This window comes from Uloborus diversus, chromosome 2, assembly GCF_026930045.1.
Source record: "Uloborus diversus isolate 005 chromosome 2, Udiv.v.3.1, whole genome shotgun sequence".
NCBI classification, from domain to species: domain Eukaryota; kingdom Metazoa; phylum Arthropoda; class Arachnida; order Araneae; family Uloboridae; genus Uloborus; species Uloborus diversus.
In genome coordinates this window covers 41,809,003-41,881,091 of record NC_072732.1, presented here as the reverse complement: position 1 = coordinate 41,881,091, position 72,089 = coordinate 41,809,003, and the positions used below count along the sequence as shown (strand labels likewise).

The 72,089-nt window shown below is 33.6% G+C and overlaps 2 protein-coding genes across 2 annotated transcripts in view; both read right to left on the bottom strand.

The window, feature by feature from the left end:
• Window positions 1-20,182: 20,182 nt before the first annotated feature.
• On the bottom strand, window positions 20,183-56,835 carry LOC129235241 (F-box-like/WD repeat-containing protein TBL1XR1-A). The gene is made up of 13 exons (XM_054868950.1): window positions 56,779-56,835; window positions 52,830-52,977; window positions 50,287-50,416; window positions 47,604-47,748; window positions 46,373-46,436; window positions 44,333-44,430; window positions 43,398-43,458; window positions 42,551-42,672; window positions 41,619-41,693; window positions 39,289-39,416; window positions 35,987-36,152; window positions 32,285-32,386; window positions 20,183-20,958 (listed from the first exon to the last, which is right to left on the bottom strand). The coding sequence occupies exons 1-13, from the start codon at window positions 56,833-56,835 to the stop codon at window positions 20,929-20,931; spliced, it is 1,326 nt and encodes a 441-aa protein (XP_054724925.1). The 3' UTR covers window positions 20,183-20,928.
• Window positions 56,836-71,860: 15,025 nt separating this feature from the next.
• Window positions 71,861-72,089, bottom strand: part of LOC129235239 (beta-1 adrenergic receptor-like) — a 49,001-nt gene continuing 48,772 nt past the window's right edge. The window contains 1 exon segment of the mRNA XM_054868949.1: window positions 71,861-72,089. This exon segment is cut by the window's right edge and continues 205 nt beyond it. Coding sequence (XP_054724924.1) covers window positions 71,861-72,089 — 229 coding nt within the window.

The window sequence follows — 72,089 nt, the reverse complement described above, 5'->3', positions numbered from 1 at the left end:
CCGACTATTCTGTCCTGTTCAAACTCCGAAATTTGCTCAAATTTTGCCTTCTTTCGTCGAAGAGGCATAGTAAAGATTCAGTTAACGTTTACTCTAGTATATAACCATCGATAATCATACACGCTTCGCTACAGTTGCCGATTTGTATTCGGTTCGATCTGCCGTTCAGAGGGCGCTGCTCAGCATACGCATGCGCTACCGGTCTGCAATTCTAATCATTTGCATATCATTGATAGACATAGTATGTCAATCTAAGTGAAGGTTTATTATCATTTTGTATGTTAGATAACATTTTACATATTTGCAGTTTTCATATCATTGTTCCTTAATGAACGCTAGAATCCGTGACGTAACTAGTCTTGGAATAGAGAATGGCACGTGTAGTGGGCGTTGCCCATGACGTGACTAATTTAACGTTGATTCTTCTTGAACATGTGACGTCACGTACACACGCTTCGGGCTTGGCCACTGAAGATCACGATCAGGTAGCATTGAAGTGAAGATATGCTAATGAGAGTCTGAATATAAGCAAAGCTGTTATCAGTTGATCTCTCTCTCACTTCTTGCACAGCCTAGACGCGTTGGCTCATGTCAGGCAAAGCCAACTTGCTGTCTGTTCAGCAAGCTTAGGCTGTTAGCCTTTTTTTTGTTTAATTGAAGTAGTATGACGTTTGTCCATTGAAGACTTCGTTCCTCATGAACGATAGTCGGGTCAATTGATAATACTTATTAGTCTAGGTCAACGGGGTATTTGCAATAATGATATACTTATCCTTATTTACTTTTTGTCAAAGCCATATACTTTGTTTTTTATCTTTTAATAAATTAATTGATGTTTAATGAGCTATTCGTCTTCAATTATACTGTTTCACGAACTCCAATTTCACTCTGCTAGATGTATTACGTTGTTTGGGCAAGAGTTAGTTTCAATCATACCTTCCCATCCAACAAGGGGTTATGGGCCCAGATTGCCTTTCCCCTGTAGAGTTCTTTGAAAGTGAATCAGTTGTAAATTTTTTTGAGAATAAAATTTTATTTTTTTTCGAGCAAATACCGCTGTGCAAGAAAGTTTTATTCGGGGAGGCCGTAACAAGCGATGTGTAAGAAAATGGTGTTAGTTGTTTCCTTTACCGATGTTCTTCAGTCAAATTACGAAATTTCAAAGAGATCTCGGACGCTTGTGGAAAAGCTATACTAGTTGATATTTGAAAACGGCAATTTTTTTGGAAGTGAACTCTTTTTCTACCTAATGGAACTGTAGGATTTTTTTCATCCAAGACTCTTTTTATCGCGCATGCGAATTTAAAAGTAAAGAATTATAATGGCTACTTCTGGGGTTACCATAGAGCCACTTACGAATGAAAATTACACGGAATGGGCAATAAATGCCAAATTCCTTCTTATGGACAGGAATGCGTGGTCCATTGTAGATGGATCGGAAAAAGTGCCCGTTATCAGCAAGGAAGCCGAAATCACCGCTAGAGATGTTCGCGATTATGAAATACGAAGAAGAGCCGCGCTGTCAATTATTTTTTTAAATATCAACCAAAGTTTAAAGAAAATCATTGAAAATATAGAAGATCCTGCGGAGTCATGGAAGAAATTAAAGGATCATTTCTTCCCTAATAATCGATGCGTTCAAATGCAAAATTTTAATCAATTAAATCAGTGCCATCTTGAAAAGGGCGAAAAATTAAATTTATTCGCCGCTCGCCTTCAACGAATTTTTGATAACATAAAATTAGCTTATCCAGAGTTTCCCGAGGATTACCTGACGTTTCACCTTCTCCAAAATTTACCTAGATCATATGACAATATTGTCCAGAACATTCTCACACGTCCTGCACCTGAGTTTAGATTCGATAAGGTTGTCATTGATCTGATAGTAGAAGAGGGTCGCCAGAACCTTAATATGGAGAAAGAAGCCAATTCATATGCTTTTATGACAAAGATTATCTGCCACTCGTGTGGCGAACAGGGCCACATTAAGCGTGTATGCCCAAACCGGAAGAAGTGTCATCCACCACGGAACCACCAAACGACTCAACGAGGTTATCCCCGAGAAGTCTCACCCCAGCAGAGGAGTGACAGACCCAATCGATGGAACCGAAGTAGAAACCGAAGTCGAGGTCGCCGATGGAATTCCAAAGGACGGAGACGGTCATTTTCCAACGACAGACGTAAGTACGAATTATATTTTGTCTCTGAAGCTAATTTAAGTCATTCAGGCACAGGGCGATCTAGGAACCTATTTACCTTTGATACAGCCGCCTCTCATCATTTTTCCTTTAGAAAGGACTGGTTCGTGAATTTTGAGAAAGTTCGGGATGTTCGTATGGCGGTAGCAGTAAAGGAGAAAACCTTTCCAATTGTCGGAAAAGGAGATGTTAAAGTTAATTTTGGTGAAAAAACTGTAATTTTACAAAATGTATTGTATTCTCCCCAATTACGTCGTAATATTTTATCTGGTACTAAATTTGACCAGGGAGGTGCAAAATTTGTAGGGGGAGGAGGTTTCGTGGAGGTATCTAGCCAAAAGGGTCCAATTTTTAAAGCAAAACTTGAAAATGGCATGTATATTGTTGAAACTGTGGAAAGTGAAATCTCTGAGAATAATCATGTAGATAAGAATCCCATTCCTGAAAATAATTCAGTAGATTTGGAAACTTGGCATAAGCGATTTGCTCATGTGAACGTAGATTCTATCAGACAAACCGGTGATTTAAAATCCGTTAATGGTTTACCCAAATTTAAAAGTATAAAACTAAATTGTGACAATTGTAAAATCGGAAAGTTCAAACGCGTTAGTTTTAAGTCTATAGATAATATTCGGTCGAAACGACCGATTGAACTCCTTCACGCTGACGTTTGGGGACCATATAGTGTCAAGGGAAGGAATGGAGAAAGATATTATTTATCCATAATCGATGATTTTTCTCGGAGATGTTCACTTTATCCAATTTGTAATAAAAGCCTAGTTCCTGAAATTTTGAAGTACCATATTTTAAGAGCAGAAAACTTTATTGGTAAAAATGTAAAATTTGTAAGAACAGATAATGGGTCTGAGTTTGTAAACAATGAGTTTGATGATTTTTGTAAAGAAAAGGGCATAAAGCACGAATTAACTGTACCATTTACTCCGATGCAAAATGGAGTAGCGGAAGTCTTTAACAGGGTGGTAGCTAACGCAACTCGCGTAATACTTCAAGAAAGCGGATTACCACAAAATTTCTGGCCTGAAGCCATGTTATATTTTGTCTATACGTGGAATCGCGTCTGCCACAAAAACCAGAAAAAGACACCTTTTGAACTGTACGGAGGCAGAAAACCTTCGGCTCGTCATTTAAGAGCATTTGGCACAGTTGTATTCGTAGCTATACAAAAGAATTTAAGAAATAAACTCGATGCAAAAGCTCAAAAAGGAGTGTTGGTCGGTTATGCTTTTAAACGAAAAGGATATCGTATTTTTGTTCCTGAACTCAATAAAATTATAGAATCCATAGACGTGTCCTTCAAAGAAAACACTTTCTACAAAGATGAATTCGCGAACGTAAAAGAGAAAGAAAAAGTCACCCCAAATTGGCCTCTCACTCAAGTCGAAAGTTCTGACCTTGACGAGACGGCAGAAGAATCTGTTTTCAGTGAGGAGGGGGAAACTAGTCAAAGCGAATTACAATCAGAATCAGAAAGCGAAGTTGACGGGAAAAGTAAACCTTTAAAAAGTGTAACTTGGGTTAGAAAAGTTAGACCCAGGACGGATAGTTCTAGGAATGATATTTATTTTTTTGAGAAAGGGAAAAATACCAGATTAAGATCCATGCATGATGTTCACAAATATTGCAATAAACATAATATCGCGTATGATCCAAATATGTTTAGTTTCGTAGGTAAGGACCTATTTGAAGGTGAAATTTCCGCTAATAGACCAAAGGTAGATTTGAATTCTTCATGACTAGCGGAGGATATTAAAGTTCCGAGTACTTACAAGCAGGCATTAAAATCAAAAGAATGGGATCAATGGAAGGCATCAATGAAAGAGGAATATGACGTGATGTTAAATCGCGAGGTGTGGAAATTGTCTGAATTGCCTGAAAATACGGTACCAATAGGATCGAGATGGGTTTATTCGGTAAAGAAAAATGAGGAAGGCCAGGTAGTACGTTTCAAAAGTAGATTATGTGCTCAAGGTCATACTCAGATCAGGGGCCTAAATTTTTGGGAGACCTACTCTCCGGTGGTCCAATTCGGCATAATTAGATTTTTTTTCGCAATATTGGTAGTATGTGAAAAATGGATGCATGTTCAATGTGATATTAAATGCGCGTATTTGTATGCACCTTTAGAGGAAACCATATTTATGACACAACCTCCAGGTTTTGAAATTAAAGGTAAAGAACATTTATACTGTAAACTCAAAAGGGCTATATACGGCTTACATCAAAGTGGCCGTTTATGGTATTATGAAATGGAAAAAGTTTTGTGTAAAATTGGTTTTTCTAAATTTTCAAGTTGTAATTGTGTTTATTTCAATGAATATGTAATTTTACTTCTTTATGTCGACGACATTGTTTTATTTGGTAAAAATGAATGTTATATAAATAGCGCAATCAACATGTTGAATGAATACTTCGATCTAAAAGTATTAGGAAAAACACGCAAATTGCTAGGGGTAGATTTCTTAAACGAAGAAAATGATTTGTGTTTAAGTCAATTGGAATATATTCAGGAAATTTATGAACGTTTCGAAAATTTTAACATTCCTGTAGCATCTTTACCCATTAGCAAAGGAGTCATTTACTCAAATGTTGATTGTCCTAAAACTGATGATGAAGTAAAAGAAATGACAAAATATCCGTATAGAAATTTAGTAGGTTGCTTAGCATTTGTAGCAAATAGAACTCGTCCAGACATAGCATATGCAGTAAATATTTTTAGTCAATTCCAATCAAATCCTGGTATTGTGCGTTCATGAGGAGAAGAGACTTCGGAACGCCTTCCCGAAAGCAAAGCTAAGTTTAGCGCGGGGGTGATCGCTACCGCTTTCAATTGAGACAACCCTAAATTTGGCGGGAATTTAAATTTGTAAAAATGTCTTTGTGTTCTTTCCTTTCGTTTCTAGCTTCGCGTAATTGTCGCCTACGGGGAATCTATACTTTTTAAACTGAAAATTTCAGAACAAAAATATTGTATTTACAAAAAAAAGTAAGGTATTTTGTTTTCCGAATGAAACATTTCTATTAAGGATAGGCTTTCTGAATTTTGAACGATATCCTTTTAAACACTAACGTTCTATATTCGAAATTGCAAGTGCGCATATGCAAAAAAAAAAGGGGGGGGGGAACAGGAAAACTTCATTGCCACACAGACTGTGGCATTGAAATGCTTAAGGGTTGCTTTCGTTTTGAAGATTGAATATCTCTCTCCATTTCCCTCTCCCTTTTTTTGAGGGGGGGGGGGGTGACTCAGTAGCTCTTACGGGTTGGGTCTTTTTGATGCATCTGTATGGATTGTACAAAATTTCAGATCATATAGAGCGGATATACAGTCAGTAGATCTACAGTAGCAGTTATTTTTGAAAAATGATGAAAACATTATTCGAACAAAAGTTGCCCCCCCCCCCTCCCCCCCCAAAAAAAACTTGGTTGAACCAAAGGCGGGGACTGGGCAATTGTTCCAGAAAGGATTTACATGTGAGAAATAAAAGTAAATGAGAAAACAATAAAAAATCAATCTGAAATATTTAAAGCAATTGACTATGAAAATCAAGGCTATTTCTCTAAGTATTGCATGAATATTAATGTTTAGAAATATGTAATATTTTGCGATGCGTTATAAAAAGTGTCTTTGGTTTGAATCCTGTGTTAAAATTATAGGTTCATCGGTTGGGCCGGCTTAAGAGATGACGACTACCCCCAGGACGAGTATTTTCAAGGCGGGGGGGAGGGGGGAGATAACCAACTTCGTTTCTGGGGGGGGGCAGAAACGAAGTTAGTTATAACACTTCAGTACACAGTAGCCTCTCCCCTCGTAACATCTCACGCAATGTTCGATGAACATATTGCTATAACGAACGCTTTTATTTGGACCAAAATATGTGAAGTCATATTTCTTATAATCCCCTCCTTCCCCCCTTGAGACTAACTGTCCGAAGTTCATGAACCCCGGACCCTCTCTCCCTACCCCTTTCAAGCGTGACATCATTTGTGAACGATGCTTAGGTTTGCTCTAAGTCACCAAAATCGCAGTAACAATTGTTTTAAGGGAAAAGACCGGCTCCCCCCCCCCCCTCCTTCCTGGATAGCTCTAGTCACAATTTGTTTATGATCATGTATGTTTTTAATAAAGAATCATATCGCACTCCGGCAAGGAAAGTGACACAATTCAAAATCTGGGAAAACCGTTTCGGCTATTGATTTAAAATCTAAATTTAGTGCTTTTTCTCGACACAAAAACCGCAAAGTTAGCTCACCTAAATGGTGCGGGGGGGGGGGGGGCGTAGAAACGATTTCATCAATAGTGACACATCATTAAAATTTCATAATTTGGAAGAATATTTTTCGAGCTTAAAGTATGCATTATATGTATCTATACTTCAAAAACTAATGAATAAACATCACATAATAAGTTGACTGCGCATATTGTAATGTTTGAGACTAAATCACTTAAAATTACTATTGCGTCAAACCTTAATTTTCTCCATTGCTGTTTTTTTTTTCTTGTAATTGAGTCAGTTTCCTTGCCAGTGTGGGATATGTTTATATTCAGAGCCAAGGACGGATCCAGAAACTATTCAAGGAGGGGGCGATTGATTTCATGCCCTTACCCTTTTATAAATTCGCAAACCTCCGCCGCCCCCCTTTCCAAACACCATAAAAGATCGTCTCATTTCAGTTATTTTGGGAAGGGGAGGGACTTCCTTTTCTACAAAATTGCGGAGGAGTGTACCAAACCATCCCTTACCTTAACGCCATCAAAGGTGTCCCATTAAAGTTCCTCTTTTTTTTGGGGGGGGAGGGGCTACAATTTTCCAAACTTTCCTGAGAAAAGCCCTTGAACCCTATAACCCTATTTAATATCATCTAAAATCTTCTAAAATTGAGTTTTTGGAACTTTGAAATACTTCCTATACAAAGTTCAGATCTCTATCAGTAATGTGTTAAGAATAAGATACAGTGGCTCCCAAAAGTGTTCGTACACCTTGAAATTTTGTAGTAAAACCAAAATAACGCAAAACTGAATTTGAATATGAAGTCCAATTTTTTTTCACACCATTCTTATGCCATTCTGAATAAAACTCAGTAGTTTTTTTCAAAATATTGCCAGATTTTATTTTTGAAATTTGTCAAAAAATGAAGAGACGGAGAAATAATACGCCACAAAAGTCGTCGTACACTCAAATTTTTTCGAATAAATTCATGATTAAAACTATCATATGTCATTTTTTTATTATTTTTGCATTGTGTTGACCCTTAAAAGTCATTTGGCTTTAATTTTGTGTTTATTTATTCCTTAATATTGTGCTTATTACTTTAAAATGACTGGTATTTGAAAAACACCACAAACACCATTCGAAATTTGAATTGTTTACTCACAGTAGCGGTAAATTGGTTTTAAATGTCTCTAAATTAAGTAATTTATACCATTCTATAGTGAAGTGCTTGATAAAATGCTTTAAAGACAAGAATAGGCTCGAAAACACGGTAAGAAAAGGTCAACTGGCAAAGTTAACAATGCGTGATCGGAGGTTTACAGTTAAAAAAATTATGAAAAATACACATTTGAGTGCTGAAAAAATTTCTGCAGAATTGAATGAAACATTTTACGTTTAATTTTCACCTAAAATTGTTCGCCAAGTTCTCTGATTAACTGGATTAAATGAGACCTCTTCCTGCAGAAATTTTCTTGTTCGTGCGAATAACAGTAAGTTTACGTTTTTCGTCGCAAAATCAATGATAAATAAGCTCAAAACGTTTTGGAACAACGTCTTACTTATAGATGAAAATAAATTTAACATTTTGGGTGAAATTGTTGTATAATTGTAAATAAAAGAAAAAATGAGGAATTTAATCTGAAGAACTTAGTTGGATCAGTTAATCAGGACGGTGAAAGTGTTTTAGTGTGAGGGTGCATTACAGCAGCAAGACTTGGAAATTTGGAATTTTTTGATTAAATAATGAATCATGCTGTTCATTTAAATATTTTAAAAAGCAATTTTAAACTATTAGCCCAAAATTTGGTAATTGGAAACAACTTTGTTTTTTATCGAGATAACGATAAGAATTACACGTTTGCGTTTGGTGCCTCAAAAATTGTCCTTAAGCTTAGAAATACCCCCTCAATCTCCAGATTTGAACTTAATGTAACATATTTAGAGATATCTGGGAGCTAGATTACGAAAATACAGCTTTGAAACGAAAATAGAGCTAGAAACAGTAAGACTCAAACTGGGGTTGAACACTTACTCAGAAATTACGCAAAAAAAGAAAGAAAAAACAATGAAATCTATTCCCAGACGTTTAAAAGCTCTTGTTGATACTGCATGATGTTCTACTAAATAATAACTTTGTAAAAAGTTAGATTATTTACTAATTTTTTGACATTTTTTCAAAGTGTACGAAGACTTTTGTGAGATAAAATTTCCGGCAATTTTTGGTTTTTGATTTTTTTAAAATTATGTTTTAATGTTTTATTAAAAATTTTCATGTAGTTTTGTTAAATATAGATCATAGATCTTATAATAAAATATCTATTCCGAAATATTAATTCTAACCAATGGATAATGGCCTATTTCATTGAAAATCGTAGGTGTACGAACACTTTTGGGAGCCACTGTATGTGCTACACTTTCATTTTCCAGACAGCAAGAGCTTCGTCAAACTATTGAAGATAGGCTAAAACAATTTTCAACTTCAGTATCAAAGACATGCCGTGGAAGAGTTCTGCATCTCGATTCAAGATCTGTATTAGAATACGGGCAACAAACTTTTGCCTATTTTATGATCCCCACACTAACGCTGTTCTGTAAAAGTACTGGAAGAACTGAATTACTTTTAGAGTAATCGAAAAAACTTGAATAAAAAAAGCATGTATATTTTTTCGTATTTACAAAAATAAATAGGTTAAAACAGTAACATAAAACGTTGTTTCAGGCACTTATTCAATTATTCTGTAGATAACCATATTGGCATGTGAAAAGCTTTAATTTTTGTTTTGTTCCTTTTTTCATTTCTGTAGAATAAAAGCCATATTGGAAAAAAAAATAGTACTAAAGTATTGAAATGTGTCACACAGAGTGCAACTTACCTACTGAGGCTTCCAAAATTGTTCGTTGGCTTTAAATGTGTATGGTTAAAAATGAAGTGCCTAGGAATCGAAATAGTAGTTCAATACTTTTTCATAAGTAGTTCAATACTTTTTCATACTGTCTCTACATGATTACATCAATTCAACATTTTTTTAAACAAAATATTGACTGTTTGAAATGGGCCAAAAATGAGGTGACAGAGAAATATTTTCAGAAAAATTCGAAATTAAAGTTATCGTCTGTCGTTTTCTTTTTTTTTTTTTTTTTTTGTTATTTTTTCAATGCGGTGATAGTTAAAAAATCTTTTGGCATTAATTTTTGCTTGTTCACTTTACAAATCTACGTATTATTTTAAAAATGACTCGTATTCGCAAAGTAACAACAAACAAAATTCGAAAACGCATTAACTCTTCATTATATTCGAAGTAAAACAGTTCGAAATATTGCAAAAGTAGTTCATTTATCCCTAAGCACTGTGTAATATTTAATAAACGCTTTAAAGAAGAAAATCGGATCGAAAATAAGGTGAGAAATGGTTGACCAGCAAAGTTAACAATATGCGATTAGATATTTATAATTAGAATACCTATGAAAAACCCACGTTTGAGAGCTGTGAAAGTTTCAGCAGAATAGAAGGAAAACTTTTCCTTCCAATTTCACCTGCAACTGTTCACCGTGTTTTCAGAAAATGTTTACTTAGCGTGAAAGACAGAAAGTTTAGGATTTCCTTCGCAAAATCAATGATAAATTAACCCAAAACGTATAGAAATACACTGCAAATCTTAAAATACTTTTAAGTCGAACAAATGTCTTAGTAGCACACCTTTTTTTCGGGAAAGAAGGTAGGAGGTAATTTCTTAGAAAATTATAGAACACTTGTCTTCTTACAGCGCGATAACGATGGCCAATTGCAACCTTTCTCAGTGTTGGTCTGAAGCCTCATCCCCAAAAGACGCATTTAGAATCTTCCGATACCACGTGTTGGGGGCGTGGCCAAGTCTCAACTAGTGAAAAACGGACAATATAATTCATTGGAATGGCCTTGTCAAATTACTCGGATATGTTTGGAAAACGCGAGATTTAAAACTAAAGTTAAAATGCAGCAAAATTCAATTGATTACTTTCTCGGATTCTGACTTCGCGTCAAATCGAGACGATCGCACATCCTTAGGCGGACAAATTGTTTTTCTAGACAAATCGCCGATTGAATGGCGTACATTTAAACAGAAAAGTGTAAGCTTATCCACTATGGAGGCTGAATTTGTTGCAATGACAGAATCCGCTAAGGAATTGATGTGGTTTGATAGGGTATTAGATGAATGCATCGAAAATAAAGTAATCAAAAGATCTAAATTTAAATCTATTCTTTTTGTTGACAATCAAGCATCAATTGATTTTGTAAATTCACCTATTGAAAACCATAGAAGCAAACACATAGATGTGAAACTATTTTTTATTAGAGATCTAGTTTGTAAAAATGTTTTTGACATTAAATATATTCGAAGTAAGGAAAATTTGGCAGATATTTTCACGAAATCTCAAACCCGTTTTGAATTGCAAACATTTATTGAAAATATTTATTGTGAACAAAAATAACATTGTTTTTAAGAAATTTTTTTCCAAATTTTGAAAATGTTTTTTGTAACTCTTGAATATTCGTATTTGCACTTACATCATATGATATTTTTCATGTTAAATCTCTTATAAGGTGAACAATTTGATTGATTGTTATCTTCGTTAAAAGTCAAGTAAAAGCCACTAGATCGTTTTCCAGTGGGGTAATTGATGAAGTGATTAGGGTTAATTAATTTTTGAACGGGAAAAATTGTAAAATTGTTAAAATTACTTTTTCGAAATATTTAATATTTTTTTTACCTAACAAGTATAAAAATATTAAAACTGGAATTTTAAATGGTCACAACTTTAAGGGTCAAATTTTTAAAGGACCAAAAGTTTATGATAAATTGAAAAAAAAAAAAAAACTTGAGTTTCTCTTAGCGATGCAGAATGCTTTATGAGAAGTTTAAAATAGAACTCAAACATAGTATATCAATTTTTTTTCAAAAATTCAATTTTATCATTGATCAATATTAGAAATCCTAGAGTTTTTTTTACAACGTACTACGTATGCTGATTTGAACAGTTACTTGTGTATTTTTTTTTCATGTTTTTCAGACAAATGTGTACAAGGAACTTTCAATTGAGAAGAAATTTAATTTGATTTAACAAGATGAACTTTTCTCGAACATGAACTGTTTTTTGATGTTGTGTTTCTCGGACGTTACGGATCTCCGGAATTCCTTCTTGTTATCAATGTTGAATTAAGTGTTCTAATAATTGTTGTTCTATTAACATTGTTATTGTGTTTTGTAAAAGGATATGGCTAAATTTTTAAAGATTGTTTAATTATACAGTTTTCAAATTTTTTTAGATTATCGAAATGATAATGGGGAGGCCTTGATAGACATAGTATGTCAATCTAAGTGAAGGTTTATTATCATTTTGTATGTTAGATAACATTTTACATATTTGCAGTTTTCATATCATTGTTCCTTAATGAACGCTAGAATCCGTGACGTAACTAGTCTTGGAATAGAGAATGGCACGTGTAGTGGGCGTTGCCCATGACGTGACTAATTTAAGAGGCCGCATCAGACAGATTCCCGGTTTTCGCTTCCCTATGTTAACCTACGGGGCAGAATGTCTTCTCATTCTTGCGATAGCTCATCGGGAAATTGAGATTTTCAAACTTTTCTTTTTTTGACTTAATCTGTGACGACTATAGAGTGCTTCTATTTTTGCGGTTTTTCATTAAAATGATTCAAAAATTTTTTATACAAACTTGAAGTTGAACTTTGAGAAAAGGTGAATTTTTGACGAACCAGGAGGAGTATTCGGATTTTTAAAAAAATAGAAGCATAGCGTATAATCTCAGCTTTCTAAAGATGTTAAAATATTTTCGATAGCTTTAATTGAACAACAGTAATCAAATAAATGGTGAACCTATTCCAATTCACAAACTAAAAATTTCCATCCCCCTTTACGAAGGTACGAGATTCGCCTCTACGCAAGTGATTTATGGCCTTTTCGGGGAAACGGTCAGCACCCCACTTGTGGGCGTGTTTCTTCTCCACAGATCGACTGTCCAAAATAGCTGTCTGGGAAGCATTTTTTTCCTTCGCTTGAGAATTGCGAGGAAAAAACCTGGCAAAAAATGACGCTCTTAAATAATTTCAATTTTGCTTATTTTTTAATAAGTAATTGCGTTTTTTTTTTGTAAAATTATGTTTATAAACACAAAATTTAAGCTTTAAAAGTATTTAAATCACGATTTACATGCAGTTGCAAATCTTGGGGGGGGGGGGATTGAGAGTTTACGTGCTTCTCTCGACAGGATAAAATAAATTGAACTCACCCATTAAATAATTTTTAATTAATTTTGTCACAATGTAACTATATATATATATTTTTTTAATTATTACATCATATAAAAAGGAAAGAATATTTGAATATACCTAGAAGAAAATTTGAACTTACCCTTATCACTTTTATTTGCTTTTCGAGTATTATTGGAATTTATGGACAGTGCGAAAAAAGATATGTAACTCAATGGTTTTAAACCCAAGGGTATATCATCGCGATTTATCTATTACTTCTTTTTTCATTGAATTAGTAATTAACATTAAAAAAAATACATATGTATGTGCTTACCTAGAAGAGTTATGGCGGGTCAGAAAGCAAACCATAAGTTTAGGATCAGTAGCGGATTTTAGGGGTGAGGCAGCCCCCCCCCCCCAAAAAAAAAGGGATAGATTAATTTAACTATTTTATTAATTATTTTTAATTGAATTGTTTTTTGGATTTTTTATATAGGTTATTAACACAAAACACACACAGCATATTTCGAATAAAAGCATTCTTGTTTGCTAAAGAAGTAATACTGGAGTCAGAGGCAGAGTGGCAGAATACATTTGGTTTCGAATTCTAGGGAACGTATTATCGCCATTCATCTACTAATTCTTCTTTTATGGAATCAATAATTAACATTTCTGAAAAAATTTGTAGGTTCACCTAAAAAAGTCATTTTGATCCAGGCAGCTATTTGCCAAATAATAGATTTCTTTTTCAGCTCATAAAAAATGCAAAATGATAGAAATCACATGATGGTAGTTTCTTGGAAAAATCATGATTATTAATGGAAACGGCATGTAGAATCAATATGTTATCTCAACTGTGTCATGACTTTAAAAACAAATCAGCAACTGCTTTGAAATTCACACAGAAATAGTTTCTGAATCCTTCAATAAAACTTATGTTTTATGAAGTTATGATTTTCTTACTCAAATAATATTTTGTAGTTAAAATATAAATTAATTTATAAAATCTCAAATGAGGGATGGGTTTATTTAATAACATTGCCCTCAATGTTCCTAATTAAAACCGCTCATTGTATAGCATCTCGGTGACATTAAATTGGGTTTAGTATTTAATTGGCTTGAGACGTTGAAGATGTTTTCCGTCCACATTGAAAATGTATTAGTGCATAATATTCCTATATTTAGAAGTAGATTCATTGACCGCAAAACCATTTAAAAATAAAGTCATTAAAACTCTGTTGTTAAACATCGAATAGGCGGGGGGGGGGGGGGGGGACTCAATTTTCCGTGCCTCCTCAAAAAGATTTTTCTGTATCCTGTCCGTTTTCAGCTTATACGAAACAGCATGGTAAATGAGCGTGGTTCAAAATAGGCCTTTTTATTATTTTTTATTTTATTGATTTTACTCTCCCATTTGGTTTCACCTATGTAAAAAATAATTATTGTGAAGTTTGAGCTCATAATTTTAACATTTAGAGAGAGGTAGCTTAACAGCCTCGAAGTTCTGCGTTTTATCGTATGTGCCCCTCGAGCCGCAGGTTGGGTGCCACTGTTCTTATGGTATAACTTTTACACTGTTTCGATTCATTAGTATTCTTTTCGTGAAACATTTAGCGTAAACAAAAAATCTGAAAAGAAAACCTGAAATTTATTCAAAACTCTTGCTTTTAAAAACATACATAAATCAACTACTACGCACAAATTCTAAAAGAGAAAAAAAGGACATTGAAAAAAAAAAAAAGGTAAGTAATGATTCAAGACTGCAATCTTTGATTAAAAAACTTCAGAAACAAATTTGATTTTCTTTTTCGAACGCTTTACTAATTCTAAAATTTACCCTATGAATTAAAACAGTATGTTTCAAGTCTGAAAAATACGTTCCCTGATGATTCGATAAGTGGCGTGGGGGGGGGGTAAGGATTCTGTCATTCCCATCCCTACTAGCAAAATTTCTTGCATCAACCTTGACAGATCTTGATATTATACTGACGGCATCAATATTGACGTGTTTCATACTGCATAAAGCTTGCATAAAGATTAAAAAGCAATATTACAATAACAACACGTATGCAACATTGCATTCATCTTAAAATATCAATACTGATATTACCTTACAATAACAACATTGCATACATGTTGTCGCCGTCAAGATGATATTGATTTCATGCTGTCGCCGTCAAGGTAATTAGTACACAATAGAACAGGTGGACCTTCGTTGATACTTAAGCATGCGCACAGTTCTTTCTACCCAGCATCCCTCGCATTGCTGGCACATTCTTCCTGCTTCGACCTCAATCGGTTCAGAGGAGCTGCACGTGGCGTTGCATTCTTTTAGGCTTCGTTAAGTTGGTTGCTTAGTTATTAGTGTGGAATCGTATTGTTTTAGGAATAACTTATGAATGACTGATAACTGCATTTGTTTATTAATATAGTACTAAACAAGTCATATCGCAGACGATGTGCGATCAATGTTAAAAATGGCCTAAAATAACTTTTTTCGTCCCTAGACTTTGAAACAAAGGAATTGAAGCCCAGAATTTCGTATTATCACTTCAATCTCATGAGTAAGATTAATTTTATTCAATGGTTATTTATGTTATTCTTTAAGATAAATTCATGTGTTTTGTCAATAGGATATTTTCAATGCTGACATCCATTTGGAAATGTACTTTATTGTATTTATTTACTTATTTATTATTTTGCTTTCTTTACTCCTAAATGTGTTATAAAAACTTCCGCAATTATTCCTAACTAGGCATTTTATGTCTTTATAATACAATTAGGAGCATGAAATTAAAAAATAAGTCAAGTATTACGCAAAACGAAGAAACTTTCATTTTTTAAATTGAATTGCGAGTACTATTAATACCTTTATATGAATTTCCGATCAGATGTCAGCTTTAAGAAAATATTCTTGGGCTAGAAAACTATCTTGAAGAATAACAGAAATAATTAAAGAATGAAATTTAATTCTCGAGTTTAAAGTGAAAATAATACAAATAAATAAATAGATAAAACACCTTGCAAACGTGCTGATTTCATACTGTCATGTCAATGTATCCTGACATTTTCCTGTCATATCAATACGTATGCAATATTACAAAAGCAAGATCATCTTGCCTAGACCTTGATTTCATGCTGTCATGACAACATCTTGATATTATCCTGTCATATCAATACGTATGCAAGATTACAAAAGCAAGATCATCTTGCCTAGACCTTGATTTCATGCTGTTATGACAACATCTTGATATTATCCTGTCATATCAATACGTATGCAATATTACAAAAGCAGCCTACCTTGATATTTTCCTGATATTATGCTTCATACACCTTGTCAGTCAATATTGTGGCAGCATGCTGACAGCATAAATGGAGTAACATAACAACATTGAGGCAGCATTAATGCAAGATGATTTTTCTTGCATGTCAACCTTTATGCAATACTGAGGCAAGATATTTTGCTTACTGGGCATACAGCTTGACAAATATGGAAATTAATGCGGAAAACTTTTCATAATCATTCTTTTTCCGTTACTTTTATTTCGATTCACGTTTCTACAAATGAATTATAATTTATCATACCAGTGTGTTTAATTAAATCAGGATAAATTTAATTGATTATTAAATTTACTGACTTCTGGTTAGAAAGTTAATGATGGTGTCGCAGCGGCCAATGAAGTTCTTAAACGTAAATTTCATAATCGACTTTTAAAATGTGAAGCAGAGGCTGAAATAGATCAAATGCTACAGAATATAGATTGCAAAAGATTAAAATAATACTGGAATATAACTGTTTTCAAAAGTAACAGTTTTGCTTTTATTCGAAAATATCATTTTAAGTCTAAGTCGTTTCTTTAAAATTGGGAGGGGGGTGGGGGCCTTGTTTTGGCACATTCCTCAAATTTTGAATAATTGTTTCATTTTGGTGAGTTCAGCCAGACTGCAGGAATTTCGCGCCCATTTGCCTGGTGTTGGCGGTAATGATGCGGTAATATTTGATGAACAAGAGCGGCAAATTCGAATCGCAACGTGATCCATAATTTGTTTTATCAATCCTGCAAATGCTTTTGATTTGCAGATTGATAATGCTGCATTTCGAAGGAAAACGAAATGTTAATGATCCTACTGCATATCCTTCTTGTGCATAAAAAGTAGCATGTGAAAGCATTTTAAAAAATCAAATTTAGAAAACAAATAACGAATATAAAATTAACAAAATTTCGAGTTTCAGTGCATAAGGAAAGGAAAGTTAGGCACAAAACACCGATTGTGTAGAAGATTTCGGTAGAAACTAAAATGCGCTAAAAGAGTCAACGCAAAAATTGTATGTGGTCATCCAATACTATACACGGACCCTCTTCCCCTGCCAATAAATTTTGAGCGGTGACAGCATAGAGGGGAAGACGTCCCCCAAAACCTGTCAGCCGCTCCACGTAGAGGGGAAGGAAAACGCTACAGCTTTCTCTCTCTCTCTTCCGAAAGCTAGAAATTTTCTGTCTGATAAGTCCTCTTAACGTTGATTCTTCTTGAACATGTGACGTCACGTACACACGCTTCGGGCTTGGCCACTGAAGATCACGATCAGGTAGCATTGAAGTGAAGATATGCTAATGAGAGTCTGAATATAAGCAAAGCTGTTATCAGTTGATCTCTCTCTCACTTCTTGCACAGCCTAGACGCGTTGGCTCATGTCAGGCAAAGCCAACTTGCTGTCTGTTCAGCAAGCTTAGGCTGTTAGCCTTTTTTTTGTTTAATTGAAGTAGTATGACGTTTGTCCATTGAAGATTTCGTTCCTCATGAACGATAGTCGGGTCAATTGATAATACTTATTAGTCTAGGTCAACGGGGTATTTGCAATAATGATATACTTATCCTTATTTACTTTTTGTCAAAGCCATATACTTTGTTTTTTATCTTTTAATAAATTGATGTTTAATGAGCTATTCGTCTTCAATTATACTGTTTCACGAACTCCAATTTCACTCTGCTAGATGTATTACGTTGTTTGGGCAAGAGTTAGTTTCAATCATACCTTCCCATCCAACAATCATGCCCTACTTTACATTTCCTGCAATTTTCAGTTCACTCGAGTTCGTCCTTCGTGGTGTTGCAATTTTCACAAACAGGACTGTATATATAAGGATAATATGGAGGAAAGTAAAGAAAATCAAGATCACAAAAGGAAATCATCTTTATTTTGTACAAGCCTGAGGCACAACCTTCAAAGAGAAAAAAGCATTTTACCAGGCATCAAGTAAATTTTATGCCAATAAAATTAGTATTGATATAGTCTATCACAGGAAAACCAACTTCTCTTTCATTCTGCTTCATGATGAAATGAAATATTATGAAATATCCTCCATAAATACATCTAAAAGCTTTCAACTCTTAAAATCCCATACAAACACCTTAAAATAAGAATTTTTAAAAAGTCATATATTACAAGAGTACAGATATATCTCTTTTGAATACTTTTATGGAATATATTGTTGTTAGTTCAAAATTTCCATTATCAATACATTTTAATTTGTAGCATTGCATATATTCAAAATTCAGTAACACAAGAAACTAATGTGATTGAAGCATACCCTACATAACTTCACTGGATTGTACATGAACTAACATACAAGGAATATGAATAGATACAAAACTTAATAAATAAAATAATTCATACAGGTTTTAAGCAGCCCACTAAGGAGGATTTTTCCTCCCCAAAGTGCAATTTAAAGAATAAATTATTAATTGCTTTGACTTTCAGCAACTTCTACTTTTGTACTAAAACTTTTATTTTTCCCTTTTTCTATCCTAATCTTACATGTTTGATTGCTTGTTCAAAACAAATTAATGGTCTTATGGGTTTTCATGTCATGCATTCACTTTTTGAGTATTATGAACTATATTGCACTCACATTTTAGATGTGGGTTATGCACAAAATAAGAATGGGAACAAGTTTTAAACTATATTTATCAGGGTTTAAATAACTTGAAAGATTTTGTTGAGAAAGAATAACCATCACGCAGTTTCAGTTGAGTTTGGAATTGTTTGAAATATCGTGATTTTATTGCCAAGTAGCAATTGATGTTCACAGTATATAAAGTTAATAACATCGTAAAAATAAAACTATTCATAGAATTCAGTGCATCTAATAGCTGTCTTAGTAATTAAACTAGAAATGGCCAATTTATATTAAAAAAGGATGACTTTGTATGAAATATTTTTTTCTTATGCAACCAGTAATAAAATGAATGTTCAGACAGAATCAAAAAATTAATATTATCAACTAAAATGAAAGTACAACAAACTAACTAAATACTTCTGTTTTCAAAGTTATACAATTAAATATATATATATATATATATATATATATATATATATATATATATATATATATATATATATATATATATATATATATATATATATATATATATATATATTGTTTGGTTTTGAACATCCTTTAACAAAATTAGGAAAAAGAAATTTTCTGAGAACATAGAAAAAGCATTATATTTACATTTAAAATATCTCAATCAGCAATTTTAACTTTACATTTTCGACAACTTACAGAAATGCAAAGAAGCACACCATGATTGAAACATAAGTTTGGAATGTTTTTCTTTTGCATATATTTTGCAACTGTTCTAAGTAGAAAGTTCTGAGTAAGAAGTTATGGATTAACTTAGTTTAAAAGGCACACCTAATACAATTTTTTTTATCCTTCACTTTATACAGAAGCATCATTTAACAGCTTTTTGATTGTACTTTATACAAATACAATAACCGCTCTTAAATCTGCAGAACATTGGGCCAAGCAATTTTCAGAATTAATTTTTTTTTTTTTTTTTTTTTTTTTTTGCATTTTGGATCATTAATTTGTAATGTTACATTGCAAAACCATTATCAATATTTCGAAAGAAACTGTTAGACCTAAGAAAAAAATACCATAATGTCAAAAAAAGTTCTTTTAAAGAGCCATTTTTTAAATGTATTTTGATTTAAGAACTTTGTTCATTTTAACAATCTTTAGGCAGTTCTAATTTGCTGGAGGCTTCGATCAATTATTCATGTTTTAATTTTTATACATCTCATTACTACAGAACTCTGCAGTCCTAAATCTATTGACTCACATATGCTCAAATAAAATGCAATATGGGAAATCAGTCTTTAAAATAATAGAATAATAAAAGGTATACCAAAGTAATCATAAGTCAAGCCTGCCAAATGACCACAGCAAACCGTAGCACACAAAAAAAAATTTAATCTTAAAATAACAATCTTTAAAAAAAAAAAAAACACTTAATGTTAGTTTCATCTCAAATTCCGTTAATGCTAAGTTTTACTGTTTACATCTCAAACCTTGTAAAGGTTTTGAACAATTGTGAATTGAAGTCAGAGCAGATTTGAGAGAGTACACTAATTAAGAGCAGGTTTAAAAAAAAAAAAACAAATTTATGATATTTATAAAATATCCTTCTTTGAGCAATACAGAGACATTTCAAATAGGTCACTGTCATTTATCTCAAAATCATTTAAATGTGTTAATTCTAAAGTTTTTCAACTTTCCTTAACATGATATATTTAAAAATTCAATTCTAAAATATCTTAGAAGTAAATCTGAAAACTAATCAAGTGTCCAAGGAGATATTCATAATGCAGTAACATTCAACTCAGAATTGATGCTTTTTCTTTTCTCTTTCCTTCCTTTTTCTTTTAATGCAAAGATTTCATATGAAAATTACAATTCAAAAACACTGTACAGAGTAATTTGAAAGTGGGCGCACTTTATTTTCAATATTACATTAGCTATGGTTGAATGTTAATAATACACAGTTACCTTGAAATCTTAAGAGTTATAAAAATCGGGAAAACACCATACATGCTGTTACATAGATTCTGAGTCACATTCTCAGATGTTTTATGGAGTTTTAGAGTTCTGAGATGTGTTGGCGTAAACTATCTGCAAGAATACGGTGTGCGATTCAGCTGTGTTAAGACATGAATGGTGTTTAACCAGTGTGTATGACTCTTAAGACTCTAAGATAATGTATAACAAAAACAACATTAATATAATGTTGAAAGTAAAAAGGGGTACACACATTTTCCAACCACTCTGCATTAGTAAAGAAATTAAATATTAGCTACATGTTTTAAAATGAACACAATTTACAATGAGCTCATAGTTTTCATAAAAGTTTATAAAATGCTTTGACAATGAGACTTGATTGTAATACAATTCAATACTTTCACATCTTTCGCAAATCAAGGACAACAATCTGAAAAATAAAAAGAAATGATTAATCAAAAATTAAACACCCATATTATAACAATACAAATTGATTGTTAACAGGAAACTGGCACGTTTTGCATTAATATAATTGAAAGCAGCCAGATGTAGAGTTAAAAATGTTGTTTTGAATGTCACTTATATGACACATTCAAATTTCAAAAACTATTCACTTTAACTGAATTTGAACAAAAATTTTAAGATTTGACAAATGTTTGAAGTCTTCACTAAATATAAATTCTATTAGTATAAAAGAAGAACCTCAGCATTTGCAATATTTTAAGTAATTTCTTTTCTCACATGTAAAATGTATTTAAAAAAAAAGCTTAATTCTTTAACTAAGTTTAAATAATAACAAAAAATATTCATCCATATTTTAGAGATTGACGTTAAATATTTTGAAAAAAATCAAATTTTCCCTGTGGATGCAAAAAAGATTGCATTTCATTTCATAGCAGCTGCAAATGTTAGTTGCAGCTGCTAAAGAAAAAAAAAAGTTCCATTATAAAAGCATTTGCAGTGGCTTTGGCTAGAAAGATTCACTCGTGCCTATACATACTTGCACACATCACGCATAAATAGGCAAAAAAGAAACATGGAAAAGTGAACAAGTAGTGTGAGACTTAAACCAGGTTTATTCCAGAACATAGTGTTCGATTACTGACATTCAACATAACAGCAGGCCACATGGATCAGTTTCGCAGGGCCCTATGTTGAGCACTTCAGTTTTAAGAGTACTAGAATTTCCCTATTTCTGTATTCTATTGTCCGACTAAAGATCTTTAGTTTCCAAAACCTTCACCAAATTAAGATAAACTGTGATAAATTTAATATTAAAATTTTCATGAGTGGTTGAAACAAACTCTGATGCAATTGATTTGCGTCTTTTGAGTGGGCGTAGCAAAATCAAGAACGTGCAAGTCCTCTACTATAGAATCTAAAATCTAAGAAATGTAGAAAATAATGGTAAATTCAAATTTAGTGATGTCCAAGCAGTAAAATCACCTTGCAAAAAAAGAGGCGAGCAGCTACTACAGAAGCAGATGCAGTGGGATTTCAAAATTCAGATTAGTTTTTGGGGTTGTTCAATTTTCCAGTTTTAATACCGTATATACTCGCGTATAGGTCGATCTCGCGTATAAGTCGACCCCCCCTTTTTCAGACAAAAAATCCAGAAAAAATCTAAAACCCGCGTATAAGTCGACCCCCATACTTTCCGAAAACATCGCGAATTATTTTCAAAGAAATTTCAAAATAATGAGCACATTTATTTACAAATAAAATAGGAATTAAATAGGAAAACATTTCTAAAAGCCTTCGAACTCGGATTCCGAGTCGGACGCAAAAAAAAAGTTCATTAAAGTCCACTTCCGTCATCACCACGTCATCGTATACATCGGCGGCTGCAGAATCGTCAATGATATCAGAGGTTGCGTTCGACGAACCTCACCTGTCACTAACCGCGGCGTTCTATGATCAATCGGTTACCGCAGCGGTTACCATTCTAAGCAGTTGATTGGTTGATTTGAGCACGTGATCATTAGCTGTCACGTGATTAACTAACCGGTCATGCTCGTCGAACGCACTCTCAGTCTGAATGGCGTGACTGTTGACGATAAATATTTTCATACGTTTCACGATATTTGTTAATTGCTGAGTTGATCCTTAATAAAGAAGAATAAAATTATCTTTATTTATGTGTATTATTTAGGTTTTTTTAGTTATTATTTTTGAATAAGTTTACTTTTTCACACGATCAACTTATCAGCAACTACCTGTAACCGCACATCGGCATTTCTCGTAGCTTCCCAGCTCTCGTTGATCAGAAAATTTTTTTCGGAAAATTTGACCCGCGTATAAGTCGACCCCCCTTCCTTTGATCTCATTTTTTGGACAAAATTTCTCGACTTATACGCGAGTATATACGGTAGTTTTTTTAATGCAATACTTTTAAATCACTCAAGATTTCTAATGTTCTTTGAGCTACTGGGACTTTCTTTGTCTAGGACAGTTTTCCATGACTTTTAATGAAAATATTAATTTTCAATTATTTTTGCAGGTCTGAAACTTGTTAATTCTTTTTTCATGACTTTCCAAGATTTTCATGACTTGTAAGAACTCTGTAAAACTGCCTGGTAGTCATCCTCTTAAACAGCTTATTACAATTCCAATATTAAACTTAATAACTATGCATAAAATAATTTCAATTTAGTTCTTTCAGTTATTTTCTAATAAAGTGCATAGTACTTTTTCGGTTACAATTCAATGCGTCAAGTCTTCCGTATCATCATACCGCAATTTTTGGTCATATGCCATCAAAATGGGGAAGCTGTGAAAAATTAAGATCTCTGCCATTGGATTCAGCACCCTTGATGTATGCAAAAACCACGTATCAATTTCTTTTCTGAAAAAATTAGTTTGTACCATCCCCTTATTAATAACTAGCTGCGTTGCCCGGCTTTGCCCGGTCTACCTTGAAAAAAAAAACCATTGCATCAAGTGAAGTATCTTCAATAACCAGGATTAAATGTAAGAAAAAAACCATCATGCACAATTTTTTCGCCAAACAATGAGAAAAGATACTAAAATACTTTCAAGAAATTAAAATAAAATGAGAAAGTTGGATTTAAAAGGCGCAACCATGGAAACACAAAATAAAATAAGTCTAAGAACTGAAAATGAGAAAGATGGAAATAAACAATGGAAGCAAAAAGCGTTACCGTAGAAACTCAAAATAAAATGGTTAAAAACTTGAATGGAGAACAGATTTTTGAACTTTATTAATTCGATTGTAACTTTTTTCTAATGGAGATAGAGGGTTAAACTTTTGACCTTAGGTCGAGTTAGATCTGGAGTAAAAAAGCAGCTTTTTCCAATGCTGTCAAAAAGAAAACTGTGGAACAATTCCTTCACTTTTTATTAATGGATTTAATGAAGAAAGTAGTGCCTAAATTTCAGCTAAGCCTAAAAAAATTCGAACTAAAAACGTAAAAAACTCCCGCCGCAATAAAGTTAGAGCATTGGAACAAATTGCGTAGAACGCAGAAAATTTTTCCCTTTCCAACGATATACAACATTACTATTTGCGAGTAATTTTTCAACCCCGCTACAACGAGATTCAACTTACCCGAAATGGCTATAACGCGAATTTTTCTCGAGTAATGAATTTGACACATCCCTTGCGTAAGTCAAGACTCAACTGTAATTTTGTGAAAAATCAAATAATTTTGCAAAAAAAAAAAGGTATATATATATATATATATATATAAAATTAATAAAGGTTTTCAAAATCAAAAGTTTCTAAGTAATTTATATCAAGCATATTAAGTAAATTGATGACTTCAACACTATTATTAACAATCCAGAACCAATTCATTTGTTTCAAGAAACTTTTGATTTTGAAAACCTCTTCACCAATATCCCACTCATTGAACTTTTTTCCTCTGTTTCAGAACTTTTTAATTCAGTCAAGGATTCCCTTGATTTTACTGAAGTGTTTTTTCTTGGTCTTTTTAAATTTTGTATTTTCAATAATTTTTTCAAAAATGGTAATTCATGTTTTCTACAAATTAATGGCATAGCAATGGGAGCTAATTTTAGCTCTACATTAGCCAACCTTTTTCTTTTATATTATGAACGAAAATATTTAATTGACAATCCTTCCTCTACACCTCTTTGTTGCAGATACATTGATGACCTTTTGTGCATAAATTTTCCTAATTTTTCTGAACTCAGCAAAACTATTTATCATAGTTCATTAACGCTCAAAAAGACCAGTTCGAATCATAATAGCTTTAATTTCTTGGATATCAACATACAAATTGACTCAAATTGTTCCACTACAATCTATGATAAAAGACGTGAATTCAATTTCACAGTTAACAGTTTACAAGATTTTTCCTCCTGCCTAAGTAAAAAGGTTTTTATTGGCATTATTGTTTCGCAAGCTATCAGAATTATAAGAATTTGCAATACCATTCCTGCATTTAAGCAAGAAATTTCAGTACTCAAAAACCTACTTTTTAATAATAACTTCCCTAAAAGTCTAGTTGAAAACATCTGCTTAAGTATAGCCTTCGATGAACATTTCGCTTCCTTTGAAACTGTTTAACTGTGTAAATGTATGATACAACCGTGACAAACCATTTTTTATGAATCACCGTGGTGGATAAATTTTTACAGGCGCGAAACAGGCGACTGGTATGTCTATGGACCGTTTTCCGGATATAATTTTATGTTTTTAATGTTTTGTTGACGAATGGATTGGCTTTTTTATCAGGCTGAACAACGGACATGATTTGTTTATGCGGATTTCAAGGTAAGACAATTTTGTTATTGGCAGGTACTGTCCCGTGGAAGGCTAATGGCTAATTATCGGCACTTGTTTTCCTAATTAGTCGAGGCGAAACCCCCTGCTTTTAGTTTTAGGTTTGAGCTCTAGTTTAATGTTTTTAGCTTAGCAAGTGGTGCGTTTGCCCATTGTTACTCTATATTACATGTACTGGAGCTTAAACATTCTCTTCTAGTTTATAGTTAAAATTTTGGTCTTTTGACCATAATTAATGAATCCTCCACGGCTGATGAGCTCTGGATTCACTCTTTATCTATTCCTACTTAATAGCTGTTTGCATTTTTCCTTTTTATCATCTTTTGTTATTTATAATTTGTTTAATATTTGTAATTCTGTTTGCTTAATTTTATATTTACTTGGCTTTTTAGTTTTGCTGCGTTGCGCATCTATGGGCTCTTGGTGTGGTCTTTTGAATATTTTCCACTTTTATTATTATTATTATATATATATATATATACATAAACCTTTTTTTTGTTAAAACGAAATTTTAGAATTTAGAGATGGCACAAACTGCATCATTTAAACTTAAAGTTAAGTGTTTCCTTCTTCTATGTTGAGAATATCATTCTGGGGTGTTTTGCTAGTATTTGGCGGGGGGGGGGGGGGCGGCATCGCTCTCTCAAGTATCAATATTTATCTACCATTTTACATTACGTTAAATTATACTGGAAATATTTCCATATGATATTTAAAATAACTGTAACAAAAAAATTAAATTCAGACAAGGGTTCAGTTTTAACTTTTTGACCCAAGACACTCTTAATACATAATAAAGTGAAGCACAGAATTTCGTCTAAAACTTATAAATCCATGATTTTAACAAAAATAAAAAGAGATCTTATTTGTTTACCTCTTAACAAAGTATACTAAACATCAAAAATTCGAAATATCGGATTCCCATAGCAGATGTAAAAAGATCACAATTCTCAAAGTGAAGGCATCAAAAGTATAAAAACGGCTTGTAAAAGAAATATTTTTCATAAAATTATTTTAAAATTGCATTTTAGAGTCCTATCTAATGCTATCCGAGTGCTTACCAATGTCTTTTCAGAAAAGTTTACAACAACACCAAAAGTGCTTACCAACGCCTTTTCAGAAAAGTTTACAACAACACCGCTGCTAATTAGATGTGATAAAACAAACAATATTATTTAAAACCAAACTTTTTTTCAGCTGTTAATTTCTTTCCGAGATACAAACAATAAGCATTATATTTATTTGGCAGTAGCAATTATTTATGGCTTGCAGGAGCATCACAAGAGTGCCGATTTTTCTTTCTTTGCAAAATTAGCAGATTTTATATAAGCTGATCCCTTTAATTTGACTTGTAAAAAGGTTCCAAAAATTATTAGTTTTACATACGGAAATATGCGTTATTTTGCTTTCAGATTTGATCTTTCAATAAACAATTTGTGAAAGATCCGTTCTTGTTTATCACAATTTTGTGAAGGGTCCGTTTTGGTTGATCAAAATTTTGTGAAAGGTCCGTTTTGGTTGATCGGATTTTTGTGAAGGGTCCGTTAACGGATCCAAATACCCTCTGGCCAGGGGGTTGCAGAAAAAAATATTGTAATGGCAGAGTTTTAACATGCCTGTTTCTGATGAAGTCTCATGTTTAAGCGGTTTCAAGCAAATTTTGCTCCTTTTTTATTCATTTGTCTCTCGCACATTCTATAGTCTCAACATGAAAATATTTGCATACTTGCTGACACATTTTACATTTAAAGAATTTATTCTGTCATTGCAAAGCGCCGGTTTTAGCGCTTGAGAATGATACTCCTGAAGCCATGCTGAAAAAGCTCTACTTATGAATACAATGTCCTCAGATGAAAGAATTTGAAAGCATTCGTTTCCTCAATCCTCAGATGTTTTTTATCGGGAAGGTTGATTAAACTTGATGAAAATATTACATGGAGCATATGTGAGCATCTGAAATATTTTGATGTTTCGTTTCTTTTCCATTTGAGTCCGATGAAGAGCTACTGCCCTTCTCATGTGTTGAGTCAAAAATGCATAGAAGTGAGATCGCGTTGTTGTTTGTTGTTATAATTTTCACACTACATAGACTACAATTCACTTCGAGGTTCAATCTCAAAAAAGAAAAAGAATGGCTAGCAACCCAAAAATACCACAGGAAGGATGGAAAGTTAATTACTTTAGTAACTTTTAGTGGGTGAAAGTCTGGCAGTGTGAGGTTTACGCAGTAAAAAAAAATATTCAACGGATTTTAACCATGCAACTTAATTTGTGCTATATGTAAATAAAGAGTTTGCGTAAAAAATTTCTCTTGTTGTAGGTGAGATTAAAAATATCTGTTTTGTTAAAAATCACCTTTTGTGTTAAAATTAGATTAAATGCATTTATTGAAAAATAGATGCTTTATTATTTTTCAATATACGCATTTTACTCCGCCCCTATAGCATAATTACAAGAAAATTCTTCAGTAGTCAAATGATTAACGTACACAGTATATCTTTATGAAACAGCTAGGCTAGTAGTACTTTTCAAGAAGACTTAAACCTAGAGATCTTTCTCATTTTACTGGAAGAAAAAAGTTCATTTGCTTAATCTGAAGCAGCTCCCTGAAAGATAATTTTTTAATTGACTTCTGATTTAGTAATAGAGGTAAATATAACCTTGTGTCAGAAAAATTTCCACAAACTTTGAGCCTCTTTTTTCCACAAAAATTCCACTCTAATTTTTTTTTTTTTTTTCAAAGTTGATAAAAACTCAATGCAGAATAATCAGTTTTTTTTTTTTTTTTGGTGAATTTGTTTGGCATTCATTTTTTAGTGATCATTTTAGATCGTAGCAATATTTGTAATTCTAAATTTTGCAATTATGTTTTCGTTCTTGTTGTTCACTATGGAGCAGCATCAAACTAAAAAAAAAATCTCCCAAATTTTATTGTCCATGTGTGCACGCTTTTTTTTTTGCTTGTTACTTATTACCTAGTACCCAAGGGGTTCGCCAACTTCTTTCGGAGTTTGGGAGGGGTTCCCAAGGGGGAAAAAGGTTGAGAACCATTGATGTAAAGGCATATCTGATGCAGTTGGAAACAAAGGGATGTAAGTGGCAAAATTAAAAATTTGGAGATAACCAGTACAAATGGTAGGTGATCCTCTACCCTGTCTTGGGACAAGAGATAGTACCAGTAGCATTGGTAGGTGCTGTTATACAGCATGACAGGGGCGGCATTTCAACATTTCATTTGGGGGGTCGAGTTTTTTAAACATGAATTTTGTCAATATGGAATAAAATACCAGTACATTTTTTTAAGTAAGGTCATTAAAGAAATTCAAATTTTAATTTCCACGCTTTTAATTTATTTTATAGCAAACTGTAACGGAAAAGATCTTGATACTGCCGTTTCTAAAGTAAATTTTTAATGTTCGATTTTTAGAATCCAGAAAAAAAAAGGAAATCTTGGTACTATATTCCGTCAATGTCCAGTGGCATGCTCTTGGCAGTATAGCTGAAGATGAAAGTCTTGCTTGTCCCATCATGCACCAAAAAAAAAAAAATCTCTAACCTTCTGAGACACGAAAATGATCTTTCACAGTAGCTGAGTTGATTGGAATTGGTGAAAAATAATTGAAGCTACAAAGTTATGTTAGAAAATGCATCTTTAAAAATGTTCTCTTAAAAAAAACCACGCAAGTTTAAAATTTGTGCCCTAGTCTTCATTTTTCATCATTGAAGTACACTGGCTCTTCACAAAGCAATTCTTTTTGCTTCGTTCAACAACTTTTACATGTAACTGAAATATTTTATTTATCTTGTTCAATAACCTGTACATATAATATTGAACTTAGATTTATCACCAAATCTTGTGTTAATTTCATTAGAAACTGAATGAATCTATTATTTGATACAAAATATTGAGCCAAACATAGGACTTTGCATCATCATGTGAATTTTTGTCACTTTTTTAAATATTTTTTAAATGGGTCTAATAATTCCAAATTAACAAGAAACTCTTATAATAGGAGCTCAATCAAGAGTTCTAGCTTTAACTTTTGAATACCATTTTGTACCTCTCAGTTAAAGAAATACAAAAGTAAACCCAACAAAAGTACTTGTTGATGCACGAATTTTTTTCAAAAATAGCGTGTCTTTTATAAGAAGTTTCCATGAAAGTATACACTGTATTGAATTGCTCAAATATGCCTCTTAACAGAAGGAATCAATGTTCACTCACTAACTGAACGTACATTTTAAATATAATCGCAACAATGAACTCAAAATACCAAGGAACTTCTCGTAAAAATCGGGCCAGTCACACCTGTGCACTGCCCTTTCACATTAGAAGCAGAAGCATCATCTTAACTCTGAACTTAAAAGTATGAGGCATTTAACCCATATGAGGAAATTTCTTCTTCAGTTGAAACAAACTTATTCTCCATCTGTTTTTTATTCTGGAAGTTCTGAAAATGATTCATGAATTTCTAAGTTATTACCCTAAATAGCGAAAAACAGTTACTGGTGTCTGGACAGGTCTCGAATTTCATCAACTTTTACTAAAGATCGTCTGCAGATTTTTTTTTTTTTTTTTTAATTATTGCATATGATCACTGATTTGCGTGTTATGTGAATTCAATTTCCCGATTTCTTAATATTTTGCGCAAAATATTTGGGGGTGCAACCGCCCCCTCTTGCTCCCCCTATTTGCCGCCCCTGCAGCATGATTCAGAAAAACTTTATAATGAAAGCTTACCTAGGACCTTATCTTTAAAGGCGTTTTACTTAAATCTTGAAAATGTCCACTTACATCCCTTAGCTTCTCACTAGTGGTGCGACATCGATGGCAAAACATCGATGTTTCAAAATATCGATGTTAGAAATTAAAACATAGATGGTATTGATGCATCGACCAAAAAACATTGATGTTTTCAAACATTGATGTTATAAAACATCGATCTTTTTATCAATATATAACATACATTTTTGAATGTACTACACTGCAGATTTACATATATGATTATCTCAAACAAATGTTTCTTAGTAGATCAGTAAACTCTTTTGGCATTGCGTCAATTAGTTAAATTATAGCTATTATTTAAGAAATTTCTAAGCAGCCGAAGGATATATTGACAATACAGAACCTCTCCCAAGTCATGTATACAATTTAATAAGAATAATTTTGCGACATCTTGATACTAAAATAATACAAACGAGCTGATGTGTGCATCACATGACTTCCTTTTACTCCAATTTTAATGTCAGTTTCCCATTATTTGCAATTTTAATGTAATTCAATAGTTTACTCTCTAAATATCACCACCAGTAGCCAAATTAAAACCAAATTTAAAAAAAAAACAAAAACCGCCAAGTTTTTCGCCAAGTTGGCGACAAACTTGGCGACCAAAAGACTGGCGGTATATCGCCAAGTGTCCGCCAAATTTTAAAACCACTTGAGTATACATTGAAATTAACAGTGATTTCCCCCCAAAAAGGGGCAAAAGATCCCCTTAAAAACACCCAAAAGCAACCAAAAGGGGAGGTGCACAGCTAGACCCCACTTGGAGTCTACATGCCAAATTTCAACTTTCTAGGACATACCGTTCTTGAGTTCTGCGACATACATATGCACGCACATACGTACATACGGACGTCACGAGAAAAGTCTTTGTAATTAACTCGGGGAAATGTCAAAACGGATATTTCGAATGTTTATACGTTCTTAGGCACTTATTCGCGTGTGATCGGGTTGAAAAAAAAACTCAACTTTAATTCGGGGGTGAGCAAAATGGAAATTAAGGCCGAATTTTGAGTGAATTTTTTTTCGCGAATGCAATACTTCCTTTTTGGTAAAAGGAAGTAAAACTGATTGTAAGACATGCAACCATTAATACAAACTAGTATAATGCTAAGAAAATATTTTCAAACTGAATAAAACTAAAATTAAATCTACATCAAAAATGAATCTAAGAAAAAATGTATCATAGCGCTTACCGTCAGTTGAATGATGAGACAGAGTTGTGCAAATTATACTATAAATACAGAATTAATTCTAACAACTATTTTTTAAGAAAAAAAAATGTGTTGTACTGTTAGTGCTACATAATTAAACACAAATTGTAAGTAAAATGGGGACGAACTGTTGGGGAAAACCAATAAGTATTATAATCCTCAATATTTGGGAAGTCAGTAGAAAAAAAAAATAAATCAGACAAGAGGAAGTTTTCCTGCCACCGCTCCGTTTATGTTTATAATATCATTGAAAAAAATCCCTATGTTTATTTTGAATGCATTCATTACTCCGTTGAAGCGGAAATGGTTTTTGGAAATTTCAGATAATCTAAACACCGACAGCAGCCGATTTACTTTCTTTGATTTTTTTCTATATTATTTTCCAAGTAATGTGGATTCAGTATATTCTGAGCCTATTTTGCATGTTTTTCAATCGATGTTGCATCTCTGTGAGAAATTTTATTATAATTTTCAACAAAAAAAAACATCAACATCGAAAAATATCGGACCAAAAACGATGTTCCTAAAATATCGAAAGCAAAACATCGACATCGATGTCGCACTCCTACTTCTCACTGCCTCATTTGTCAAATTTCTTTACATCTATTAACACATTTTTTGCATTGAAAAAGGAATTCATTACAACTTTGAAACAAGTGTCAGCAGGAATTTACAAATTTTCACTTTGAATTGTTGTATGCACAAAGGTCATTTTAAATCACTATAACACTTGGACAAAATAAGGGAAAATCAGACAGATTAATGTTACAAATATCACATAAAAATATGTAAAAAATCTTGATAAAGTAAAGCTATGAAAGTTGAAGCTTGAATTAGCAAGAGACGACTGCTTTTTGTACATAAAAAAAATCTATAGTGTGATATACAATACTTCACAATAAAAAACAGAAGTACAATAAAAAATCACAAAAAAAGCTAGAGAAAACATAAGAAACTTAAAAACTACTTTTTAACATTGCAATAAACTTACACTTCCATCAGAAGCACTAGCACCAACTTTGTCACCTCTTGAGTTCCAACAAACTTCAAAAATACCACCAGTTCCTTTGTAGCAGTGAATTATTTGACCGGTCTATTGATAAGAAAATATCTTATTATCTAACAACTAAACTGCTTGTAAAACAAAATTAAATAGTCATTGATAAATCATGTAGGGCTGTCTTAGACTTTTTGAAAATTCGAGATCATATACAGTCAATTTGCGATAACTCGAGTCTAAAGGGACTTATTCGCCTTAACGCTAGTTACGATTTTCGACATTTTAATATTAAAAACCATCAAATATTTTAATTAATATGCACATATATCAGACAAAATTGCAGAACTTAAAAGTTTTTAATTGCCATTGCACAGTTTAATCAAAAATATTGAGAGAAAAAAATCAAAAGCAAATCTTGCTTTTTATTTTCAAATCATATTTTCTTAAAACTGTCCATCATTTAAACACAGCGACGTCTATACCGTCTCAACTCTCTATATACTTTTGGAGAATCTCAAGAGAAGAACAAGCTTCTGAAATGCTAGGGACCGGCACCTGTGATATTTCATCTTCATCAGAGTATTCACTCTCTTCTTCTGCGGTCAGTATTTGTTCGTTTCCTTCCATGAGCACAGGATCACTGTGTGCTCATTTGAAGAAGCCACACTTTAGGGAACAATTTTTTACTGTATCTTTCGAAATGCCATTGTTCCAGGCACTAGAAAGCAATCTCATAGCTTCTAGCACATCCATCTTGAATGTGCTTAAATTGTTTTCAATGGCGTTAATCATTTTTGCCACAGATCTCTTTCCATATGCCTGATTTAAACATTTTATGACACCTTGATCCATCGGTTGCAATATGCTGTAGTGTTTGTCGGTAGAAACTGCAAATTTACAGACTTCAAATTTTGTACATCGCAATGTGTAGGACATTTATCCACAAAAACCATCACTTTTCGTTTTTCGGCACTAAATTTATGACCCAACTTTTGTATGTATTCTTCAAATAAACTTGACGTCATCCATGCCTTTCTATTGAATCTGTAATCTAGAGGACACATTTTCATTCTTAAAGCAAAGTGGATTTTGGTATTTTCCAACAACTAATAAAAGCAGTTTTTCAGTCTCAGATGCATTTGCACAAACTAGAACAGTCAGACGTTCTTTGCTCATTTTCCCACCGGAACAACACTCATCTTTAAACATCCTCTTGTTTGGAAGACATTTAAAAAATAAACCCATTTCGTCAATCTTAAAGACATCATTTTCATTATATCCTTGCAGTAAATGTGGTAGTGTTTCATTTATCCATTTATCGCAAACTTCTTGGGGAATAGTTTTGGATTCTCCGTGAAGATTTCTGAAGATGAAGATGTGTCTGGTCTTGAACTTCTCCAGCCATCCAGCACTGGCATGGATATTTTCCTTGTTCAGTAATATAGCAAAGTTCGTTGCTTTCTCACGCAGCAAACATCTTAATATATAAAAATCTTCTGTGCGGACGTTTGTCCCCATAAGGCTTTTAAACGGCTGGACCGATTTTGATCAAATTTTTTGTGTGTAATTAAGTTACGGCGAGCATGGTTTCGAAGCGCGAGGGATCGAATCAGAAACGTTTTTGTTAATTAATTAATTAATTTAATCATTGGATGGTTATATCTCCCAAATGATTAATATTTATTTTAACCTATTATTGAGCGAGAACTGAAATAAATATTTAACTTGTTGCCAAAGGACAATAAGAAAGTCAGCTCTGCTTTTTGTAATGAAATTTTCTACTGTGATATGTCAATTGAGAAAAGATAAAACGTAGAGAGAGAGAGTGAAGCCTTCATTTCTCTTGAAAGCTACGATTTTAGGTTCCGAGATATATTTTAAGTACCGGAAGGGGTTCACGCAAAACGTGTGTTCTGTCGTCGTAATTGAACCATGTGACCTGATCGACGCTTTAGGTTTTCCTAACCAAATGATCAGAAAGTACTGTACCTAGCAACATTTTTCGCGGCTCATTCTTTCTCGGCTGAAATCCATCTGAGTTTTGGCACCAATGTCAAGAATACTTTAAGGATTATCTAACTAATCAGTACATTATTAAAGGAAAAGATGATGGAATTTGCAGACAAAACAAATTTTATTTCGTCCAGATAAATTACAACAGGGAGAGTTCTCTACAAAAAAGATCAGTGCAGTGGAAGATCTTTATCTTTAGTGGAAATAACAAATTAGGCAATATATGAAGTTTTAAACGTTGTTGTTCAAAAGATCGGACCGCTAATTGGTCGGAGTTGGCTTCGCTCACTGATCGGCTGAATTACAGTAACGTGGTGGCTTGGCGACTTTGGCTATAAACAATAGAGTTGCGTGATCATTTGTTTAAGTTTTAAAGCTACTGTTAATGTAATTTATTGTATTTTTTGTTTTTTTGGCAAAATATTTCAAATTTCAAAGAATTGTTTTTCGTTTTTGAAGAGTTTTTGGTCATTTTAGTTGAAGAATGTGTTTATTTTACATCGGGAGGGGGAGGGATGAGTGATTTTCGCTTATTCATAGAACTGTTTTTACCTTTATCATTTTTTTCATTTTTTTAAACGAGATCCTTTCAATTGTTTCATTATTTTTCATTTGGGGGATGTTACAGCGGGATTTTCCGTTTGTTCTAGATGGGTAGTTAGTTTTTTTACACTTAATATCTGAGGGCGCTTTTTATCCTTTGAGTATGGCTGAAGGAACAAACCATCAAGTACGGGAGAAAATATAGTTTATTAAAGAACTGCTCAGTGGGCATTAGATAAATCAAGTTGTAATAAATATACACATTCTGACACCAAGCAGCTTAAAACATTTTCTTTTTACTTATTTTCTTCAACAAAACGGTTCAAAAACTTGGTACTTTATTAAAATTTTTTAACTTTTTAATTTACAAAGATTGAACAGAATGTCTGTTGGGTCTTCTAGTCTACTTATAGAAATGGCATGGTCTTGATTTCGATACTGCTGGAACCACTTGAATAGAGCTGATTCTACTTCAAGAAAGGTGCACATCTTCATTCATTTCAAATTTCGATTCATGGATTTGTGCCGCTTTAGAAGTTTCTCTTTTTCTTTTAATATCGTTGACAAACTTTGAGAAATAGTAATATTTGAGTTATCGCGAATTGACTGTATTATACAAAATACTTTGAAGTTTACATTGAATATAAGAAAAATAAACAAAAATACAGTACAATACAGAATACAATTATAGTATGTATACAGCAAGGTAATGAATACCGTATAACACGTAGTCTGTAAAGGCTGAGAATGTTTAGGCTAAAGCCTTAACAATGTGAGGAGAGCAAAATAATTATGTCTTGATAAATTAAATATTTGAAAAAGTTCGGAAGTAGCAAATAAAATTCAAAAGCAACACATTAAAGTGATAAATTTCTCTTTTTTTAAGTAAATAAGTGATCTAAGGCACAATTGTATGAAGATATAACGAGTAAGTATTTCCCATGTGCAAAAATAGTATGTTTATCAGAGAAAGTTTATCTGTTGGAATCCTTTTTAACAGTGGTTTTTAGAGAAAGCAATGATTAAATTACTTAAAAACCTAAATTCAACTATAAAAAAAAGCTTCAATGTTGCTAACTTTTAAAATTATATTAGAAGAATATTACATATTGGCATTATAATATATTTATGAGTTACCTGTGTTGACCATATGTGAACACATTTGTCAAATGAACCACTTGCTAAATATTTTCCATCTGGACTGAATGCAACACTGTAGATTGGTTCTGTATGTCTGGTCAATGTGTACAGGCAAGAGCCATGTTCTACATCCCATAAGCGAACAGTAGAATCAAAAGACGCACTTAAAAAATAAAAAAAAAGATCAAAACCACAGCCAAATGCATGCACTTATCACAGAAAAATTCAATTATTGAAAACATGTTTATGAAATTGCATCATGTAAAATGATTAAAAACAGTGTATCTATTTAAAGCAGGGGTTCCCAACCTGTGGGTCGTGATTCAAGGGCTGAAAAATGCATACCCTTCTCCCCCTCTGCCTTGTTTTATGACCAAGCGACGGCCTTGTGCACCCCTTCTAATGCTACGGAGCAACACCCAAGAACAAGTCCCCAGAATAAGATAAAAATCCTGTAGAATTAACTCCTCTGAAAATTTCAATAATTTCATGGCTGTGCCATGAACCCCCACCCCCCTTCCCCCGTAGGAGCCTCTTTGAATTCTAGCATTTCCCTTTCAGTAACTACTTGTATTCCTTATTCAATACACGTTGTGATTTTGAGGATGGTCTTTCCATCGCAGCGAAAAAGCAGTTACAGTACATCTCTGTTTTAACAAAAAAAATTGTTCATAGCAAGATTTTTAGTAAAAATCAATTTTTAATCAAACTATACCACTCTTTACAGTTTATTAAAAATAGAAAATGTAACTTGATGGAAAAATTCAAAGTAAGATGGAAGTGTGTGTTTGGGGGGAGGGGCATTTTGAAGTTTTGTCCCACCTCGGAAAATTCCTAGATCTGGCACTGAGTGTCTGTTACTGGGGGGTCAGACTTTTTTTTTGAAATTGAGCAAATAAAAATAGAATTAACGAATTCAGATAACCCAGAAGTTGCCAAATGTTGGATGAGATGTAGTTGCATGAGAGAAAAATAGTTTAAAAAATCTAAATACATTTAAAAACTTGGCAAATTGAGTTAACCTGAGAGCAATGTCTTTAGCATGTCTGTTTCTGGTGCCATTACCCTATTTCTGAAAATGTATATGCTGTGGTTTCTATGTGCTTATAGCAGGGTTGGTAAAAAACCGGTTTTTTTTCAAAAAAAAAACCAAAAAAACCAGTTTTTTTTGGTTTAAACCAGGTTTTTTTGGTTTTAAACTGGTTTTTTTTTTTTGGTTTAAATACTATTTGCGAGAAAAACAATTAATTTTTGGAAGGTAATTAAGGTTCCATGTAATTAACAGTTATTCAATAGTCACATTATACCTAATTTCTTGATTAATTAAAGAGATAAGAACAAAATAAACTAAATTAAATAATTAAAATAGCTTTCTGCAGGGAAATATTGATTGAAATGTTTGACTTGATTAACATATTAGTATGCATGTATATATAGACCCTTTACGATACGAAATACTTCAAAAAGTGGTTGTGATGCGGGTTAAGATAAAATATAATGAAGATGCAAGAAAAAACTTTATAAAACCAACATAATATGAATAATTATCGAATAAATATTTTCATACTTTTTCTTTCTGATCTTACATAATGCTGATTTTTATATACACAATGTCGCAAATATTGAAGTAAAGCAAAATGTACAACAGTACATGATTGAACAGTCAAAAAATTGATTGCTGTTGTACTGACAAAGTTTTAAAAAAAAGTGCTGCTCTATATTCGACTCTGTTCTTATTTTGGAAAGACTTGGAAAAGATATCGACTATCGCTAAAACAAAGAACCAAATCAAAAATACAAAAATTGGTGTAACATGGCTTAAATTACAGCTTATTTACTGGCATACATGTTGCATCCAGCATTGAAGTTTAAAAAATATTAAATGCAAACTCTTTAGAACAAATAAATGTGTAGCAAATTCTATTTGAAGAAAATTTTTTTTTTGCCAAAAACGTTATATACGTGAAGTATAAACTTTTTTTAAAAACTTGATTCAAAAAATATTATTTGTGTTCACCTGCAGAACAAATCTTAAATTTTAGGTGCAAACAATTAAGTTAGACTGTTGATTACCTTACAAGTCAAAGTTAAAATTCCAGGAAAGTGCAAATAAATGGGCAAAAATATCACACCCCTGCAACAGGAATGAGCAATATAATGGATTGCATCTACAATAAAAGATTCAATCCTTAGTAAATCTTAACTAATCATGCAAATTAAGCATAATGATGGAAGTTGACTGAAATCTGCTTTATGGCACATATATGAAATAAAAAATATATTAATATTTTTTTTCGATTAAAGCTTGTAATACATTTTGAAGAAGCAACTTTGCAATTTTAGTATTTATCTCTGCAACTTAGCTAGGAACTTGGCATAAATGGAATTTTGCATTTTTCAATATGTGTGGGGAAATCAATGTAAACTTGTAAAGTGGAATTTTTTTTGGCTTTTTTTTAAAAAAACCTATTTTTTAAAAAACCGAAACCGCATGATTTTTTTAAAAAAACCAATAGGTTTAAACCAAACAACCCTGGCTTATAGTAGGCTAAGTAAGGCATAAAGTCTTTTAAAATCAAGGTGAAACAATATAGATGAGGGGTAGTAGGAAATCATAGAAAAAAATAATAAACAAATAAAAAACAAGCTACAGTTACAGCAGCAACGCAAGCAAAAACGAAAGATCAGTTTTAAAAAGAAAAATTAGAAACATTTGAATAACTCAATTTAAAGTCAGCATTAAAAAGCAATTGGTAGTTTTTTTTTGACAGAATTATTTAAGATACATAAAAGTTGACCTGCTAAAAAAAAAAAAAATGCAACTTTAAAAATTGCTGATGTAAAAGGTTAAAAAAAAAGTGAGGATAAAGTTTTTTTCTGAAAAATGAAAACTATTTAGTAAAACTATAAGACAAGAAGCGTTAATTTTAAGAAAAAAGGTCAATGTTTAGTTTCTGGGGAGAGGGGGGGGGGGACAGAATTAAATTTTTTTGCAACAAAAGCATGGGAAAGAAAGTTAATTTTTAAAGAACTATGACTTGGTCAATTTTTGAAAATGATGATTTTTTTAAAGAAGGCCAAAGTCTAATTCTAAAATTCAGTTCCTCAAAACGAACAATGAAGATACTACTTTCTTCATTAAATTTAGCTTCTCTAGCACTTCAAAATTTTAACACAGTTTATTGGAGCTTGAATTTAATCTTAAACATACATTCTGCCCATTTCAATAGATGTACTTTATTATTGTGCAGTTAATCATACAATTCTAAAAAGAAAATAAAGTAAGAAAATTTAAATACCTGGCAAGAATAAGATTCATATTTGGGTTGTTAGTCCCAGGACCAGTAGGACTCCATTTAATTGTGTATATTTCTTTGTTGTGTGCTTGGAGATCATGGACGCAAGTATCTTGCTTCATATTCCAAATCTTAAAAAAAAAAGTTGTAATTAATTTTAATAAAATTGCACACACAAAAACCAGATTGGAAAAAAAAAAAACCCTCAAAGCAAACTAGTTAAAAAATATTTTGCTCATTTAAATTTTTTTAAAGAATTTTAATACAAAAGTCATTTATTGGAGTGCATTTGTAGCTATAAACATTTGTAATATGAACACTTGTATTAAAAATATTCAATTCTTTATAGAAATGTGTAATTTAAAACAGGAATAAAATATCCAGCACAGATGTGTACTATATACCTTCTTGGAGTTGTAAAAAATATTTTGGGGGGAATGCAACTTTTTACAGGGTAGATGTATCAGTTGATGAATGAATTCTTAGTACAGCAAACACGGACAGCTTAGATTAATTATTTCTGAATTAATCCAAAAACCAGACATTTACTTTATTAATAAAAAAGTGGTTTAAAACCAATTTATTTTCAATTAAAAATATTATTACAACAATAAGCCATATATTTTGTAATTCGGCATCCTCTCCCTCCACAAACTATAGCGTTAATTATACATTACAATAAAAGTAAATTAAATGATGTAAATGAAAATTTGAAAAAAAAAAAAAAAAGACATGTTTTGGGGGGGGGGTTACATGTGGAGCCCCCTTTTTATTCCTAAAAGATGCGAGATAAGTTCTTCTGACAGATATCTTTACATCAACATTACATTTTATTAAAAACCTCAGTAACTCTAATGCTTGGTATTAATTTTATTTCCACTTATGTTATTAAAGCATGCAGTGAATAGTTCACTGATATACTTCCTAGTGCTTTTAACTTGTTTTTTATTACTGCAAATACGTTATCCTACTTTATTTTTAAAAATGCAAAATTTTTCCTATCCATAGAAAAGGAATTCTCAGTGATGTTGAAAATTACAGACCAACGGCTCTACTTTTAGTCCGTCTTCTAGTAGTTTTGTATCCATTGTTTGTAATGAATATTGTTTCCTCAATGGAAATATTTGATTTACTTGAATCAACATGGGTATATGTAGGCTTGCCAGATTTCTGAAATGCTCAACTGAGACACCGGAATGCCCCCCTCCCTCAGCGTCACTAGTATTCAAAAGGTTACACATCTATGGTTGATTTTTTGAGTGTTTTATAGGGCATTTTGTTCTCAATGCTATGAATAAATGGTTACTAAGTATGAACCTAAAACAAGGATATTAAAAATGACTTAAACAGATAAAATTTGAACATTTCACTTCTTAGATATACATATTTACAATTTATTTTAGTTTGAAACAACACTTTGAATGAGGAACAAAAAATTGAACATTATTTAGATAGACTTTTCATTTTATAATACTTCTTTAGACAGTCTTTCTTAGTTTTAACCTTGTAAAAATCCTCACAAGCAAACCCGGTATTAATTTTACAAGTCAATGTTACAAATGATTAAGCAATTATCTTAAACAATCCTTCACGGTTTAATATTTTTAGACCTTTTTGGTCATCAGTAATCAACTTTAGTTTTTCCGGGACGTCAAGTAAACCGGCCGGGACACCGGGATTTTGTCTGAAAACCGGGACTGTCCCGGTCAAACTGGGACATCTGGCAAGACTAGATATATGTCAAGTTATCACAAATTTACATTGTCAGAATAGCAAAATTTCCTCAGCTTTGAGAGATCTTAAGTAGTCAGATGCAATTAGCACTGACTCTTCTAAAGTCCTTGACAAAACTGATATTGGCATACCCCCGGATAGATTAATTCAAGGCATTTCAACGTATTTCCTTTAAACCAAGTTCTTATAATGTAGTAGATAATTAAGCTTTAAATAAATTTTAAACTTTTTACAACAAACATTTTTCTGATATTAATATTTTTAAAGTGAAAACATTTAAAAATAATGTGTTCAAAATGCTTTTACTTTTATTAAAGTTTTGATGAAATGTGTTCTATGTTCATACATCGCTTCTATATTGGATGGTTATAATGCAAATTTTTAGAACAATAAATTACTAAAATAGTAAAAGCACTGGCTTCTGAGCAACTCACATGTCGGACGTAAAGAATAATTATTTTAACTAAAATGCTCATCTTTCAAGTTCTAAACCCATGAAAGTAAACATAAATTTTGACAAAAGGCATTAAATGATACCATCTTCTAAAGTTCAAAATTTAATCAACCAAAAAAAAAAAAACATATGTATGACAACTTACTTTGAGAGACATGTCATCAGAACAGGAAGCTAGCAATATTCCTTGTGGATCCCACTTTATAGCATTGACTTCATTCTAATATTTGAAATTGTGAAGAAAGAAAAAGCTATATTATTATCGGAAAATAAAACTTGCTTCCAATTGCAACTTATTTGAAACACAAAACTTAAACACTATTTTAATTTAACAAACATGGAATCAAATTTTCAAACAGGAGATCTTATTTTCAAACATTTAAACAGCATTCATATCACCTCTCACCCCACAACATCGAGGAATTTATGTATTTTGATTCAATAATTTCCAAAGCATAATGGCAAGGTTTAAAATTGCATTGACTGCTTTTGAGAAAAATTTTTGAAATGAACAATATAATAAACTACTTAATTACACAATGTGGTCGTTTCCAAAATTTCTTTCTGAAAGAGCATGTTTAAAAACATAGAATCTGAGCATTTTTTAAATAATTTGTTTAATATTTAAAAAAAATTATTAAAATCGATGAGCTTTCATTGTTTACATTTCTTGGAGATGACATCATAAATGATGAAATGCCATTCTATGTTGCCACTCTCACAGAGCTAAATATTTAATTTGCATCTTTACTCATGTGTATTGGCAACGTAATGGTTGATAGCAAGCGTAGAGTGCAATTTTAATTCGCTTCTTGATTATCATTACGTCGAAACGCGGTACAAAATGTGCCAGAGTGTCATTTGTGACGTCATCAAGACCAGGTCTTGTTTGAAAAATCGGACATTTAAAAAAATTAATTAAAAAATAACTGTTGGGAAAATGAAAGGATTTTCTGGGTTCAAGTTTTTTTTTTTTTTTTTTTGGCTCATGCTATCCATTTCAGTGACTAAAAGTAGTACTTTTGACTGAAGGAAACCACCCCATTGTTGACTGCAAAATAATTATAAATAGCTCACCGTATGCCCAGTAAATGTTTTTATGGGCTTTTCAACACCAAGCTTGCATACATGAATGCATTGATCAGTTGAACAAGAGGCAAAGCTTGTGTTTGTCTGCCAGTCCACATCAAGAGCAGGGGCTAAATAAAATTCAATAAAATATCATCAAATAAAAGAAATATAAATGTATCAGAATATGAAATAGAGTATTACTTATGTACCCTGTCATATTCGGCAAACAAAAATGCTCAGATAGAAAGTAAAGTGATGTGAGGAGAAGGAGAAAAGGTGATTTCTCCCAAAAGTTGCGATCAAAATTGATACTTATCACAAAAAGCTATATCATAAATAATGATAGTCAATGTTAAATGCCAATCCAGGGATGCAGAGTCGGAGGGAATATGACGTAATTACGGCTCCTGAAATTTTAAAGCCGTAGACTCCTTTACCCCGAAATCAGACTCCACAACTTTGGTTTTGTAGCCCAGGCCCCTTTTTGCATTAAAAGAGGGATTTTTGTCATAAGTCATTCTGAAAAAAGCAGCTGAAAAATATTTTGCAATTTTGTGTATCATGATGTTGTTCTCTCCTCCTAATATTCAAAAAAAAAAAGAGAGAGAGAGAACTGTCTACCACTACTTAAAGATAATGTAGTCTCAAACAAAATCTAAAAACATTATAACGAGATCGTTACTTAAAACTTCAAAACAAAAAGAATGAACTGCTTGTTAGTAAGTCTTCCATTGAACTAAAGATGTAAAAATTTCAGATTATACAATAACTCTGAGATAAAAGACATGGTTGAAAAGATGATGATAAGGTAGATGAAGTTCAGAGTAACCTAAACAATATGTAATTCAATTACCTGTATGGAAAGCAAACTGTTGAGTACACTGTCCGGTGCTAGCATCCCAAATTATGGTTGTCTGAAAAGGCAAACATAGGCATTACATGAAATGTAAACAAATAAATAAAAATGAAAACCAATGACAACTGAAAGAATATTTTCAAAGTTTATAACAATAAGTTTAAACTACATTCCCCCCTTGGTGTGAAACATTCATGATTTTTTTATTGGAATTTTATTTATTTATTTATTTATTTATTTTGGAAAAGACTTTTAGAAACTTCTGTTATTAATTAATTGAAATTTAAAATTGAAAATATGAACTATAAATTATTAGTTTTCAAGATAACACAACCATTATCTTTCAAATATTACTGAACCAAAAACTTTCATGATAAGGTTTTTAACCAATTTAAATACAAATGCATATAATTCAAATAAAATTTAAATTAATGGCACAGAAGTACTCCCCCTCCCCCTTTTTTAACCCCCTCCAAAAAAAAAAAAAGACACCAATTAAAAATTTTCTTTAAAAAAATTCTTTTCTTTGAAACCGCAAAAACTGTTGCAGTGGAAGAATTTTGTTCTTTTCAACAATCACGGATGGTGGCATTACATACATGGCTTTTTCTGATGTCGCAACTTATAATTGGATTTTCATAAAATATTAAATTTTTTAATTTACTCTGACACAACAGAGCTCTGAAACAGCCTAGGTGTTCAATTACATAATTGTAAAAGATTTAATTTCATTTTTGAATGAATAACATAATTTTTCCTGCAAAAATTATTATTATTATTTTTTTTTTTTTCAATTGTAGAATACATGTCTTGATGATCAAATACTTATAGTGCTTTTTCCCTATATTTCAAAAATGTTAACGTCTCGTGCCGGAAAGGGTTAGAGAATTAGACCAAAAGATTAATCAAATGTGTAACAATAAAATATTTACCTTATCAACACCTGCGCTGAGAATATAATTTCCTTTTTTGTTCCATTTCAAAGCAAAAATAGGGCCTTTGTGTTGTCCAAGAGTACTAGCAAGTCGACCTGCATTATAAAACAACAAATAGTAAGAATAAGAATGGATCCAGAAAGTTTTCAAGGAGGGGGTGGTTGATTTTTGAACTAACCTCTCATTGCGTATCTGATTTTTACATGCTTGCAGGGAAAGGGGTGCCACATGTTTTTCATCTAAAACATCTAAAAGATACAGATTTAGCCAACGAGGTTTCTTAAAGTACTCCTTTCCTTTTCTGTTGAAAGAGGTATTCGAAAGAGTTTGAAATTGGATTTTAAAAAACTTCAACTTCGCAATAATTCCAGGGGAACGTTTCGACCCCCTCCCCCGAAGGTCGACTAAAATTGCACTTTTTTGAAACTTCAGTTTCGAAAAAATACCAGAGGATAGTCACTGAACCCATTCTTCCCCCTGAAATTTCCTGAGGTGTCTAAAATTGGGTCTTTATGACTTACATTTTGTAAAATGCTCGGGGCTTCTAAACTTCCTATCCTATCATCGCCATAGATCCTCAAAAATTGCCTTTTTGAAACTTCAATTCCGATAAGTTTTTGGAGGGGAGATTTGAACCCTATTCCTTTTCTTAACATCATCAACAAGGGTTGACACTTGCATTTTAGGACTACAATTCAGAAAAAATGCTAGTGCACATTCCCTCAAGGGAGGGGCGATCACCCCCATCGCCCCTCCCTTGCATCCGTCGAGTAAGAAACTGAAAAATAATATCTATCACCTCGTTAAAAAGGGAAAGAGTAAATTAAATTTAAAAATAAATTTTAGCTTTGGTAATAAATTACAGACGCTGCTCAATAAAATTGAACTGACTTTATTTGATTTCACTTCGCACTTCAACTATTGTCTTAATTTCCCTCAAAAGTTATGTCATTTTGAAGCTGATAAAAAAACTACATCAGATGGATTTTTTTTGAAACTTCTAGAACAATTAGAACAAAAGTTAATTCCCTTAATCTTATTTTTTTGAACAAGGACTAACCCAACTTTATTGTTAGATGTAAATTTTGGAAAGGATGAATTCCAAACAATTGGTTCTTATAATCATTACTTTTGTGCAACCAGGTATCACTTTAATAGAGCAGCTTTTTTTTAAAAAATTAATTTTATGTCTACTGTTAAAATAAAAAAGTACTTTTTTTAAGAGACACTAACCAAAATTTTTCCTTTTAACATAGCAATTGCACCAAACAAGGCTGCTGGAGCAAAACATATTTATTTTAAGTTCCTCATAGGATTTCATTTCTTTTCAAGATTAAAAAAAAAGTTTGGCATTAGCTGAAATGAAATTCATGTTTATTTTATAGTTGATTTGAATTTCTTTCCAGTCAACTATTTTTTTGAGCCAATTACTCTACTTGTGGCTAAAATATAGTGGATATTTAAGATTTTCTTGAAAGGAAAAAAAAAAAAAAATACTTCACAGCAACTTGTTGCCTATCTATTTCATGAAATTAAACCTATTTATCTTAACATGGTATATCACAATGCTCTTTCTGAGGAAAAACTGATTAACACTAATGAGATAAATAAATACCTTTGTGCTGAACAGTAAAGCAAGACAAAACAACGATAGAAGAAGCACAAATTTCGCAAATTTGTGCTTCTTCTAACGTTGTTTTGTCTTACTTTAACACTAATGGCATTCTAAAATAACACTAGGATATTTATCATGACATTGTCCTTAAATTATTTATTGCATTCTTTATTGCTAACTCCTTTGTCTCTCTAAAAAACTGCAATTTTTATAGTTTATTTAGCCAAAACCACACAGAACATCTGTGCAGAGCTGAGTTTCTGGCAGCGTTAGAATAACATGGTCGACTTGGAAAGATTAATGATAAATAATCGAGTTGAAGGACTATTTTATATTTTCATGAAACTTTTGAAGTTATTTAGAACATAATATTTTTTACTGCCTTTTAAAGAAGAATACAAAAAAAAAAAAAAAACCCTTACCATCTGTTGTCCATATCCTTGCATATCCATCATAAGAACCTGTTGCTAATAAGGTACCATCAGACTAAAAATATGAAATTGAAAAATAAAAATTCTTTAATGGGTTTCAAAGAGTTAATATTTGTATGCTTCATTTTATTGCTGAGACAGAATTTTATATTTTGGTTTTCATCAACTTTTTTGTAATAAATAAAAAATGCAAATAAAATTATTGACAGTGACACGCATTTTTAAACATTTTTAAGTACCTCTCTGGAAAAAAGACTCACAAAAGTCAGAAAATGATATCCTATCTTCATAAGATTTTATACATAACCTCAAAACATGGATTAGCACCTGTTTTTTTTTTTTTCCCCCTAACATGACTGTGGCCAATTTAAACATACAATACACATATACTGGGTTTCAGCTTTTTTTTTTCTTAATTGTGAAAGAGCTACCACAATTACAATACAATATCTTTCTTCTTTTTTGCTAAAGCATGTAATTACATTCCACTTTAAGATGAAAAAAACTTTGCTGGAAAACTTGAGACAAGAAGTATAACATCATATTAATTAGTTCAAGTTGGATAGCACAAACAATCAATGTAAATGATATTATCCAATATTAATGCAGTGTGCCTCCCAATGAGCATGTCAAATTAGGCTTCTGCTCTCTTACAAATAAACATGCATTCTCTTAACAGTAGATAGTTATTAAATAACTTTCTATTTCTAATTCCAAAAGCTTACATTAGCTGCTGAGTATTAATATATTTTAAAAACATTATGGTTCAATTAGTTTTAGAAGTTAGCTTTCATAAAAAAAAAATGAAACACATTGAGGAATTTACAAAAATATTCAAGCTCATATTTATAAGCCTAATGCAAAATACACGCTTGGAAAGTAAAGAAACTAAATCGGTGATAATGAAATGCAGCCTTTGTGAATGGGTTGGTAAAATCAATCAAAACAGCTCGACAATTTATGATACTATGACAACCTTAATATTATGGGAGACACTAAACAAGTTTTTTTTTTTTTTTTTTTTGTTTGTTTGTTTGGCAAGCATTTAGAAATTAGTTCCGTTTTAAACAGACCACTTGTTAGATGAATTCAGACACATTATCTTAGAAGTTCACATTAATTTTCATAAATTTTCATGCTGCAACTCTTATGAGATAAAGTAAAGAAGGTAGAGAAACAAGATAGATTTCCTCCTAACTCAAGAAAAAAAAAATATGCTTACATTCCAGTCTAAAGAAGAGACATCTTTGTTGCTAGGAACTTCAGTGCCTCCTTTCTGTATGCAATGCCTTAAAACCAACTGATTTCCACTATTCATTGCAGTATTATCATTCATTATCCATATTCGCGCAGTTGAATCACTAGAACTAGTTTTATGAAAGAAAAAAAATATTGTAAAGAATGATCCAATTAAAAATACATACAAGTTTAAGTAGCATTTATGGAAGAAAATTAGTAAGAAATGAAGAAAAAGTGTTTGCTTGACACCGCGTCTCTTTGCCAGTCCTTTGCTGAAATCAGAGTGAAGACCAACTATGCAAAAGGATAGTCTCTTTATCAAGAGGGAATTTTTTTACTACCTCATCTCAAAATTAAAAGAAATAAGAACATTTCTTGTTGCTTTGTGGAACATTGCAATGGCATCTTGTGCAATATTGCAATGCCTTCCCTTGGTATGATTGTTTGTGTCATATTGTTGTTCTATTTCTGAAGGTTATTTAACTCCAGATTGCAACTAAGTGGATCAATGGAGAATATGGGGAGAAGGGAGACATTTATAAAGTTGCATCCTCCTCCAGAGCAAAACTATAATGCTCTTTTTTTTTATCAACCTTTTTTTAACTTTTAATCTAATTTTTGGATGATAACATAATTTTTGGCTTATCACTCAAAAGATTTCCACTGCTGACCCATACTATCTGGTTCCTACTAGTGGTTTCTATGGCCACAACAGGAAATTGTCAACCTTGGTTAAATAAACTTTTTTTTCATTTAAAGAAATGGCTGCATGACATCATACACAATTGGTAAAAGTTACACTTCTTAAAATTAAAACAAAATTATTATTTTAGGATTTTTTTTTAATTCAAACATTTTTCTACACATACATTATTAAATTATTACACATTACTTTATTTTATTTGAAAAATAAAATAATAATAATAAAATTTCATTTGAAAAATAAAAAAATCACTGAAATTAACGAGGGGGGACCCAAAAATAACCGGATTTTTGTTCTAAAATATTTATATATTAGTTTATTCTCAAAATTTCTTTTGTCTCCTTTAAAGTGTTCACCCTTAGATGCAATACAATTGTTAATTCTTTTTTTCCACTGTTAGAAGCTCCCCTGGAACTCTAACTTTGACCATGTCCAGTGCCCGTTGCGAAGTAGTTTTTACAGCCTCTACATCATCAAAATGCTTCATTTTCAGATTTTTTTTTCATCCTCGGGAATGGAAAAAGATCACAGGGGGCTTGGTCTGGCGAATACGGGGGTCGAAGAACAACTGGCCACCCCTGAGAGGCCAACTAGCGGTTGATAGTAAAGGTTGTGTGTACGGGAGCGTTATCATTGTGGAGGAACCATCCTTCCAATCGCCCTAGCGAGCTCCAACTCACTCTTATTTCTTCTAAATTTTTGTCAATCGTAAAACGACCACTCTCATTGATTTTTTGGCAGATTTTTTCAATGTTTTAATCATTTCGAGATGCTGAAGGGCGCTCAGAGCGAGCATGATCTTAAACATTCATGCTACCGCATTTTAAGCGCCCAAACCACTCGAAAACTTATGTATGGCTCATAGCATCGGTCTTGAAAGCTTATTGAAACATTTGGTAAGCTAATCCCTTGTCGACTTTTCAAGCAGGAGAAGAAAAATTTCAAGTTTAGTTTGTTCTTTTAAATCTGCCATATAATGAGTTTGCAGGCAGAAAGAAACAGCACCTGAGAAAACCAACCCTACGACCAGATGGTATCAATTAAACTGATGCCACTTGCACAGCTGGTTTGTGAAGGTATCTACTTGAGCCATCAAGCTGGAGAACACTCTACTACATCTAGGATTGGCATCGCACCATTAGTCCGGTTTCTTTTGGGTCCTCCCTCGTAAAAACAAAACAAGCCAATTTTCACTAGCTTTGGTTAAAACAACTTCAGTTTCTCAAAACAATTTTAAAAAATACAGGATGCAAAAGGATTGAAACTTGAAAAAAGGCTTGCAATTTTTTGCGAATAAGACAAAATGAAGAATTTTGTCACCTATTCTTAACTTATTAGTTCTTTTTGAATTTAAATCACAAAAAACGAATGTAACTGCTATTTATTTTCTTGTAATTAGCTCAATTGGGTAATAAAATTGCAGTTTTGGCACAAAAGTCACGAATTTGGTTTTTTGTATCAGGATGTATCAGATATTGAAAATAATATATTTTTAAAACAAATATCAAACAAATTGCTTTTCCATGATGAATTCAAAAACTTTAAATGTGACCATGGGGTTCATGTATTTTTGTTTTTATATCACACATATTTACATGCATGATCTCGTAATAAATTAGGAAAATATCTTCATTCACTCCAGTAAAAACTGCTTAAATTTACTTATTACAGAAAACAGGTAGGTGCAATTTATTGTCTTAATTGAGTTTTCAGTTTGAATATTCACAAGCAAGTTACCCCAATTTGATGTCTTGACAGTAGCTAATACCCTCCCATAAATCAGTCTCTACTCCCACCAAACAATCTTCTAGCCCACTCTGCCAACCCCCCCCCCCTCCCCCCCCACACACACAGTTATTACTACATTCATGCAAAAATAAAGCAAATTAGAAACACTATTTGAATTTCCTTTGATTCACCCAAATACACGTAATTGAAAGAGCAAGATTTCAGAGAAACTTACCCAGATGCTAGTAAATCTGATGTGGGATTCCATGCACAGATAAAAACGTCCGATTCATGACCTCTTAATATTGTTGATCTGCTGCTAGGAATCCACCTCAAATCAACATCCATTGGTTCTGTGTGATTTGCTGAATGACAAAAAATGAAAAACATGTTAAGTAAAATAGATCAAAAATATCTAAAAATCAAAGAATTTGTTTTCATGTCATTTTAAAAATAAAAACGTATGCAATTGCTTGTGAAAAGTATTGATTGCAATTACATAAAAATACCTATTTTGCATAAATAACAGGGGTGCCAACCCACAGGAGCTCATGGGGCAGACTGTGGCATTTAAACTATTGGGGGGAGGGGGGGTGTCATAGTATTTAGGGAAGGGAGCACCCTTGCTCTTGAAGAGGATGGGCACCCCTGTATAAAATTTTTTATCCTATCAAGAAAATAATAAATAGTCGTTAATCATGCAGAGTATAAAACCAGGCTAAAAAATGAATTAGCACCTTCAGAATTCAATACAAAAACGCATTACTTGGGGATACATTTAGAGATTTGCTTAAAGTCAGGTTTTGGGTCCCAGAAACAAACATTTCACAATATGATAAAGCAAATAAGAATCTAGCACAAAATTTGCAATTGCAAAAATGAACTTAAACTATCAGCTTTTAAAAGTGTCATCTAAAATGTGCCTTCATTAATTTTAATCGCTTTTTTATTTGGAAATTTTAGCTGTGTTGAAATTTCTTATAAGTATTATAGTGTAAGCGCATACACAACACAATAAAAAACTTTTTATTTTTATTTTTTTTCAAATGGCAGAGAACTTGACAAATTGATAAAAGACAAACATAACTAAAACAAAGAATGTGGGGGGGGGGGAGTTGAATCACAGGCTTAAAAAAAGTATAGATTATGTTATTGTTTTCAAAGCAATAATTTAAAACTATTTTTCAAACTTCGCTTCAGTAGGACAGGAAAATCTTGTAGTTAGTTAACAGATTTTTTTTCTCCAAAAAACTCCATTATTTCATATGAATTTTCAAAAAATATTTCATGCAAGGGGAAAAAAATCTCCAAATTTGACTTAATAAGCAAGGCTTCATTTGCAGTGATACCTTGGGATGAATTTCTACACATAGTTGAAACAGAAAAAACATTTACAACTTATTCTTTCCCTTTTTTTCTCCTTCTGCTTCTTTCTTTCTTTCTTTTTCTTTTTTTTTTTTTGGATTGATTCGTTTTTTAAAATATTTAAAATTAACAGTCATGGAATAATGAACAAAGAAAAAAAAGGGGGAAAGAGGGGGGAGGGGGATCGTGAAAAATCGGTTTTTAATTGCTGCCGTCGAATTGAGGAAAAGGATAAATAGCAGCAGAATATACAAATCCATCGAAATCGGACAACTGATTTTGTTGAAATGATTCAAAGCATCTCCAAAGTAAAAAAATAAAATTTTGAAAATAATCAATGCTTTGGAAATACTATGCTTCAAAGTCATCAATAATTAAATTAAAGTTTCGATAAACGAAAAGCTTACTAAAAGACGGGCGTTCAAAGCGATCCCGATGAAGTAGCGATTGGCGCAGAACGGAGTTTCGCAACTGTGAGGGAGAAAGCAATAGCGCATTGTTACTCCCGTCCGAATATTGCGCAATCGACTCCTTTGTGCCGCAGCACTACGTTTTGTAGATTCTGGCGCAGAACCATATTTTTGGATTACAGCCCTTGAAGACGATTATTAGCAAATTAATAGTGGAAAAGGCAATGATTTCGGCAAGATCTAAAAATAATTTCAAATCGATCGATCGACTAAGTCAAACAGAATAAAATGGAAGGGAAACAAGCAATTTACATAAGATAAAAAACAAATAATAATAATAGGGAAGTTGCAACCTATTAAATGTTCATATTTTGGCTATTGCATATTGTTAATTGACCCTCAAAACTAAAAAATTCACCATCGCCGAATTTTAAAACACCGTGGTTGATTTTTAATGAATTTTTAAAAATCCACGCGCAAAAGTGCGCTCTTCTGAAACGTCACGAGCCTACGTCACAGGGCGCGAATAGGCAGCCTTCCGCCGAAGATCCCTTGTTTTCGCTAGGGACATTTTGAGAGCGCTGATATTTTTATTTTTTAGAAATTCAATAATCTTTTTGAACACACTACGGAGGCCGGATTCGTTAAAGCACAATCTAAATAATCTTCCTCAAATAATATCAATGGTGATATTCGAATATTTCCGAGAGGATGAGAGGTTTAATGTTCCAGAAACGCGAAGAGATAAGCCTTTTACGTTTCATCTTCGAAGTCGAATGCACGTTCTTCGATTTCTCCCATGACATGGGAACCGGTTCGCTAGCATTTCTCTCCTATTGGACGTCACTTCCTATGCCATCTGACGTCACAGGCGCTTGAACTTTAAAAATTAATTTAAAAAAAACTACTTATCGTATCGCAAAATTTTTTTCACCTATGATGTTCATACATGTTACTCTATCATATAAAAATAAAATTGAAAAATCGAAAACTTCCCTATTACCATTTCCTCCTTCGCCGTTACCATTGGAGGATTCTGTTTTAACAACAGCGTTTTTAGCATTATGGGCTTGTTGTTGCCGGGATAAAACAACCTCTGGCATGACAGCATCAATAAGGGATAAGGACTCGATCATCGTCTCGACTCCATCCTTTTTGGAACAGAAATCATTTTCAGTATTATTTGTATAATGGAGGTGAAATTAATCCGAAAACAATAAATATATCTCTCAGCCACACCAAAATAATGAAGTAGACAAACAGAAAATACTGATTTCGATGGAATCGACCGCTGGAACACTCTTTAAATCTTGCTACAGCCCAACTTGAAAAACGAAATAAATTCACAGGAAAGAAGAAAAACTCGTAATACGCAGGTTTCAAGAGCCACTCTTTTCAATGGTAAAAAATAAGAAAAATAAAAACAAAAAATAAAATAAAAAAAAAGCAAGCAAGCAAAAAGTTGATTTACTTTGCGATGAAATCATTACGAAGAAAAGTTGAAAATTTTTAATTTATATTATACAGCGCCTTTGCAATACAACTTCATATTTTGTATGTATTTTTGTACACAAAATATATTTGTTGTTGTGTATATTTTATTCATTTATGTGTTTTGTCACTCATGAATGTTAAGATTTTTACTTTACAAGAAGCCTACAGTATCTCAAAAGTGCAATTTCGTGACCTTTCAAAAACATCGAGGGGTTAATGTGCTTTTAACCCTTTCCGGCGCGGTGGTCACAAAAAGGGACACCAATTTTAAAAATTTCTGTAAAAAAAAGTTTTTTCTTTAAAACTCCAAAAATCGCTGCATTAGTTGCTTTTATTTCTCTTTAATGCACACAGATGGCAGCACTATTAAATATGATTCTTTTTGTTGTCTTAATTTCTTGTTCAAAATACCTCAATTTTCAAGCTCAAATACAATATTTTTTTCAAGATTTTAAAATTTACACCATAAACTAAATTAGTCAACCATTTTCCCTCAGGAATCCTGAGCTAATCAATCATAATTTTGTAAAAGATTCGAGTTCATTTTTGAATGCATAAACAAAGTTTCTTTCCAGGTGTCCCCAAATGTGGACACCGCCCGTCTAGAGCATTGATCTCACTGTTGTTGGTGAAAGATGTAATTTGATACATTTCAGAAAAGGGGGACCAAAAGAATAGTCTACAATGGACTTTTGTTTATTTATTTTGGGTTCTTGACCCAGAACAGGTGAATTTGAAGGTCCATGCCTGCACACATTTGAGATCTGCTTTTCCTACCAGACAGTTGTATACTTTTTTTATCATCAGCTTTGATATTATTTTTTCTGTAAATGGTATTATACAGTCGTATTTTTTTATTTAATATTTTATAGCACAAAAGGAAGGCACATAAAGCAAGAACAATGTGCCAAAAATATTTTTAACATTTTAAATTGCTTATTTAGATAATTTTATATAATCTATATGACCTTTCTTGAATTTGTCTTCATCTTTATCTTGGAATTTTTATAGTAAAAATATTGAATTTTGTGTTCTAAATATTCTTAATGGCATAAATTATTGAAATAATTAGTAAAAATGCTTAAGAGCTTAAAATATTTAAAATTACTCCAATTGTCATACGTGGTAAGCATAACCACTTCAGAAAACAATTTCTGCTCTAGGCGGGCGGTGGTCACAAACGGGGACACCACCCCAAGATGGAGGGGGTGAATTTAAAAAAATTTTGACTGTAAAATCTATGTCCAGATAACCAATTTATCCCATCCATTGTGTTTTTTTATTAGATTTCTAAAATTTTAATGACCCGCGCCTGTAAGGGTTAAAGAAATAAATTTTATAAATTAAAAAATGAACTATTTCTATAGATATTCTTATTTGTAAAATCAGCCTGCCAGAATATAAAACTTACATTCATAAATGATATTTTAAATTCAGACTCGTTTTCTGATAAATCAGTGAGTAAAAATAAAAATTTAACACCTTCTTTGGAAGCAATTTTTATTTCTATTTAAATATTTTTAAAAAATACTAAAATTATCGCGGTAATATCTTCTGAGCGCACATGCTGACATGGTTATGCTATTTGAACAAAATCAGACTTAAACTATTCGTTTAAAAAACGTAAGTTAGTCAAGACTTCCCACATAGCACAGTCACATCTCAGCAACGTAGCAAATACGTCGCACTGCGACGTTTGTAACGTCTCGGGCACGTCACGGCACATTTTAGAAACGTCCCAGAGATGTTCTGGCAACGTGGAATTGTCCGACTTCAGTTACGTCGCAATGCGACGTGTATGGTTCGTCGCATTGTGACAGCCCAGAGACGTTCTGGAGACGTGGAATTGTCCAACTTCAGTTACGTCACAATGCGACATGCATGGGTTGTCGCAATGCGACAGCCCAGAGACGTTCTGGAGATGTGGAATTGTCCAACTTCAGTTACGTCACAATGCGACATGTATGGGTTGTCGCAATGCGACAGCCCAGGGATATTCTGAAGACGTGGAATTGTTCAACTTCAGTTACGTCGTAATGCGACATGTATGAGTTGTTGCAATGTGACAGCCCAGGGATGTTTTGGCACCGTGGAATTGTCCAACTTCTGTTATGTTGCAATGCAACATGTATGTTTTGTCGCAGTGTGATGTTTTCATCCCAATGCGACAGCCCAGAGATGTTCTGGAAACGTGGAATTGTCCAACTTCAGTTACATGCAAATTCATTGGGCTTGTGATATTGATGAGGAAATGTGACAGCTCGCAGCTAAAAATTTCTGAAATCTTTTCTTATTTATTGGGAAAAAACAAAAATTTTGTATTTTTCATCAAGTAACAATCACATTAATTCTAAATGTTTGCTAAAATTGTATAGCTAACCATTCAAACAAAATATTTAAATTCCCACATAACACAAACAATTCGTACAAGTTAGTACGCACTAACTTAAGAAGTACAAAAGAAAAAAAAACTCAGATTAGTTATTGCTAGGTGCGTGCAAAGGGGGGGAGGACACCTGTTGGCAAAATATTTTTTAAACTAGGGATGAAAATAAGGATAAACAACATAAAGGGTAACGGGAAAGTCATTTGTGATGGGCCCCAAAATTTTTGTGCATGCCCCTGGTTGTTGAATACGAATAGTGATTGTTCAATTTAAAAAGTAGAAAATAATATAGCAAGAGAATATTGTCGCCTCAGAGCAACAGTAAGAAATCTAATCCCAGGAATAACACTAAGATATCCTACTGTTGCTCTGAGGTGACGATATATATATTTTAGTAGCATTTAGACCCAATAATAAAATATTAATGCAAAAATATTGTTAAATTCCCAATATTCACGGTTGATACAAAATCTCGGTTAAATCGAATATTTTCTTAGTTAAGTTGGTTTGAAACAATCATGGAACCAAGCAAAAATGTTTGGATTATGGACGTGTTCTTTATAGGAGAAAATTAGATAATGCACATGCATTCTGGGACTATCTTGTGTTCCGCCCTCCCAAAAATTTATGTTTCAGGCCAGTGCTCACTTTAGCCGAGTGTTCAGATAGGGTCCCCTATATATAATCAGTGGTGCCCCCCTAGGGTATACTCCATATAGTACGCGTATACTCTCAAACGTTTTTAACACATATATCCTATACCCTCAAGCTTAAAAAATTTTCATATTATGCATATGATCACATACACATATTGTGCATAATTGATTACTGGGAGTATACTCTCAGAAAAAATGATAGGAACATCATTGTACATAATTAAATTGAAAATCTTATGCACAATAGGTGCATTCAAATGAAAGTTTAGGCTAAGACAAACAAAAATTTTTGACCCCTCCTCTGAAAACTTTTGCCGATGAAGGCCATTTTATTGTCGAAATTATACATCATTTTGTACGACTAAAAAGTCAACCATACGTTAAATATTTTTGTATGGAGCATAAAGCCCTTATACCTGTTGTCTGTGGACATTTCTCGGCGGATTATCACTTGTTCCTCCACTGTTTAGCATCCTTCTTTTCAAAAAATGGAAAATCTTAATAACTAACAGATATGTTCATACCGCAATAATGAATAGTAGTAATTCATTTTTTTAAAGACAATATTCATTTGTTTTTTTCACTATTTCACTTATTTATGCAACTGTTATAAATAACAGCTGGAGCATTGTGGAGTTTCTAGCATTTCACATTAACTAAGTTCAACTGTACAGTAAACTCCCATTATATGAGGAATTAAGAGGCACAAGTGCAGTGGATATCAAAAATCGCGGCCAAACCGCTAAAAGGCTATAGAGAGGGACAACCAAAGGTAAAAAATATTCTTGCTGACAAATATGGCTTTATTGATACATAGTATTTTGTTTTGTGAAAATATATGCAGCACAATAAAAATGTTTTTATATTTTTGCATTACATAACTGAACCTCAATAAATAACAATGGCATGCAGGATGAAGAAAGTAAAAAATAACCAAATCAATAAATAATAAAACATAAACAACTATGAGTTTAAATCTGCAATTTTTCGAGAAGAAAACAGCCATTGGCTTAAGCTTCTTGCTGCAAAAATACATGTTCTTGATTGTTGAATGACTCGCGGATAATCAGGAGTTTACTGTATATAATTAGAAGGAAATATTACTATTAGTTCATAAAACTCATCTTCAATATCAAGGTAATTGGAAATAATTTCTACTTTTTTAGATTGCACAGGGTGGGTCAGTTTACAAGGTTTGTCAACATAGATAGATAATATAGACGCACGCTTGCATGGGTACATTTTGATGCTGTGCAGATACATTTGCTGCTGATATGTACATCAGGGTTCATACTCGTTTTTAAAAGTGAAAATTAAGGACTTTTTAAGGACTCTCAAAAAATTTTTAAGTTCTCATCGGAAATGATTATATAACTTAAGGTACACCATTTCAACGTTTTCCAGAGTGTGTAGAGTGGGGGGAAGGCAGGAGTACTTGATACATAAGCATATGATACAAGCAAGCATATTACACTAAGTAATGCCTGTTTAATTCTGTATGTCTCTCTCCTAAGCACCCATTTGATTTTTCGTCCTTTGTTAGATCAATCCAAACATTACAAGCATCTGCAATTGAAAAGTTTAGTTTCCAAACTAAATCAAGGGCACTAACATAGGATTTTATTTTTTTAAATGATGAAATGAAATTTATTTTTTTGTTTACTCAAATGAATATCATTTAGCAATTACTTGAGTTATTGAAGACACTTTTAAGTTTTTGCCGGTTTTTACCAGTTTCTGCCAGCAGAAAGCCTACCCTGTATGTAGTAGAGCATTTTTCTGTGCATTGTTTCAAAATCTTGAAAGTATATGCATATTTTATTTAAAATCACAACAAATAAGAAAGATAGACCATGAATAAAATAAGTCTTATAAATGAGCAAAATGTTTATTAAGTACAGTAAATATTAAACATGAAATTAATTCAAAGCTACCTATTTTGAGCAATAATTTTACTATTTTGAATCTTCAATTTGAAAAGTTAATGCCGTTCACAATAGACAAATTGGGAAAACCTCAACTATGTTTTAAAAATATGGTTTAAATCTTTATTTTTCTGAATGAAAATAACTTTTTGGATTACATAATCTTGCATGAGCCTGATTATTTTTAAAGTTATGTACAATTTTGTGCAATTATTAGGACTTCACATCTTAAATGTCAGTCATTACACTGAAATTATCTCGAGTAACTTGATCTTTTAAAACTATATTTGACACAATCATATAAGCTTTTCTAAACAGAGATACATGAAAATAAAGAGAATTTTAAAGATATTAGGGTTTACTTTTAAATTTAATATCTGCAAGTCAGCATGACTTGGTAGAGGATCTAGCAATAGATGGAATCACAGCACAATACAGAGATATAGATCAATACTATTCATACTTACTTAGTCTGAATTCATGACATTTATAATGAATGCTTTATCATTCTAAGTTTATTGTGCCAACCAGGACCGGACTGGGTGGTCAAAAGGGCGCGGGAAAGTCGAGTTGAAGGGCGCCGATTTTGCCTCCATAATATCTAAGGACTTAAGAGATAGTGCGGACATTGTAAGGAAATAAAAAAATCATTGAGAAGTAAATAAAGCCCTTTTTTGTTACAGAAAATGTCTAAAAGAGAAGTCATTTTTTGCAAGTTCAACAATAGTAGGAGAGACCTCCCCCACAAAAGTGTTGTGCCAACACTTTTGTGGGGGAGGTCTCTCCTAATGTTACTTATTACCCCCTAGAAAGAGACCCTCCCTAAAAAAAGAGGGAAGACCCCCAAAATACCCCCTGAAAACTTGAAGAACGCTGGGGGGGGGGAGAGATTTTCTAGTTTTCTAAGAATGAGAAGTTTTGCTAAATGTTTCTCAATAGGCACTTCTTCCGAAAATTCATTGCTTGTTCGTCTTTCTTCTGGAAATGCATCATTCACTAGTTCAACTTGAAAATTAAATTATTTGAGAAATCATTTTTTATGTTTGGATATACATTTAAAATTGCTGTTATTGTTTGTGACCATTAGAAGGAATAAATGAATTAATGAAATAAATTAATTAATTAATAAAATTTTTGCAAGAAAACTCAGCGATTTCAATTTAAAAGAACAAATAAATTTCTTGACCATCTTGTATAATTTTCCCCTTGCCTCCTTTTTTCATTTAAGAATTCCTTAATTTTTTCGAAGTAAAATTAAAATTACAAGTTTTTTTGTTCCGCAGGGTAAGAAAACAGGAGGGTGTTTCGTGATGATATTTTCCCCCGCCCCCATTCTTAGAACAGGATCTAATTTCTAAAAATTCGTTTCAGAAATTCTCGCTATCCAAAGTATTATATTTTAAAAGTACATAATAGCAAACGAACATTTTTAAAACGTTTCCACTCATTTTTATGGCACTGTTGTCTTAAAGTTTCGAAACCTTTTTGAGTGTAAAATTTTGTTTTAGAAAACTGACGCGAATTAGAAAAAGCCGTCATGAAATAAACCAATGATATTAAAAAGAGAGGGAGAATGAAAAAAAAAAAAGTTCAGAGGGACACGCTTGATCTTAATCTGTTTTACTATTTAAAATAATAGTTTTCATTTGATAACACAAGTCACTTAGATTTTATCTGTAAACTTATCTAAGTACGTTGTTTTTTTTTTTTTTAACTATATGTAATGTGGAAAATTTTGCAATATCATTTATTTGTCATTTCGCAGCTAATAGATCATATTACAGTTTTTTTACGAATCATAGATCGTAATTCTATAATTTAAGATGACACATGAAGGAAAATATTTTCGCAATAAAAAGAAAATGAAAATAGTAACCTACTGTTGAAAAGATCCTTGACTTGATGTATCCAATTTTGTTGCAGCTTCAAAATCACCTGTTTACTGACGCTAAAATATGATCTGATCCAAATGAATCTTCGATTCATGTAAATAACAACAATCGGACCTCTGTCGTCTAACTGGATAAAATTTATGATAGTTGTCCTTCCTTGTCCAGCAGAAATCCACCGCCACGAATCCCCAAGCATCGCAAATCCTTATCCATAAAACGCATCTTAAAAGGAGTAATTTAAAGCCATAAAACCATTAAAGTCAACATGTGTGGTTTGCATGTATGCTCCTTGTTTTCTACTTATCATTAAGAAAGTTAGTCAAAAGCTCTTGTACAAGAACGCTGCGAAAGACCCTCATAAAATGCGTTAATTGGTTAGAATCTTAAGCTTTTATTCTTGTGAAAGAACAAGTGCTCTTTATTTTTTAAGCAATCAAGGGCACCCATATGTAAAATTTTAAGGGGGTGGGTGCTCAATAATTTTCCCCAAGGTTTAGCAGAATATTTTCCCCGCGGAAACCGATTGCAGTTCAGATTAGAGATATTAAAATTTGACATTTTTAATAACGTATTCATTAATGGCTAGAAAATAATTTTTTTATACATTTTATAAATTTTTATACATTTTGGCAAAGAAAAAAGCACTAAAAGCAAGGAAGTTTTCATTTCTAAAGAGGGGGGGGGGAGCTAGAGCCCCCCTATATGTGGGCGCCCTTGTAGGCAATATACTCTCCTAATATGTGTATAACTAAATGCAGATAGAAAACGAATTTCCGATATTTCTCGCATTAGATTTCTAATATAGTCTTTAGTGACTCTTATTAATATTTGTAATACCAGTAGCGTACTTAGCATGGGTGACACTCGGAGCGGTAAATTGTGATATCACCCCCTCCCCCTCTAAAATGAAAAAAAGTTTTTAGATTCTATGTAAATATGAAAATCTTAAAATTTTTAGAAACAACTGCATTTGTGAAAAACAAAGTGTTTTTTGTGGGATAATATACAGAAGACAAATAAAAACTATGACTGCTTTTTATGTAACTTGCCCGAGACGCATCTGGGCGTCGAGTGATCTAAAAAGTAAGGGGGTCGATATGAAACTGTTGGCCTCGTAATTACTACTTTAAACGTATCGCACACACAGGGAAAGATAATGGGTTTCAGTTTGTTGGTATAAGAGGTCACTACTATGCATAAGTATTGACAATATGAACCTAATTCTGAGTATATAGTAGTATTAATTCCATGGTGTGGGGTGGAAAATACTGGGATTCGGGCAGACCCACCCCTGGAAAATTTTCAAATTAAAACTCTTAAAAATGCATTTCAGCTTCGTATTTTTCAAAAACTTGCAATTATACTTTAGGTGTCACCCCCAGACAGGTCACCGGAGCGGACACCCCCCCCCCCTCCCATTCGCGCCCCTTAGCGACGCCACCTTTGCGTTTTACTTATTTCCGACATCGTTATGCATTCCTTCTTCAAATTAAAATTTCGTTTCGCTCATAACGATTTGTATTGTTTCATCGATGCAAAATTTATTAGTAATAACTTTCACAAGGGGGGGGGGGTATCGAGCTTCATATATGAGGAGAAAACATAGATTAAAAAACTTCCCAAAATGATATAGCTAAAGGAAGGCAGCATAAAATGCAATAATAATAACGATTTTATGCAGAAATTCAAATATAAATGTTTTAAAGGTAGTACTGTAGCTTACACAAGGGCAACACCCCCCCCCCCCAGGGCAATGACGAACTCCCTGTAAATGCTACGCAGCGCCCCCCTCCCCCGAAAACGTAACCTTTAACATGAGATTTAAAAAATCTTAAGTGAACCCCTAAAAATTTTAATGCCAAAGGTTATGCCATGACCCCCTTCCTTTGTGCACACCTCTGCCTAAAAAGTCTAAGACAGTGAAGGAATTAAATCCAGTTACAAAAACTGGAATATGTTTTGAACACAAAGCTTGCCAACGCAAAGAACTTTAACTTTTGTTATGATTTTAACTGACAAAACTTAGTTTAAATCGAAAAATGTTTTATCTTTAAAACTTTTCGGCATCTTTGTTGTGTTTTGTCCAGTAATTCCCCAAATGTGTCCCGAGAAGCCCTGCAGTCCTCGTAGGACCACTTCGAAAGTTTACTATTTTTTTCTCAACTAATTTCGATTTATTATTTATGAAACTTTTTTCCAGTTTTTGCAGAACCTCTGCAGGATAAATACAGGCTATTCAATGCAGATACAGGACTCGCATCTATTTTTGACTGTCAGTTATGAATCATACTTTTATTTTGGGAAGGGCGCCATGCAAAAATCCAAGTTCCAAAAAGGGCGCCTTGACTCAAAAAGTCTAGGAATCACCGTACAGTTCTGTCTTTTTTTTTTTTTTTTTTGTAAAGCGACTAAAAATGCGACATCTGTCATTGTGTGCATCCATCCACTAAAATATTGATTTTATGCGGCCTTTTGCGACATACAGTAAAACCTGTAAAGTTGACCACCCTTGTAAGTTGACCACCTGTCTATGTTGACCGCTTTTGTCAGGAACGGAATTAGTCCTATCACATATAATGAAGGAAAACCTCTGTAACTTGACCACATCTCTATCTTGACCACCTGTCTATCTTGACCACTAATGTTCGCCAAATTTGGTTAGGAGTATTGTAAAAAACCCTTTGTAAGTTGACCACTTGGTTTTTTTTTTTTTTTTTTTAACTTTCTTCAGCAAATTATTTTATTTTATTATTTATTTATTATTATTATTATTATTTTTCATAGCTTTCTAAGAATGTTTTCAATGCTTTGATGACGGAACAGCATTTTACTAACTAAACAGCAGTATAAAACTTAACGCTGCTCTTTATTCTCCAAACCTGTTTTTTCATTTGTTGTTCTATTTGAGATAGCTTTTTGTACTCTGTTCAATGAAAATAGGTGTCAGTAGTAAAGTTCAAAGTCTTTTCTTTCAGTTGCGATTGTTGTGACAACACAGGAACTGCGCTAAAAAGAGAAGGCCCGGATCTATACATTTTGATTCCCCTGCAACAAAATATGTAGGGCCCATACCTACAGGCCAGCAATGTCTCTTAGTAAAATGAATAAGTCTTAGTGCTCATACCTACAGGCCAGCAGTGTCTCTTAGTAAAGTGAATAAGTCTTAGTACTAGTTTTTTTTTTTCTATTTTTTCTTCAATTTCTAGGGCCGTTAGCCCCTTTAAGGACGCTGGCCTCTCGCACTGCGGGTACGCAGATCTGGGCTTGCTAATGAGTAAAGTTACATGTTTCTGGTGCAAGGGATTAAGAGATAGGATATTTTGATTTTGCCTTGGGAACTTGAACTTTTGAACTGGGAGAGTCGGGCTTGTTGCTCTTTGTGCTATAAGTTTTACATAAAAAGGCTTCAAAAAGAAAATTAGCTGATCTTGAGATTAATAAAAAGTATGAAATATTAAAATTAACTGAAAATGGAAAAAACCAGAGAATATTAGCTGGCATATAAGGAATTTCTAAAACTAAAGTCTCTAATATAGTTAAAAAGAAGGAAAAACTAACAAAATTATTTGAATAGTATTTTTAATTATTGTTTCTTTTTCAATAATATTAAACAATGAAAATGAGTTGAACAGAAAGAGTAAGGGTGAATTCCTTAAAAAATGAATACATAGTGCAAGAAATTACAAAAAAAAAAGTATTATTGCCCTTTATAAGTTGACCACCTGTCTAAGTTGACCGCCAAAGTACTGCACCGCGAGTGGTCAACTTACACAGGTTTCACTGTAATACTATTTTTAATGCGCCGATTTCAAAAATTAACGTTATTTGTAATCTTACTTGCTTCTATTGCACTAATGATCGTTATCAGAACTTGGAGTCATGCCGCTATCCGCTCTGACAGCAACTTAAGTACAGTCAATAAATCAAACCATTCTTGACCATAGATATGTGTGCTGTCACTTTCACCCTCACATCGCTTTTTTTTATTGAGGATACACCATGGGTCCGCCTTTGTCCTCAGAACTGTACCTTGGAGCAAAAGATAAGCCACAAAGGGAGCAGACCGTTTACGAAACGAGGGGGGACTAATTGCCTTTATGAGGGTAATAAAAGGGAACGTTTATATAAAGAAGAACATTGCTTTTGCATGTGAAAATATTCACATGCAAAATCACTTCTTGATTCTATATAATTTATTTCCATATTGCTAAAAGATTGTTTTGGAAAATAACAAAACAACAGAAGGGCGCCTTTCGAGAGGGCGCACCGGGAAATGTCCCGGTCAAGTCTATGGCCAGTCCGGGCCTGGTGCCAACTATAATTAGTTAACTGCTGACAAAAGGAATGGGACTGCTTAAGAAGACAGAAAAAGATACAACGGCAGAGAGAGTAAGAAAATACACTACTACCCTCTTTCGCTATCCATTTCTGAATTGAATTGTATTGCGCAGAAAAGTTAATATTTAATGTGTGCTTAAATATTGAAGACTAAGCAAATACACATTGGAGAGTAATTGTTTTCTGATAGACATCGGTAAACGATATTTATCCGCGTTCTCATTCCTAATGTAATTTAATATAAAATTAACTTTATTCAAATTAGATTTAACTTCTCAACTCTTTCGGCACGTGTAAAGTTTCAGTTTTAGGTTGGCATCCTTTGATGCCCAATCATATGCAAATGAGGCAAGTATAAATAGTGAATTCATTCCCTCCCTGGACACCGTTCGTAGTGGACGTGTCTACTCTCTCTCTGACGACGGGACCGGTTCTTCGCTGGCCCCTCTCCTTCCGTGCTATTCTGTCAGGGCTGAATACGATCCTCGACGGCTAGGCCTCGGTCTAATCGGGTCGACGGACGGATTAAGCTGCGCGCAGCTAGCTTTTCCCTGGCGAGAAGAGCCTTTTTTAAGGCTATATTACTAATCGCCCCCCCTCATCTGCAATTATGAGCCTCTTCAAACATCCTGATGATGTCTCAGAAGATGAAACAGAAATGGATCTCACTAATGACAAATCTCCCGATAAAGACAAACAAGACGAAGCCAAGTTCGCTCTTGAAAGGAGGAAATATCTGAAGAATCATAGGGTAAGTGAATCTCAATTTACCTCATTGATCAGGGATTATCAGTGGAGTAAGACCGCTTTTGAAGTCAAAATTAGTAAGGCTAGAAATTGCAATGAATTAATGGCTATCGCTGAAAAACTTCAATCTCTTGTATCGGCCTTCGATGATGAAATCGACAATAATAGGACTTCCAGAAAATATAGCAAACAAATTGCCACCCAACTTAGGTCATGTGACCAAAAGCAAATTGCCCACTTAACCCAGCTATTGTATGCTAAACAATCCCAGTCAAATGAAGATGAGGATCTCAGAGATAAAGCAATCCCATACAAAACCTCGAGTGAAAAAAGGACCAGATCCGACGAGGATAATGAAAATTACGATGACAATAATGATGAATTCAACTACCCTCCCCCTAACAAAGTTGCAAAAAACACAGTAATCGAGGATTTTCCCCCCCTCCCTACAAAAAACTCATATGATGGTCTCCCAGTTGAGAATCAAGTTACTAATGACCCCCCTACAACCAATAGTGAAAATCAGCCAAAAAGCAATAAAAATTACAGGAACCCAGACCACAAACATATTCCACCAATCACAATCTATAACCCCACAGGTCAAGTCGACCTCCTCAAAGAACTTTCGGACATCACTGGCTCAAAAATTACAGGGAGAATTGCAACAAACCAACGTACTAAAGACCCAATGCTAATAGTTTACCCCACTACCCCAGATGACTACAGAACTATTCGTAAATATATTGAAGATTACTGCTTGGAGTCCCACACCCATCCCCTTAATGAAGAAAAGGATTTAATCATAGTAATTCGCGGACTGCCAATTAATATGCTAATTGATGACATCAAAGCCGAGCTGGTTGAAAAAAAATTCACAGTTAACAGAATGACACAAATGAAAAAAGGCAAAGAACAAAATCCTATGCCCCTCTTTGTTGTTCACCTCCCAAAAAATGAAAATAACAAAAATATCTACAACCTTGAGACTATTTCCCATATCAGAGTTAAGATTGAACCCCTCAAAAAGAAAGGCGGCCGCATCACACAATGCTTCAGATGCCAACAATTTGGCCACTCAAGCCGTTGTTGTACCCGACGCCCCCAATGTGTTAAATGTGGAAATCCACACAATACTTTCGAATGTGATAACCTCCCCACTGATCCCCCCAAATGTGCTCTCTGCGAAGGCCCCCATACTGCCAACTCCCCTGACTGCCCTCTTAGACCCAAAATCCACTCGGCCAATAAAGAAAATATTTGGACCGCACGCAAACAGGCCACTGAGATCTTAAACAACATAAATCAGCAAAATCAAACTTCCCCCCCTTTTTTCCCCTCTCTCCCCCCCCTAAATTTAAATAATATAGCAACTAGCACAAATCCCACTACAAATTCAGACATTAATAACTCCACTCTTCAAGCGGTAAACACCATATTCCAGCAAATGATCCAAAATATGCAAGCTCTCCAGCTTATCTTTACCCAGCTCCTCAATAATGGCCGCGAGTAACAGCCTGCGTTTGGTTTCCTGGAATGCCAATGGCATATCTTCCAAAATTAGCGAGCTTCGTGATTTCGCTGCCGACTATGAACCGGACATTATTCTTGTCCAGGAAACCCATCTCAAGGCTGGTACTCGCGCCACCATTCCAAATTACGTCTGCCATCGTAACGATCGCCTCATAGGCCAAGGTGGAGGCACCCTCATTTTTATTCGCCATAGCCTTAATCACAACATCAATACAATTGACACCCCCAGCTTTGAAAACACGACTATCACCATCTCCATAAACAACTCTAAGGTCAACATTTGCTCGGCTTATATTCCCCCCCTCAAAACCCCCACCATCGCTGATCTCGACAAAATCACCAAAAACACTGAAAACTTCATCCTCTTTGGTGACTTGAATGCGAAGCACAAACTCTGGAACATAGGTGTTGGAAATTCCAAAGGTGAAATTATTTACAAGTATGCCACTGAAAATGATTACCAAATTCTTGCCCCCCGCACCCCCACTCATTTTGGCAACTTCTCCCCCACCACTCTCGATATTGCTATCACCAACTTAAAGCTCCCCTACCTTATCATTTCGGAAAATCTCCTTTCATCAGATCATAATCCAGTTTTTCTGACCCTCTCTCTCACCTCTAGTCTCCCGAAACACAAGTATTTCATTAATTCCACCAATTGGAACAAATTTTACGTTCTTCTCCACGACCAAGTCAACGGAAACCCCAACACCAAAACTACTGCTGAAATTGATAAGGAAATAAACGTTCTAACCTCAACCTTCCATTCAGCCTATGACGAAAGCACTGTTCGCATCACCACTTCTTCCCCCCCACTCAGGCTCCCCCCCCATATTAGAAGAATCATCAGAATCAAGAACAAACTTAAAAAGCTGTGGCGTGAGACTGCTTATCCCCCGTATAAAACGGAGCTAAACCACCTCACTGATATCATAAAAAATCTTATCAAAGAACACAAAACTAGCTCCTGGAATGAGTTTATCTCGAATCTCCCCAGTGACAATAGTACCCTTTACAGACTCGCTAGAAACTTTAGAAATCCTAAAACCCCCATCCCCTCTCTCACCACCCCCCAGGGCACGATTAACTCAGATGAGGATAAAGCTAATGCTTTTGCTGATAGCTTTGAGGCCACCTTCTCCAGCAACCTTTCTTCCCCCCTCGACTCTGAAGTCAGCTCCACAGTATACAACTTCCTATGCAATAATGCTAATCCTACCGTCACTGAGTTCTGCTCCCCTAAAGAAGTTAACGACGTAATCAAAAACCTCAAGAATAAGAAAACTCCTGGTAGCGACAAAATTTCCACCCAAATGCTTAAAAATTCCCCCCTCAAAGTCATTACCAACATCACTAAGATTATTAATGGATGCCTCCAAATTTGTTATTTTCCCAATAGCTGGAAACATGCTGTAGTGGTTTGTATACATAAAAAAGAAACCCCTCTCACTAATATTCAGAGCTATCGCCCCATAAGCCTTCTTAGCGTTCTTGGAAAAATCTTCGAGAAAATCTTAAAAAATAGAATAATGAAGTATTGTGATTCAAATAACGTCATTCAGCCTGAACAATTCGGATATAGACCAAAACATTCCAGTATTCACCAGCTCCTCCGTAATATTAACTGCATTATTGACGGTTTTAATCACGATCAGTATTCAGTAGGAGTTTTCCTTGACATCAGCAAGGCTTTCGATAAAGTTTGGCATCTTGGTGTAATTTACAAGTTAATCCAGCACAATTTCCCCATTTACATCATTTTTATCATTTTCAACTACCTTCATCAACGCACTTTCCAGGTAAAAATAAGCTCCTCCTCCTCCACCCCTAGGCAAATCACAGCCGGAGTCCCTCAGGGAAGTGTCTTAGGCCCCACCCTCTTTTCCATTTACATGTCCGATCTCCCTCTTCACAAATTCACTGTTCTTTCACTGTTTGCAGACGACCTTTCCATAATCTCAAAGCACTACTCCAGAAACTTTGCTCGCAAACGTTTACAAGACCACATTAATACTATTGCCACCTGGTATGACAACTGGAAGCTTACAATTAACACCAGCAAAACTCAAGCTATCTTTTTCTCCAAAGGCGACGCCCACCACCCAAAACAAATAAAAATTAACGAAGACAATATCACTTATTCCTCCCATGTCAAGTATCTCGGTATCACTCTAGATAGAAAACTCACTTTTGCGAAGCATAAAAAAATCCAAACTGATAAAACCAATTTTAGAAAACACCAAATGAGGGCCCTTCTCAACAAGTACAGTCACCTTCCCTTTACTAGTAAGAGACTCCTTTACATAACTGTCTTACGGCCAGTCCTTATGTACGCCATCTTCATCTGGGGTTTCACTGCAAAGAAAATTGTCAAAAAATTACAAACCACTCAAAACAATATCCTCAGAACTATCAGCAATTCTCCCTGGTTTATTAAAGGCAGGGACATTCACAGAGATGCCAATATTAAATCCATATCACATCAAATCATCCGGGAGGCCAGAAATTTCTATGGAAGTCTCCACTCTCACCCAAATCCGCTCATCAGAGAGCAAGCCATTTTCAACGAAATTAGAAATCCTAAGCATAGGTACCCCGCCCACTGCAGGCTCCTTGATTACGACTCCTTAAGCACAAAAAACAACCCTCTCCCAAACCCACAAGCTGATTATGATGATCTCTTTCCCCCTTAAGTGGGCCTTTTGCTTTTGGTGCTGTTTATTCTTCTAATGTTTCCCTAGGGGAAAAAAAAAAAAAAAAAAAAAAAAAAAAAAAAAAAAAAAATTATATAATTTTACAAAATGACAAAAAACATTGAAAAATATCTTCTCATAAACTGACAAAAAAACAGTCAACCTTTTCCATGAACTTTTCTCAAGTTTTCCAAAATTGAATTAAATTTTTCAAAATTTTCAATTTTTTTTTTTTTTTTTTTCAATTCATTTATTTTTCTTTTTTTTTCACAAGTGTGGCCCTGACGACGTCCTTTTTTAATTTTTTTTCGCTCTTTCCCCTTCCCCCCCCTCCTTGCCATCTCCCCCCCCCTTTTTTTATGTTTCATACATTGAGTGCTTCGCACAATTTTTGTCTACTCCACTGACCCTAATCGATTTCAGGTAAATGGGTATTCACCCAGGCCTGTGAAAATTCAATGTCTTGTCTTGTCTTGTCTTGGACACCGTCATTTCTCATTTCACAATTCCCTCCCTGGACACCGTTCGTAGCGGACGTGTGTACTCTCTCTCTGACGACGGGACCGGTTCTTCGCTGGCCCCTCTCCTTCCGTGCTATTCTGTCAGGGCTGAATTTGATCCTCGACGGCTAGGCCTCGGTCTAATCGGGTCGACGGACGGATTAAGCTGCGCACAGTTAGCTTTTCCCTGGCGAGAAGAGCCTTTTTTAAGGCTATATTACTAATCGCCCCCCCTCATCTGCAATTATGAGCCTCTTCAAACATCCTGATGATGTCTCAGAAGATGAAGCAGAAATGGATCTCACTAATGACAAATCTCCCGATAAAGACAAACAAGACGAAGCCAAGTTCGCTCTTGAAAGGAGGAAATATCTGAAGAATCATAGGGTAAGTGAATCCAAATTTACCTTATTGATCAGGGATTATCAGTGGAGTAAGACCGCTTTTGAAGTCAAAATTAGTAAGGCTAGAAATTGCAATGAATTAATGGCTATCGCCGAAAAACTTCAATCTCTTGTATCGGCCTTCGATGATGAAATCGACAATAATAGGACTTCCAGAAAATATAGCAAACAAATTGCCACCCAACTTAGGTCATGTGACCAAAAGCAAATTGCCCACTTAACCCAGCTATTGTATGCTAAACAATCCCAGTCAAATGAAGATGAGGATCTCAGAGATAAAGCAATCCCATACAAAACCTCGAGTGAAAAAAGGACCAGATCCGACGAGGATAACGAAAATTATGACGACAATAATGATGAATTCAACTACCCTCCCCCTAACAAAGTTGCAAAAAATACAGTAATCGAGGATTTTCCCCCCCTCCCTACAAAAAACTCATATGATGGTCTCCCAGTTGAGAATCAAGTTACTAATGACCCCCCTACAACCAATAGTGATAATCAGCCAAAAAGCAATAAAAATTACAGGAACCCAGACCACAAACATATTCCACCAATCACAATCTATAACCCCACAGGTCAAGTCGACCTCCTCAAAGAACTTTCGGACATCACTGGCTCAAAAATTACGGGGAGAATTGCAACAAACCAACATACTAAAGACCCAATGCTAATAGTTTACCCCACTACCCCAGATGACTACAGAACTATTCGTAAATATATTGAAGATTACTGCTTGGAGTCCCACACCCATCCCCTTAATGAAGAAAAGGATTTAATCATAGTAATTCGCGGACTGCCAATTAATATGCTAATTGATGACATCAAAGCCGAGCTGGTTGAAAAAAAATTCACAGTTAACAGAATGACACAAATGAAAAAAGGCAAAGAACAAAATCCTATGCCCCTCTTTGTTGTTCACCTCCCAAAAAATGAAAATAACAAAAATATCTACAACCTTGAGACTATTTCCCATATCAGAGTTAAAATTGAACCCCTCAAAAAGAAAGGCGGCCGCATCACACAATGCTTCAGATGCCAACAATTTGGCCACTCAAGCCGTTGTTGTACCCGACGCCCCCAATGTGTTAAATGTGGAAATCCACACAATACTTTCGAATGTGATAACCTCCCCACTGATCCCCCCAAATGTGCTCTCTGCGAAGGCCCCCATACTGCCAACTCCCCTGACTGCCCTCTTAGACCCAAAATCCACTCGGCCAATAAAGAAAATATTTGGACCGCACGCAAACAGGCCACTGAGATCTTAAACAACATAAATCAGCAAAATCAAACTTCCCCCCCTTTTTTCCCCTCTCTCCCCCCCCTAAATTTAAATAATATAGCAACTAGCACAAATCCCACAACAAATTCAGGCATTAATAACTCCACTCTTCAAGCAGTAAACACCATATTCCAGCAAATGATCCAAAATATGCAAGCTCTCCAGCTTATCTTTACCCAGCTCCTCAATAATGGCCGCGAGTAACAGCCTGCGTTTGGTTTCCTGGAATGCCAATGGCATATCTTCCAAAATTAGCGAGCTTCGTGATTTCGCTGCCGACTATGAACCGGACATTATTCTTGTCCAGGAAACCCATCTCAAGGCTGGTACTCGCGCCACCATTCCAAATTACGTCTGCCAACGCAACGATCGCCTCATAGGCCAAGGTGGAGGCACCCTCATTTTTATTCGTC

What these genes read in the sequence shown, in the direction of transcription:
- LOC129235241 (XM_054868950.1), bottom strand. Translation starts at nt 56,835, where the DNA reads ATGCTAAACAGTGGAGGAACAAGTGATAATCCGCCGAGAAATGTCCAC. An exon ending in TCTCTTCTTTAGACTGGAAT is followed by an intron (nt 46,437 to 47,603) that starts GTAAGCATATTT and finishes TCATATTTTTAG; the next exon opens with TCTGATGGTACCTTATTAGC. An exon ending in ATGAATCTTATTCTTGCCAG is followed by an intron (nt 36,153 to 39,288) that starts GTATTTAAATTT and finishes TTATTTTTTAAG; the next exon opens with TGCGTCTTTTGATTCTACTG.